This window comes from Cajanus cajan, chromosome 5 (genome assembly GCF_000230855.2).
Source record: "Cajanus cajan strain Asha chromosome 5, NIPB_CcT2T_4, whole genome shotgun sequence".
NCBI classification, from domain to species: Eukaryota; Viridiplantae; Streptophyta; class Magnoliopsida; order Fabales; family Fabaceae; genus Cajanus; species Cajanus cajan.
In genome coordinates, this window is record NC_138521.1 from 13,166,835 (window position 1) to 13,231,719 (window position 64,885).

Below are 64,885 nucleotides of genomic sequence, written 5' to 3' on the forward strand. Positions count from 1 at the left end.
TGGTCTATTGGGTAGACTAGCCCCAGGCACAAAATTTATTTGATGCTCTATTCCCCTAAAAGGTGGAAGTCCCGTAGGGCCTTCACTAGGAAATACATCATCAAATTCAATCAAAAGGTTTTTAATCTCAAGAGGTAGAGAACTTTCCAAAGAATTTGTGGCAGTGCATGTGAGTGTTCCTCTACACATGAGCATATAAGAAGATGGTTCAAGGAAGAGAGATGTTTTTTGTAAAGATTTTGTTTCAAATTTCTCTCCTTGAACTATCTCTAGAGAGGGAACACTAGGCTCTCTAGAATCCTCTTGATTCCTAATTTTTAGAAGTTTTTTTTTTCTTTTTTTTTTTATTTTCCTCTCTTTTTTCTTGCTCACGTTTGGTCTTCATTTATGTTTGATCTTCTACCACTTGTGAAGGTGATAAAGGATGAAGCACAAATTTCTTATCCTTATGAGTGAAAGTTATTTTATTAGTTAGGCCATCATGGTGTGTTTTCTTATCAAATTGTCATGGTCTACCCAACAAAATATGACAAGCCTCCATGGGAACTACATCACATTTAGCTTTATCTTGATAGTTCCCAATGGAAAACTCTACTTCCAATTGTTGGTTAACCACCATATCCCCATCATTATTGAGCCATTGAAGTTGATAAGGTTTTGGATGGGGTGTGGTAGTTAATCCCAACTTTTCAACCACCCTAGTGCTACAACAATTACACCAAGATCCACTATCCACAATTAGAGAACAAGCTTTATTGGAAATGTTACACCTTGTGTGAAAAATGTTCTCTCTTTGGGATTGTGTATCACTAGGTCGGTTATTGAGGACCCTTCTCATCATAAGAAGTTCCCCATTGTAAGGATAAGTGACCTCACATGACTCTTCCTCACTTGCTTCTTCTTTATCTTCACTTGAAGATGGAGAAGTAGTAGCTTCATCTTGGCTACTATAAATGTCTTGGCCCCTTAATATCATAGCCTTCTTGTTAGGGCATTGAGAAGCAATGTGACCTCTCCCAAGACATTTAAAACACTTTATCTCACTAGACTTTGTGCTAGTGTGTGAGGTATTTTTCTTTTCTTTTTCTTCTTTTGCTTTACCCTTGTCTAGATTTTTGGAGGATTCAAAAGTATTTTTCTTTTCAAAAGATTTAGCCTCACTCTTGTAGTCATTCTTGGAATAAGAAGATGAGTATGAGCTTGTTTTGAAATTTTTCCTCAAATTTTGTTGTTCAACCTTGATGCAAAGTTGAACCAAGTCATTCAAATCTCTATAAGGTAGAAGTTCAACCTTATCTCTTATTTCAAAAGTTAGACCACTCAAAAATCTAGCAATGGTAATATCCTCTTCTTCTCTAATGTCAGCCCTCATTAAATATAACTCCATGGTTTGTCTATATTCCTCAACAGTCATATTTTTTTGATGGAGTCTTTGGAGCTTATTGATAAGCTCCCTAGTATAGTATGATGGAATGTGTCTCCTTCTCAAAGCACTCCTTAACTCATTCCAATATTGAATTGGAGGGTCATTATGGAGGCGCCTATCCCTAACAAGGGATGTCCACCAATACATGGCGTGGCCTTGGAAGCTCAAGGTGGCAAGAGACACTTTTCTTTCTTCACTCACTTGATGGCAAGTGAAGATTTGTTCAACCTTCATTTCCCAATCAAGGTACCCCTCCATATCATCCTTTCCATGAAAGTAAGGGAGATATACTCTAGATTCCCTAACTTTGGGGGTCTTATGGGTTCTTCTAGGAGGTTGTTGGAAATGATCTCCTAAAGCTAGGTTATCATCATGCATGGACTCTCCTAGGGTTGAACTATGCATTTGAGAACTATGCCTACTTCGGTGTTTATTGTGTAATTTTTCTTCTTTTTCCTTTAATAGACGAATTTCCTCTTCCAAAAGTGCAAGATGGGACTCTTTCAAGTTTTTCTTTAAGTCTATGTTTGGCCTCTTGCTCTTTCCAAATCTTTAATTCATGTGCTACTTTTGAAATATCATTGTAGTCACTTGAATTACTATCACTATGAGGAGTAGAAAATTCTTCCATTATATGTGAAAGATTTTGTTTTATGAAAGACTTTTTGAAAGCAATTTTTAAAGGTTAAGACTAAGTACTTGGAGGACTAAGTATACAAATTGAAATTTGGAGGGAGGTGAGCTACTAAGAGCCACATAATAACCAAGCCTCTTCAAGTAAAAATTACTAATTCCCCTTGTAGTTAATCCTCACCTAAAACCTTTTTCAATGAAAATATTTTTTTTGTGATTTTTGATGTGATGAATAAACTAGACGAAATATGAACTAAAGACAAATTAAATTGCAAAATTTAAAAGCTACCTACACGGATTCCTAAGGTGAAAGCTTGAGAGATACCAAAGACCAATCAAGGACCACTTCCACCTAAGTCTAGCGAAAATTAGGGTTCTTAAAGGAGAGATGGTTGTGTACCAAAGAAACTCCCAAGACACTCCAAAAAATGGCCAATTACAATTGAAATAAATGTTGGACAGAAAAGGAAACAAGTGGCTTTCAATGAAACAAAAACAGCCACCAAGTTTAGTGATGGATTTAGAGACCACTTTTGTAAGGAAAATCAAATTAATGATGGAAAATTAGTCTCTAAATCCGTCTCTAATACTCTGTTTTTTTATATTAATTTAATACAATTTGAAATATTTCTCCAATGGATCTTCACGGTTTTGTAAGGTGCAACAACCACAAAATTTTTCCAGAAAATTTGAGGTGTTTAGTGTTTGGTTTAGTAGCCACCCGAGATGATCTCCTTTGTCACTTTTCCTCCTCCTTATCTTAGTCCTCTTTTGATGACCCTTGTAGAACTAGTTTCTATTGAAATAGATTAGGTCAACACTAGGCCATACTTTGAGTTCAATGTTAACACAAACAACCAAGACAATTTAGAGATAACCAAGACAAGAGTAGAGTAGAAGAGTAGACAATTTAGATGAACAAAGAAAATGACAAGGCTAGCACAAGAAGGAATGATCTTAGATAGGTTCTAGAATTAGGATGACACATCAAAAACACTAAAAAAATTTCAAGCTGAAAATGTATGTTACTCCAAGCTACACAATAGCAAACCGAGAAGCATAAAACAAAACAATACAATCTCCTTTTGGCTTTTAACTTGAAAATTAGGTTTACTATATATATATATATATATATATATATATATTTAATCAATTTTCTTTTTGAATTTTCTTTTGAACTTGGATATGCTTTGCTTTTTTTTTATATAGGAGATGTCTTTTATCTTCTTTTGAATTTTGTAAACAAAGCTCTCGGTCACCAATTCAAAACAATGCACTTAAAAACCGGTTTCAAAATTTGAATGCAAATGACACTCAAATTAGGTCAAAATGTAATGAAATTTGCACATGCTTTTGTCACTTGTTTTCTTTAATCACATGCCACGGTTTTACCTCCAAATTTGAATTTCAAATTTTCCAGCCAAACAAATTTTCAACAACCAAAATATGATCAATTCATTCACGGATTTAACACAAGAATTAGGAGACAATTTGGAATCAAAAGAAACCTAAGAACTAAGAAAACTACTAATGATCTAATAGTAGTTTATGAACTCAAATCAAATCAAAATTATGGAGCACCACTAAAACAAAAGGATTCGGCCAAGTCCAGAAAAATTCAAAAGCAATTAACACAAAAGAGTAAAACAAGCATAGCTAGGAATTATGAACATGCAAGAAATGACACATGACACTAGACATGGATTCAAAAATTTAAAAGACTCAAGCAATTCAAATGACCGAAAATTTCAATTAAGACTCAAGAAAACAAAAGCACATAAGCTGAAATTTCCTAGAGGCACAATTTGTAGAGCCTGATTCATGGAAAGCAACTAAATCAAGAAGCATGTATGAATCATTCAAGCAATCCGAAAAGCTAGATCCATCAAATTTTAGGCACAAATTAGATCTAGGAAAGAATCAACTGAAAAGTGACAATGACACAAAATTTTCAAACGGATCACACAATCAAACAAAAGATAAGACACTTATCTCTTGTAGCCGAGCTCTGATACCACTTGATAAAGTTCTTCTTGGAGGAAAAACTTCATAGATGCTTCCACACAACTCCTTCTCGGTTCCTTGGAATGAAGCAAGGAAATGAAGCTTGAAAGAAGGAGCAAGGTAGCCTAAGTTCACCTATCTATCTCGGATAGAAGATGAGGAACCTAACTCTACAAGGAGAAGATCTCAAGTAGGGTGGAGAAAAAGTTTATGGAGACTTCGGAGGGAGAATTAGCAAAATGAATAATTCTCATATAATGATCCAAAGTGCACAACTCTCGGCCAAATGGTGAATTTATAGGGAAACTTAGGGTAAGGTGTACATTTGGTTTAACCTAAGGTTAAGTTAAACCATGGTATGGTTTACTTAACCTTAGGCGCCAAAATTTGAATTCAAATATTCAAATTTTGGTGCCAACCGGTCACCTCCCCCATGTGCACTCATTTGGATGTAATTTGGTATCCATTTGAGTAGCATTTCGGTCACACCATGTGCATGTGTGCACATGGCCGAAATGCCTACTAAATGTCATACTAATTACATGCAAATGAACATGCACATGCTAACCTAAATTAACCCTAAATTCACATTGCCATGAAATTAAAATCCTAATCTAGGTGGCCGAAATACAAGGCCCAAAATACAATACAAGCCCAAAGGCCCAAACCTACACTACTCCTATTCTACTTGGGCTTGAGTCAAAGCCCAACTGAAAAGTATGATGGGCTTCTCTTGAGCATGGGCCCATTCTTCATGTATCTTCGCCATAGCCCTAGTAGTTGGGCCCTTAGCCCATGGGCCTCCTCCATCAGTAGCGCATGAATTGGGGCATTCATTAAAGCAACATTGAGAACCTTGAAAGCAATCATGGCGTGAGAGTCTCATATAAAGCTATCATTTTTAAGTAATTGTGTCAAGGGATGGGCAATGGAAACATATCCATGAATAAACTTTCTATAGTAGCCTGTGAGTCCCAAAAACCCACGTAATTATTTCAAATTTGCAGGCTGGGACCAAGCTATTACCGTTGCAACCTTGGAAGCATTAGCTACCACTCCTTTCTCTAAAACCGCGTGACTCAGATACTCTATCTCACGAAGGCCAAATGAACATTTTGACAACTTAGCATATAACTGATGCGTCCTCAACAATTGTAACACCACCTTCAACTGATACAAGTGGGAAGACCATGAGGGATTATATATTAATATGTCATCTAAAAAAACAAGCACACATTTGTGCAATAAGCCTTTAAAAACCTCATTCATCAAGGATTGAAATGTAGCCGGGGCATTAGTCAAGCTAAATGGCATGATAATCCACTCATAATGTCCATGCTAAGTTCAAAAGGCAGTTTTAAATTGATCCTCCATTTTTAAAAAAAATTGGTGATATCCGGATTTCAAACCCAGCTTAGAAAAAAATTTAGCACCAAATAATTCGTCCATCAATTCAGCTACGGTGGCCATTAGAAAACTATCTTTGACAGTTATGGCATTCAAGGCACAATAATAAGTATAGAATCGCCATGCGCCATCTTTCTTCTTTACTAAAACAATTAGAGAAGAAAAAGGACTATTACAAGGATTAATAAGACCTTGCTGCAAAATGCCAGCAACCATTCTTTCAATTTGTTCTTTTTGGCTATGAGGATATCTATACGATCTCACCCACTACAAAAAATATGAAATTTAGCGACCACCAAAATCAGTTGCTAAATTGCTAAAATTGGTCGCTATTTACCTTAGTGACGAAATTAGTGACCAAATTTAATCGGTCGCTAAAACCCTGGTCGCTAAGCTGTTTAGCGACGAAAAATTTTATTTCGGTCGCAAAATGGTTGCAATGATTTTGGTCGCTAAAGTGTATGGGACCAAATTAGTAACCGAATAAATCGATTGCTAAATATTTATTTTTTATTTTATTAAATTTTATAGACGTCGCAAATTTGGTCGATAGGAACCACTCATATTTGGCCTCTTAAGGATTTTATTTCACAATACTTAATTTTTTAGCATGTTTTATCCTTAATTACACAATTTCTAGAAACTTCCCAAAAGGTCACTCATCCCTATTTTACTCCAAGTCAAGCACGCTTAACTGTGAAGTTCCGATGAGATAAGCTACCGAAAAGCAAATGCATGTTGTTAGTATAAGTAGTACAAATTAATTCATTTAAGTCATCCTCAACTATCCAATCTCATACTTATACTATCTTTGGATCCTTATCATTTTAGTGTATCCGTATCGTTATAAATATATAATAATTATATTACTACTACTAATAATTATATTATATTTAATTATTATTTATTTATATATATACATACTTTTATAATTAACAATCTACTTATTTCTATTTAAAATTAATTTTACGATAAATTTAAATATTTATTATAAATTTAAAAGTTTAAGTAATAATTTATATATTTTAAAATGAGAAGGGTTATAATAACACTGGTATAACTTTTACTAAGTGTTACATCGCTCAATAAATTTATATCAAATGTGAATTTTGTAAATCCAACTATTAGATTGAAAGTTCATATCACTTTATATGTTTATATCAAGTTTTGTTAAAATTGAACAACAACATGAAAGTAATCAAAGTGCTCATATTTTATTTGAAATGTATATATTGCGTCAATTTTGTTTTACAAGAATGAAGTATCAAATTATCTTGAATTCATATAAAATTTTGTATATATGATCTAAGAGTAAAAAAACTTTCAATCTAACGGTTGAATTTATAAAATTCACATTTAATATAAAGTTATTGAGCGATGTAATACTTAGTAAAAGTTATACTGATGTTATTATAACTCTTCTCTTTTAAAATATTATTTTATAAATTAAATTTTAATATTTTAAATAAATTATTAATTAACTTAATATATTTATTCATCTTAAATCTAAGATATAAAATTAAAAAAAAATATTTATCCTTGTTTTATTTTCTAATTATCAATCATTAATAAAATACTAATTTAAAATCTTCTCTAGTTATATCATAATATTTTCATATCAAGTTTAAAATCAAATATTAGTTATACAAAAATATCAAAATTATATAACAAATTATTAATAAGATTCTAGTTAAATAATTTAAAATAATCAATTTTATCACACAACAACAAAGAAATACTAATAGTCAAAAAAATACATTTGTACTCTTCGTATTAGAAAGAGAGAGGATGTTATAATTCTTTTTTTCTTAAGATATCACATCTCTTCTATCAATAAAATTTAAATATAAAAATTTATTTAAAAATAAAGTTATCATAAGTTAGAAATATATATTATAAATATAGATCAAAATAAATAAGAAATTTTAAAAAAATTCATATACTCTAATTAAAAAAATGCCTAAAAATCCAATCGTAAAAAAAAATCTCTAAATATTTTTTCACATAAATAACTATTGGTATTAATTATCTAGGAGTACATATAAATATTTTTTAAATATAAATTAATGTCTTGCTCTTACAAAAAAAATGGGATTAATACTCAACAACAATATTATCATCACTTTTAAGCAATTTATAAATTTTTTTAAGTTTTACTTAGCGACCGAATAGAACTCCGTCTCTAATTTTAACTAATATTTAGTGACTGAATTCAATTTCATCACTAATTTTAAATAATCTTTACCGACCGAATTAAATTTCGTCGCTAATTTTAACTAATATTTAGCGAATAAATTTAATTTTGTCGCTATTTTTAACTAATATTTAGCGACCGAATATAATTACATCGCTAATTTTAACTAATATTTAGTGATTAAATTAAATTTCGTCGCTAAAAAAGTCAAAATTTCTTATTTAGTGACCGAGTTGAATTCGGTCGCCAATTTTAACTAATATTTATCGACCGAATTCAATTCCGTCGCTAATTTTAACTAATATTTAGCGACCAAATTCAATTCTATCGCTAAAAAATCAAAATTTCTTATTTAGCGACCGAATTCAATTCTGTCACTAAATTTAACTAGTATTTAACAACTGAATTCAATTCCATCGCTAATTTTAACTAATATTTAGCGACCGAATTCAATTCCATCGCTAATTTTAACTAATATTTAGCAACCGAATTTAATTTCGTCACTAAAAAAAATCAAAATTTCTTATTTAGCGATCGAATTTAATTCGGTCGCAATGTTTTTTACAATTTAGTAGCTAGCGACCGAAATAGTAACTGATTTTCTAGCGAAGACTTATTTTGGTCGCTAAATCAGTCGCTATTTTGATTATTCAGAATTGGTCGCTAAATCAGTCGCTAAATAACGACTGATAAATTTCGGTCGCTAATTTCGGTCGCTATTTTGCAATTTTCTAGTAGTGACCTTTACTAGATTTGTATGGAGAAGCAAAGGAATACTATGATCATGGCTTCTGTTAGGAGATAAACCCTGAGGAATAGCAAAAACATCTTGATAAGTATGTAATAACATAGCCACATCAGATTCAACATCAGTGGGAAGCTACAAACAGTGATCATCATAACAACATGGAAGTTGCATCTATAAGGTAAAAATTTCTGAAATGACCCTAGTACGACTCAATCTTCTAATATGATGAAATTGAGCTTGAACATGTAATATGTATCCTCCTGAAGAGTAATAAAATTTCCATCTAAATGCAACTTAAAGGTCAAGGCACTATAATTTGATATATGAGGACCTAGAGTTGCTAACCAAGTAGCTCCAAGCACAAGGTTAGCACTCGAAACTAGAAGCAGGTATACTTGCAAATGTAAAACATGTCTTTGAACGTGAACCTCTAAAGATTTGACCATGCCTTCAACTGTCAAAGCATGACCATTCCCTACCAACACTTGAAATCCAGTCGTTGGTTCCACGGGAAGTTTAAGGGAAAAAGCAAGTCTTGGTTGCAAGAAATTATCTGAGCTCCCACTGTCTAGTAAAATCTACATTGCGATTCCATTAATAGTACCTCTAAATTTCATGGTACCAACACCAGAGCCTCCCTTCAAAGCATTAAAAGATAAATGATGATCTAGAGTTACATTATGCTACTGTGTAGCGTTCCCCTTATCAAGTGGATCAGGGTCCACAAGAGCTTCCTTTTATGCATCCATAAGCAAGAGTAAATATTATTTGTTAGGACATTTATGGATAGGTGTAAATTTTTCATCACACATGAAACAAAGGCCCTTTTCACGTCTGATCTGCATCTCAGCTGAAGAAATCTTCCTGACATTAGAATTCTTTGCTTTTGTTTGGGTAGGGTGTATAATGGTTGGAGTAGGCAAAAGTGGAGGAAGGCTAGTGTTTTTGTGGGTTTGGGCCAATGTAGGAGTAGTAGTTTTGGAATATGATTAGGATGGAGAATATTTTTGCTTAGGATCATACTTCTCCTCATACAATTTTGCCAAAGAAATGACACACATCATAGAAGTTGGTTCTATGGTTATAATGTCCTTGCAAATGTTCGGTTGGAGACCACCGATAAAACAGTCTAATAAAGCATTAGGAGTGAAACCATATACACGATTTGCTAGGGCAATAAACTCACGATAGTGATCGTGGATAGATCCAAGCTGAGTAAGCTTAAAAATAGCATATCGTAGACCTTCATATGGTGACAAGCCAAATTCCAGTTCCAACACTCTAATAAATCCCACCCATGATTGAAACAGATTGTTCTTTTCCATCATTTGAAACCAAGGTATCACTTCAGCGTCCATATGTACAACAACAATGGTCAAGCGTTGAACATGATCTGGAATATTATAATAAGTGAAAAATTGTTCAACCTTGAAAATCCATTCAAGAACATTCGTGCCATTAAACCGAGGAAAATCAAGCTTGACATTACGAACCTGAAATGGAGTAGTAGAGGAGCCAAAGCTCTCTTTCCTAGAGGATTGAGAAGATGCACCCTTAACATTCAAAGAGGTAATAGTAGTCTCCAAGTTTTTGACATGAGTAGAATATTCAGCATGATGCAGCTCTATCATTTCCATCAATCTTTTGACATCAGCTAATAGATTCTTAAGATCAATGGTAATGTCCTTCAATCGAGTGTTTTCCACCATGGAAAAAAAATAGCACCAATGTAATGAAGGAGAATAAGACTATGTATTATTTATGTAATACTTCAATATAATAGTGATGAAGGGTGTTGCTATAGCAACATACAGAGAATCTTAAAGAAAAACCCAATGAGAGGAGAAACATAATGCACAATCTACTACTCTCTCCTTCACTATGTAGTGGCCTATATAACCATTTGATACCCACACGTATTCACCCAAACGTGAGTTTGTTATTCTCTCTCTCTTACTTTTCCTACGTTCCTCCCCATGTGGACCGTGTGCTAGCTGCACTTGCTCATCCTTGTCATTAACAGTTTCCATTCTTACCCTTTCCTCATTTGTTGATATAACAACATGATAACAATCTTACGATGTAAAAAAGTTGGTACTCAAATGGTCATGAAATCAATAAATGTGCATGGAATGGTTTACTTTACTAATGACTTCAAGCAATAAGCTTCATCTTCCACTATACAATCCACTAAAGACCTCGCTGTTGCCACATAGGGATGCTTCCCACTCTGTGGAGGACATCACAATTTGTGATAATGTTCCAATGATATCCCTCATTTCAGGCCTTTCTATTGGATCCTCTTTCAAGCACCATTCAGCTATTTCTGCCATCTGCTAGATTGATATGAGAGGGACAAAGTATATACATTAATAATTTACATTATAATAATTAAGAAAAAAAACACTACGTACCTCGCTGTTTAAAAATTAAAACTATATATATATATATATATATATATTAAAAAATGATAAAATGAGAGAATGTACATGCACATAACTCTATAATAGTAGGTAGTTGTTTATATTAGTAAAGAGGTAAAAGAGTCTATAAAATTGTGGACACCAAATCAGAATATTTTTTTTATATAATAATTAGTGAGTAAAAGGTATTTCATGTCTTTCTTTAAATCTACATAAGTGAAAGTAGTGGATAATTATTAAGAGAATTTTTTTTTAAAGAAAACTTTTGTATCAAAAGACTTTTTTGACTTTTATTAATTATAATTGGACAATTTTTAAAGGTTAAAATTATCAACAATAATATATAAACTAAAACAAGGAATCCCTTTATATATATAATTATATATTATAGATAAATACACAATATTATATAATTGTTATAGGTGATAAAAGAAAAGCCTCGGTATATTCAATTAAATATTGACTACAAGAATGTAGGAAAAAAAAATCGTAAAAATGTCCCAAAAGAATTTGGACTATAATAAGAACAAACCTTAATTTAATATACACGCAGTAATTTGATATGGACGAATATTGACACATGAAAGTATATATTGTGAGACCCTACCCTTAGCTGACCAAACTCCCCCTCCCAACTCTAACTCTCCCTTTCACTCTCTTTTCTCCCTCCATTCTCATTTTGGCTGATTTCACTTTGGTTCTTGGATTCAAGGTGGTGGTGTGGAGTGATTAAGGTTGCTAGCTGAACATTTGGGAGTTCCTCTTCTTCTCCGACTCTTCTCTCTTCTCCGTTCCTCAATCGTCTCTTCCCGGAAGCTCGGATTTCTTCACCGAGGTAAGGGAAGTTAGTATTTTGCTGCGTTTTGGCTGGAAAACGGGTTTATGAACCCTTTTGGCTGTTAGGATTTTACTGTGTATGGCTGAGTTTGCTGAAACCTTTGGGTTTTTGGGGGTTTTGTGGTTTTAAGTCAAAGTTTGGGATTTTCTTGAATTGTTGTTGCATGCACAAAAAGCTGATACTTTTGAACTCCTTGGTGAAAATGTAACACTATGAACCGTTTGCATGTGGTTTTTCTGTTAAGATTTGCAGGTTTTGAGCAATTTTCGAACCTGGGGAGAGTTACTGATGAGTTCGCGCTGGGCACTGTTCTTCGCGCTGGGCGCGCGACCACCAGGAGACTCTGTTTAGGCAAGCCCGCCGGGCGCAAGGCTGTGTGCGCTGGGCGAACTTGCAAATGGGAGTCTCTGGCTGGCCCACGCCGGGCGTGACTCGAGCTGCGCTGGGCGCGATATCAAGAGTAACATGTTTTGGGATACTTGGTGCTGCGCTAGGCACACTTTTGGACTCGCTGGGCGCGGAGGCTCCTTGGGAGTCTTTTCCAAGAGCACGCCGGGTGCAATGCGAATTGCGCTGGGCGCGAGACCTTGGTAGGTCTCTGCCTTCCCCACGCTGGGCGCGGGTTAGGCCCCGCTGAGCGCACGAGACTCCTTGAGTCTCTGCCAGGCAGGCGCTGGGCGCAATTTGGAATTGCACCAGGCGCGGGAGAGCCTTGGTGCTCTCGGGTTGAGTCTCGCCGGACGCGAGTACTCCTGCGCTGGGCGCGCTGGTCCTGGTGCTCTCGGGTTAAGCCGCGCTGGGCGCGACCTCGAGTGCGTCGGGCGCGCAAGCAGATGATGACCTATATGATGTTGGCTGTTGAATTGTGCCGAGATTGTAAATCAATGATGTTATATGCTGAACCATGTTGTATTTGATGAATATGTTGTGATGACAAGGAGATAAATATGTTAGTTGTATTAGAGGTGTATTGTTGTGCTGGAATCATTGGATTAATAAGTGAAATTTTATAGTATAGCGGAATTTTTAGACTATTGGGCTGAATTATGGAAAATAATAATTGTGTTGAATTGCTGTGCTGTGTGGTGTTGTGTTGTGTTGTGTTGTGTTGTGTTGTGCTGTGCTAGGTTGTGCTGAGTTGTGGGATATTATAGCCGCTAAGTCGGTGTTGTTGTTAGCCACATATGTGGTGCTGATTCTAACCGCTAAGGCGGTGCTGTTGTTGCCGCTTTGCGGTGCCGTTATAGCCACTCAAGTGGTGCTGTTGTTGCTGCTAAGCAGTGCTGATATTGCCGCATTGCGGTGCTGATATTGTTGAGTGGTATAAGCTGTACAAGTGTGCTGATAACTGTATCTGTTGTTTATTTATATTGATATATATTTGTATGTTGAATTTTAATTACACTAGCTTACCCTTTTGTTGTCTCCATGATGTTGGACTGCAATGATCATACAATGTATGGGAGCAGAGCAGGGATAGGTGGGTGTCTGGTGGTGAGTCTCCGGTGGACCCGTGGAGCTTATTTCTGTTGTGATACCTTTTTGCTGTGTAGTTACTTGTGATAGTAACATTTGATTGTAATTTCTTTTGTACACTTTAACTTTATTCAGACTGGATCATGTATATGTATATTCTAGACTCTATATATATACATTTGTTCTCTTCTGTGCAGTGTTTCTAGTGTGCGGTGCCGTGTGTAGTGACCAGCTGGGTCGTTACACTTTAGTGGTATCAGAGCAGTTCGAGTCTAGTGGACACTCTTTGGGGGGTGGTCCCTTTAGGCTTTTTGATGTGTTAACTCTGTGCTGTGTTGTTTTGCTGTGATGTTTGTTGTGCTGAAATTTGCCGTGCTGAAATTGCTGTGATGATTTGTTGTGCTGTTGATTGTGGTGTGGTTTAGTTATTGTTTACTAAAGATGCTGTTAATTTTGTAGACGATGACTAGGACCAACGAGCAGATAGCCCGTGCCATAGAGATGATGGCCATGGCTATGCAACAACAAAATGCCTATTTTGCTAGGATGGAGGCTGAGAGAGCTGCAGCTGGTGCAGCAAGACCTACAGGGTCACAAGAGAGTCGGGACCTTGCTGAGTTCCGGAAGTGTAATCCTCCACAGTTTGTAGGAGATGCGGATCCAGAAGTAGCTGACCGCTGGATCCGTGAGCTAGAGAAGATCTTTACAGTACTGGGATGTCCTCTAGAGAGGAGGTTAGCATATGTTGTGTACATGCTTGTTGGGGAGGCTGAACATTGGTGGAGAGGCACCTATCAGATGCTTGCTGCTAGAGGAGTTACAGTTGATTGGGAGTGCTTCCGGACAGTGTTTATGGAGAAGTACTTTCCAGAAAGCGTGAGGCATGCCAAGGAGGCAGAGTTTATGCGACTGCATCAGGGAGGGATGATAGTTTCTGAGTATGCGATGAAATTCGAGTACTTGGCTCGTTTTTATTCGCAAGGTATAGCTGAGGCCTAGAAATGCAGGAAATTTGCTGATGGGTTGAGACATGAGTTGAGGAGGGTGGTGGTGCCTATGGCCATCACTGAGTTCCCGGCCTTAGTGGAGAAGGCGAAGGTGGTGGAGCGGTTGGAAGGTGGTAACCGTGCTGTGAGGACTGCTGGGGGGCCATCTGGGTCCAAGAAGGGTGAGAGTCAGAGGAAGCCGTATGACAGGCCCCAGTCTCAGCAAGGGGGTTCTGTTGCTCGGCAATCTTCCAGTGCTGCTAGTGGAGGTAGACAGAGTGGAGGTGCCACTCTGAGATGTTTCAGGTGTGCTGGGCCCCACTTTGTCAGGGACTGCCCGCACACGGAGAGCTGTTGCTTCAGATGTCATCAGATGGGCCACGAGTCAGCCAACTGCCCTGCTAGGGGCAGACCCGAGAGGAGTACTCCGAGGGGTGATGTGCAGAGAGCTGATACTCAGAGGAGTAGCGCACAGAGAGCTGATACTCAGAGGGGTGACAAACCCACTACTGCTAGTAGAGTATTTGCCTTGACAGGTGCTGAGGCCTCGACTTCTTCCGATCTTGTGAAGGGGAAGGGCAAAGTTGCTGGTAAGCATGTGATGATTCTCTTTGACTCTAGTGTTTCCCATTCTTTTATATCCTATGCATGTGCTGCTGTGTTGGGTGTACCTGTGTGTGATTTGGGGTTGAGACTGCTAGTGTCTACGCCCGCTTCTGCTTCTGTGATTGCTTCTAAATTGTGTGTGGGTTGCCCGGTTGTGGTGAATGAGAAGAAGTACAAGGTGAACCTGATTTGTTTACCTTTGGTGGATATTCACATAATCTTGGGAATGGATTGGTTGTCTGCCAATTGCATTCTAATAGATTGTGCCAATAGGCGGTTGATCTTTCCTCAGGAGGAGGATGAGCTGTTGATCTCAGCTGGCCAGGCTGAGTCATTATTGAGAGATGGAGTAGAGTGCTGTCTTTTGCTTGTTGCTATGAGTGTGGAGACCGAGAGGGTCTTAGCTGATATCGATGTAGTGAAGGAGTATGCCGAGGTGTTCCCTGATGAGGTGCCTGGGTTGCCTCCTGTTAGGGAGATGGAGTTCAGCATTGACTTGGTTCCAGGTGCGGGATCAGTGTCAGTAGCTCCCTATAGGATGGCTTCTGCTGAGCTGGTTGAGCTAAAGGGTCAATTGGAGGACTTGTTGGAAAAGCAGTTGGTGTGGCCGAGTGTTTCGCCGTGGGGTGCTCCTATGTTGTTGGTAAAGAAGAAGGATGGGGGTAGTCGATTGTGTGTGGATTACCGGCAGCTGAACAAATTGACCATTAAGAACAAATATCCACTTCCCCGGATAGATGACTTAATGGATCAACTGAGGGGCGCGTCGGTGTTTTCTAAGATTGACTTGAGGTCAGGATATCACCAGATTAGGGTGAGGGAGAGTGACATACCGAAGACTGCTTTCAGAACTAGGTATGACCACTATGAATATGTTGTGATGCCGTTCGGTGTGACCAACGCCCCCGCAGTGTTCATGGACTACATGAACAGGATCTTCCGGCCGTTTTTGGATAAATTCGTGGTAGTGTTTATTGATGATATCTTGATCTATTCGAGAACCCCGGAGGAGCATGGAGAGCACTTGAGTACAGTGTTGGAGATTTTGAAAGCGAAGCAGCTGTATGCTAAGCTTTCGAAATGTGAGTTCTGGTTGGATGAGGTGAAGTTCTTGGGCCACGTGATTTCAGCTGAGGGGATTGCTGTTGATCCGGCTAAGGTGGAGTCGGTGTTACAGTGGGAGCGCCCGAGGACTGTTACGGATATTCGGAGCTTCGTGGGCTTAGCGGGTTACTATCGAAGGTTCATTGAAGGATTCTCTAAGATAATAGCGCCTCTGACCCAACTGACTAGGAAGGAGCAGTCATTCATTTGGACAGATGCCTGTGAGCAGAGCTTTGTTGAGCTGAAGAGGAGGTTAACTACTTCTCCTGTGCTGGTGTTGCTGGATTTTGGTGAGCCGTTTGACGTGTATTGTGATGATTCTCATCAGGGTCTGGGGTGTGTGCTGATGCAAAACAGGAGAGTGGTGGCATATGCTTCAAGGCAACTGAAGACTCATGAGAGGAACTATCCCACTCATGACTTGGAGTTAGCAGCTGTGGTGTTTGCCTTGAAGATCTGGAGGCATTACTTATATGGTGCCCGGTTTAGCGTCTTCAGTGATCACAAGAGTCTAAAGTACTTGTTTGATCAGAAGGAGCTGAACATGAGGCAGAGGCGGTGGATGGAGTTTCTGAAGGATTATGATTTTTAGTTGATGTATCATCCGGGCAAAGCCAATGTGGTGGCAGATGCGCTGAGTAGGAAATCCATCCACATGTCAAGTATGATGCTTAGAGAGCTGAAGCTGGTTGAGGAGTTCAGAGATTTGAATCTCTGTGTGGAGTTAGCTCAGGATCACATTAGTTGTGGGGCAGTTACCATAACTAATGAGTTCTTGAGGCACGTTGGACTCAAGCAGTTGCAGGATGAGGAGTTGGTGAGACTTCTTGGTTTGCTGGGTACCGAGAAAGCTGCTGGTTTTGAGCTGGGAGAAGATGGGATCTTGAGGTTCAGAGGCAGGATTTGCCTACCTCAGGATGTTGAGCTGAGGAGAGCTGTATTGGAAGAAGGCCACAAGAGTAGACTTAGCATACACCTGGGTATGACTAAGATGTACCAAGATCTCAGGAAAGATTTCTGGTGGTCTGGTATGAAAAGGGAGATCGCTGAGTATGTGGCGGCCTGTCTGACCTGTCAGAAGGCAAAGGTTGAACATCAGAAGCCGAGTGGGTTGATGCAACATATAGAGATTCCGGAATGGAAGTGGGATAGTATCACTATGGATTTTGTTGTTGGGATGCCTAGGTCAGCTAGGAATAGTGATGCTATCTGGGTAATTGTTGATCGGTTGACCAAGTGTGCACATTTATTGCCTATCAACATCAAGTGGTCCTTGGAGAAGCTGACTCAATTGTATGTAAAGGAGATAGTACGGTTGCACGGGGTGCCTTCTAGTATTATCTCCGACCGAGATCCAAGGTTCACTTCCCGATTTTGGCAGAGTCTACATCAGGCCCTAGGCACGAAGCTAAAGCTGAGTTCTGCTTATCATCCACAGACGGATGGTCAGTCAGAGAGGACAATCCAGTCCTTGGAGGATCTGTTGAGGGCCTGTGTGTTAGACCATTTTGGTAGCTGGGAGGAGGTCCTACCGTTGGTGGAGTTTACTTATAACAACAGCTTTCATGTTAGCATTGAGATGGCACCATATGAAGCCTTGTACGGCAGAAGATGTAGGACTCCTCTGTGTTGGTATCAGGATGGTGAGTCTGTGGTTGTGGGACCGGAGCTGATCCTACAGACTACTGAAAAGGTGAAGATGATCCAGGAGAAGATGAAGACTGCTAAGAGTAGGCATAAATCTTATGCTGACAGGAGGCGTAAGCCTTTGGAGTTTGCCGAAGGGGAGCATGTATTTGTAAAGGTGACTCCGACCTCGGGTGTGGGAAGAACGCTGAAGGCTCGGAAGTTAACACCGAGATTTGGGGGTCCCTATCAGATCATACAGCGTGTAGGTCCAGTTGCTTATCGGTTGGCTTTGCCACCGTCTCTTTCAAACCTACACGATGTGTTTCATGTATCCCAGCTGAGGAAGTATGTGCATGATCCGAGTCATGTGGTGGAGCTGGATGATGTACAAGTGAAGCCGAACCTGACTTTTGAGAAGTTGCCAGTAGCCGTGGTGGATCATAAGCTGAAGGAGCTGAGGGGCAAATCCATTGCTCTGGTGAAAGTATTGTGGGATACAACTACTAGTGAGGCTACTTGGGAGGTTGAGCAGCAGTGCCAAGAGCGTTACCCGTTTCTATTCCCAAGTAAATTTGTTTTCGGGGACGAAAACTCTTGTTGTTGGGGAGATTGTGAGACCCTACCCTTAGCTGACCACACTCCCCCTCCCAACTCTAACTCTCCCATTAACTCTCTTTTCTCCCTCCATTCTCATTTTGGCTGATTTCACTTTGGTTCTTGGATTCAAGGTGGTGGTGTGGAGTGATTAAGGTTGCTAGCTGAACATTTGGGGGTTCCTCTTCTTCTCCGACTCTTCTCTCTTCTCCGTTCCTCAATCGTCTCTTCCCGGAAGCTCGGATTTCTTCACCGAGGTAAGGGAAGTTAGTATTTTGCTGCGTTTTGGCTGGAAAACGGGTTTATGAACCCTTTTGGCTGTTGGGATTTTACTGTGTATGGCTGAGTTTGCTGAAACCTTTGGGGTTTTTGGGGGTTTTGTGGTTTTAAGTCAAAGTTTGGGATTTTCTTGAATTGTTGTTGCATGCACAAAAGGCTGATACTTTTGAACTCCTTGGTGAAAATGTGACACTATGAACCGTTTGCATGTGGTTTTTCTGTTAAGATTTGCAGGTTTTGAGCAATTTTTGAACTTGGGGAGAGTTACTGATGAGTTCGCGCTGGGCGCTGTTCTTCACGCCGGGCCCGCGACCACCAGGAGACTCTGTTTAGGCAAGCCCGCCGGGTGCAAGGCTGTGTGTCCTGGGCGAACTTGCAAATGGGAGTCTCTGGCTGGCCCGCGCCGGGCGTGACTCGAGCTGTGCTGGGCGCGATATCAAGAGTAACATGTTTTGGGATACTTGGTGCCGCGCTATGCACACTTTTGGACTCGCTGGGCGCGGAGGCTCCTTGGGAGTCTTTTCCAAGAGCACGCCGGGCGCAATGCGAATTGCGCTGGGCGCGAGACCTTGGTAGGTCTCTGCCTTCCCCACGCTGGGCGCGGGTTAGGCCCCGCTGAGCGCACGAGACTCCTTGAGTCTCTGCCAGGCAGGCGCTGGGCGCAATTTAGAATTGCGCTAGGTGCGGGAGAGCCTTGGTGCTCTCGGGTTGAGTCTCGCTGGGCGCGAGTACTCCTGCGCTGGGCGCACTGGTCCTGGTGCTCTCGGGTTAAGCCGCGCTGGGCGCGACCTCGAGTGCACCGGGCGCGCAAGCAGATGATGACCTATATGATGTTGGCTGTTGAATTGTGCCGAGATTGTAAATCAATGATGTTATATGCTGAACCATTTGTATTTGATGAATATGCTATGATGACAAGGAGATAAATATGTTAGCTGTATTAGAGGTGTATTGTTGAGCTGGAATCATTGGATTAATAAGTGAAATTTTATAGTATAGCGGAATTTTTAGACTGTTGGGCTGAATTATGGAAAATAATAATTGTGTTGAATTATTGTGCTGTGTGGTGTTGTGTTGTGCTGTGCTGTGCTGTGCTGTGTTGTGCTGTGCTGAGTTGTGGGATATTATAGTCGCTAAGTCGGTGCTGTTGTTAGCCACATATGTGGTGCTGATTCTAACCGCTAAGGCGGTGCTGTTGTTGCCGCTTTGCGGTGCCGTTATAGCCACTCAAGTGGTGCTGTTGTTGCTGCTAAGCAATGCTGATATTGCCGCATTGCGGTGCTGATATTGTTGAGTGGTATAAGCTGTACAAGTGTGCTGATAACTGTATCTGTTGTTTATTTATATTGATATATATTTGTATGTTGAATTTTAATTACACTAGCTTACCCTTTTGTTGTCTCCATGATGTTGGACTGCAATGATCATACAATGTATGGGAGCAGAGCATGGATAGGTGGGTGTCTGGTGGTGAGTCTCCGGTGGACCCGTGGAGCTTATTTCTGTTGTGATACCTTTTTGCTGTGTAGTTACTTGTGATAGTAACATTTGATTGTAATTTCTTTTGTATACTTTAACTCTGTTCAGACTGGATCATGTATATGTATATTCTAGACTCTATATGTATACATTTGTTCTCTTCTGTGCGGTGTTTCTAGTGTGCGGTGTCGTGTGTAGTGACCAGCCGGGTCGTTACATATATGATATAATTGTGACTTATTATCTTTGATTTGGATTTACTTATATCTTAGTTAAACTAGACTAATCTAAAATAAAGACTTAAAACACTGATGTGAAATAATAAATAAAAAAAGGCTATTGTGACTTACTAGTTTATTTTAGACTTTATTGAAAAAATGTTCAAAAATGACATACATCAAAATATTTTTTTTTGGTAGTGAAAAGGTTAGGTTAAGATAACACACAATCTCATATAAGGTAAAAGTCAATTATTAATTTCTTTAAAAAAATTAGTGAAATTACGAAACGTCTATCTCATTTTTATCTTTATAGTATAAGTTACCATAAGAGAATATAAAATACAAATAAAACCATGGAAGTATATAAGTTTTAATTATTAGTTTATTTTTAGATTTTATTGGAAAAATGTTCACAAATGACATAAATCAAGATATTTTTATTTTTGGTAGTGAAAAGTAAATTAGGGCAAAACACGACTCCATATAAGATTAAAATCAACTACTAACTTTTTTAAAAGTTTTCAATGAAATTACGAATCGCCTAATTCACTCTTAGTATAAGTTTATATGAAATGATATAAAATACAAGGAAAATTAGATTCAATCTCAAGTCATTAGTAGAAGCAAAGAAACTTTAACTAGCTATATTACCCTTATAAAAGTATTAAGATATTTAAACTTTTATGCATGTTTTTTTCTTAAACCTCTTAACTTTCTAAATATTGGCACAATATATGAATGAATTAGTTTTTTTTAATCATTAAAATCGAACTTAAGATTAAGAGTTTATAATCCACTCACCTAATTAACGAAGTAAATTAGACTCTCTTACCTTAATTTAGAATTATACAAATCAAAATTATTTTATAATATTAAATGATTTTTTATTAGGTAATTTATTTTTAAAAAAATTGAATTGAATGGTCCAATATAAATCATATTTATAAAATCTAACATTGATCTAATATTATGTAGTACTTCATCGGGATACATCAAAATATATGTGATATATAATGCTGAAATGCATGAGAAAAAGAATCATTTAATTAATTTTTTATTATTTAGTTTTCATAAGATTCGGTACAAATAATTAATAGTTATAAGGAATATTGTGCGTGTAAGGAACATTGCATGCATGAACATGAAAACAGCTATGTTTCTTACGTTCTCACTTGTCTTTCTCGTATGATTTTGCTTTTCTTGGTAACATTTACATCATTTATGCCCAACCTACGTTTTGTCCTCCCTAGTGAGTTTCCAATTTCTATATATATTTTAAGTTCTAAACTAATGGTTTCCCCTTTACACTATATAGTATATACATAGAAATTAAATTTGAGGGAAGCGTAGATACTTAAGATGAAAATATAATCATAGATATTAATCTAACCTTGTAGACATCTTCCATCGGATAACTAGCTTCTAGATTCTTATCTATGGCATCTTCTAAAGCAGTCTCTGGGTCATCATCTTGGAATATTTTATTAACCTGAATATGATGAAATGAAATCTCAGCCTTCTTCCATATAAATTAATTAGCTTTTTGAAGTAAAATTTCATATAAAATAATGATGTAATAAGGTTTCAGCTCACTCTCAGCTTTCAAGAAGACAAATTTGAATGTCATGTGGATACTGTTTCAAACTTGAATCTAATAATCTTTTTTATATTACACTTACAACAGTAATGAGTGATTTCATTTTGATGTCTTCTTGGCTTTCTCGAAATAGTGCACGTTTCCCTGTTAACAGCTCTGAAAGTACCACTCCAAACGCAAACACATCGGTTTTTGGGGTCACTTGAAGCTCCTTCAGAGATCTTAAAGGTCAAAAACAAATAATGTCAAAACATTAAGGATAAATGCAACAAACACAACATCTAATACTCTTTTAAACACTCTTTCTTGTTAACCAAAATTTATTAAAAATCACAACTTGTAAGCATAACATCCTATTTTAATAAATTTATCATCATTTTGTAGTTTTCAATAAATGTTTACAACAAGAGTTAGGAGGAGTGTATTATAAAATATGTTGCTAGCACACTTCAAAATTAAATGGGAAAACAATTTTTCTTTCCTTAATTAAGTCAAGCAAATTATTGATGCCAGGAAAATTGTTTATCCATTGAATGCACTAAAATTATAATTATGAATGGAAAACATAAATCCGTACTCTGGGGGAAGGTAGCCTGGTGTTCCTACGAGTCTTGTTGCCACAAAACTTTCATCATTGGTTCTATCTACCAGCTTTGCAAGTCCAAAATCTCCCACCTTCGTATCAAATGTTAAGTTAATGATTGATTGATTGATGCAGTGTAATTTCACAAATAAATGAACTTACTCTCCCAGCAGCAAGTTAATCCTGAAATCTTTGGTTAGCAGTATTTCTTATAAGAGATAATGGTATATTAAGAAATAAAAGCATGATGATTGGAGAGCATCTTGTTCTGTTTAACTGTAGAACAAAACTTGTGTACAATTCCATAGTTAAGGTTTGTGCCATTATCCCATTAAATTTAGAGTTTTGTCTTGATAATCTGAATAATTATTTAAAGAAAACCTTTATTGTGTAAATTACCAAGGTCAAACTACAATTAGAGAACATTACAAGTTTTACTAGGAGCCTGTATATAAGTTTTGTCCTTAACAGCACATGCATGTTGATGTTACCTTGTGAATTGATGATTCAGGTTGATGTTAACTATTGATATTGAAATATTTGTTTTTGGTTAGGGACCATAATTTTTCCTTAAAAGAAGAATTAGTGTGAGTACTTTTTGGCTAGAAGTGAGTAAAAGAAGTAAAGAATTGAAGGGATAAGTACCTTTGCTCTGAGCTTGTCATCAAGTAGAATATTGCTAGTCTTTATATCACGGTGCACATATCGTGCCTTTGTATAATCATGTATATATTCAAGACCTCTTGCAGCATCCAATGCAATTTGAACTCTTGCACTCCAAGAAAGAGGCTGGTTCCCTGTTCCAGAATCATGCTTCAGATTTCTTGATATGTATATATTTTTTACTTTTCCCTGAACTAATAGTTTTGTTAAAGAGCTTTGTGATTGGTTTTATATATGTGTATTAAGTTTAATTACTGGCATTTTGGATCAAACTAACAGACTATAGTCTTATGAATGTTGATTTGATGTTAGTTCTGTTTTTTTAATCAACATATTATTGGTACGAAGTATTCACAAGTTATACTAATGACATTTTTTCCATCCACGATATTCGAATTTGATGTCTTATTCAAAGAGTTCAAATTTAGTGTCATTCAGACTAACAATTTCTCCATGATATTAGTTTTGTTTAATATCCCTTCCTAATTTGTAGGTTAGTTTTCATTTTTTTTTTATATAATGAGTAAAATGTCATTATTATATGATGCCGAAGTTACCATAATAGAAGATCACAAACCATCCCTATTATCTGCGTTTTAGGACTGGTCTTGTGGCCATCGTGGTGATACTAATATTAATAATTCTTCTGTTTCCTTGACTTTTTGAATCAAGTCTCTTACGTTTATTTTTGCCAGGAAAAGAAGAAAAAGAAAATATTTAAAGCTATTGATCCAAAATACCTTTCAGTAATGGATCATGAAGATGATCACTAAGAGATCCATTTGGAACATACTCATACACCAAATACAAGTCATCTTCTCCGTTGGCATATCCCAACAGCTCCACCTGTAATAGTGATTATGAAATTTAAAGCACCATTTTATTTTTTCAAAAGAATCAACTAAACAACATTTTTTCTTCTAAAAGATGGCCGAAACTCCAATCCTCCATTGTTGCTTTCATTACCTCACTTTCAAGCATCCATTTAAAATTTGAAGAAACCTTTGAGTTCCATTTATTTTCCTCCTCACTCAAACAACTCTTCCACAGTGTTGAGTTTTTTGGGTTGGGAATAGTGCCTTTAGAAATAAATATTGCTCACCTCTCTTGCAATGGATAGTGATCAGTGTGACAATTTTTAATATATTTTAGAATATTATTTTAATTATTTTGCTATGTTATTATGGTCTAATATTATTTGCTTGGAAAAGCAAGTCTTTTCACTATTTTCTTAATCACTCCAAAATTATTACATCATGGATTTTTGTTCAATAACATGATTATATATTTGTAAACTGAGAAAGGAACAGTTGTTTTGATTTTGTTTAATGACATTCAATTATGAAACTTATGAAATTGGGAGAAATTTTTCTAAAATTTTGAAAGATTTGAAGGATGATCTGTTTTTAAAAATTATTTTACTGTATATTTCTGTGTTGGTGAAGCTTGTCAGGGTAAGTGATATTTCAGTCAGCTTAACCTGTGCTCTGGTCATGGATCCAATGTTGGGTCTTAGATCATATATCAGTCTTAAATTCTAATTCTAGTCTCTAGATCTGTTAACATTATGTCAAAGAAAAAACCATTAGAGGTATTACTTACAATGTTGATATGGTGGATCCTACACAAGACTTTGAGTTCTGCATAGAACTCTTTAGATTTATTAGATCTCATCTTCTTCACAGCAACCTCCTGTAGTTAAATAATCTCCAAGATTTTAGTCAACACATTAAAAAGGTTCTGCTTTCATTGTTGGGGATCATTAAAGAATGTAGCTGTTATTTGCATACCTTATTCTCTAACATTCCAAAATAAACACTTCCGTATCCACCACTTCCTATTTTTCGAGTTTCATCAAAGTTATGTGTAGCCTCTTCAATCTCCTCAAGGTTATATATTACTGGTCTTTCTGATTCAAATGAAATTACATCTGCATCAACATTTACCAAGAGTAAGCAAGTCTTTCTTTGTATAGACTACGACTAGAAAATTTATATTTGAATCACAAGTTGCATTTGTTACGAAAACTGCATTTTAAATTACCTTCCATATATTCCTTATGAAGGCTATACTTTGAGGAAATAGTTCTGTTGGCAATCGATCTTCTCGAGATAATTTGTAAATCTTCTCTGGTGATTTGTTTGACTTTATTTCTTCTGAGAATGAGAATGATTGTTATAATAACTGAAAGTAATGTCATGCCCGCTAAGATGCCAATGACTGGTGTTGTCCACTTGGATGTCTTCTCTGCCAACAAGGTAAAAGGAAGAGAAATTGATATCAAGAGTGACTGTTAACACAAAAAATGCATTTATTTAATTTGTTAGGATCAAAACTATCTTGCCAAACTTCACTTGGTCAGTGAACATCATTTGGTGAAAAATGCGAGTTCATTACCCACTTAAACTACTTTCTAGTATTGAATTCAAATCAAGAGAAACATTATCAGATGAAGTGGAAAGTGTTCAATGAAATATTTGATATTTTTCTTTCTCAGAAATAGGGGTGGGGCGCCAAAAAATGCAAAATATTGTAGCCTTAGATAGCAGGTAACATTAAAATAAGAGTTGATCTAAAATGCTGTTCCCTTAATGTAATGATTAAGAAAATGAAACCTCTAAAGTCTAAACGATTGTTGAGGTTGTTAACATAAATATAGAAGTTTTGCTGCTGGCCTTAATTTTAAATATTGAAGTAACACTACTGTTATCAAAGTATCAATGTAAGCTTAATGGCGTTTTGAAGTTATGAATCATGATGTGGTAATTTCTAAGTTCTTACAAACACAGCATATGGCTAAATGGCAATTTCTGACACAAACTTAACCCACAATTTACATAAGAAAGTAATAAGTAAGTATCATGCATAATGGAATCATGCAGAGGTAGAGGCAGAAAAATCACCATCTTTGTTAGTAGAACTAGGTATAAGTCCTTTGGATTCTGTGGGAACAAATAGCACCCAACCAACATCTATAAATTCAGGGTTTGGAGCCAGAATTTTGTTGATGCTCAGCATGCCAGCCAGTGTAGCGTTTAGCAGATTAGCAATCATTGTTGTTGTGTCATTAGGTTGAACTGTATAGGTAACAACTATTTGAGAATCACTTTCTAAACACCCACATGGAATATATATTCTTAAATTCTCGTCTGGATGCAACTGCGATGTATCATTAACTGGCCAGGCTTGCCCACTAAAAATCAAGTTTGAAATATTCACAAAAGTGTCATTTGGCTTCACTTTGTAGATTGTGTCATAGAAATATCCGCTAAGGTCACTAGTGTTTTTGCATGAACAAGGTACCGTGATGAGGTAGTCTTGTTTGGTGCCATACATTATAGGTGTGATTTGGGAAGAAATAACCGAGTAAAAAGAGGCAAGTTGTTCAATTGTGAGATTTTGGGTTATGTGGTAGAGGGAGGCCTTACATGTCCTGATCTTAGCAGAGCAATTTAAAGGAGCCAAATAAGTTGCTTTGATTGATACCTCAAAGGCAGAAGTGGTAGCCATCAAAGGGAAAAGAAGAGAAAGAAGCTGAGTGAATGAAACCATAGTTGTGTTCTAGAAACTCCCCAGGTGAAGGAGGAATAGATAGAACTAGTTTTAAAGTGCACCTCTTGACCTTGTCATCATCACCTGGTCGTTGATCTTTTCAAGAAACAAACATTTTTAGTTTCCTATATTGATATAATCCGAGACCCTTTTTTATAGGTTTAAAAACAGGTGTCAAACTCAGAATTAACCATTAATAATAATTATCGTATAGCAGAACCAACTATTTGTTCTCCTTCTCCCTGAACTGCATTAAGATGTTACCTCGATGTTTACAAGTTTTTGCTAGATATAATTTCTGTCTCGTGCCAGTGAATTACTAGGATGATGGGAGAATCATTTCTGGAATTACTAATTGCACTACAAGACAAATAAAAGACATTTAGGAACTAACAAACAGCTCTAGGTTATATTCCTTCAGATATGTCAATATGATGCATTCAGTGGACACTCCAACTATTCTTTTCCCGTTCAACTTGTTGAGTGCCACTTAAACCTTGACATTCTGTTAAAACGCGTGGCATAATAACGATCCAATTGGGGCTTGTTGCAATTGGCCATTGTCCACAGCTTATCTAAAGTGAGTCATGGTAAAGTAAATAATATCAATGGTTGATAAAACAAAATATATATATTAATTTACAATCCAGACAACGTTGTTTTAAAGAATTTTTTTTTTTCTTTTTTAAAAGAATGAAATCATGAACTGTCATATCTTCACGAATGTTTCAACTGCCTAAGCTGGGACCTGGTTGTTTGGTGCCCAGTTCTTTGTTTTCCCCGTCTGCTTCTACTTCTAGTGGCCCATCTTCTCTCATTGCCAAGCTATGATGCACCCATACAATACGACTATACGATTATTTTAAAATATATAAGATACGATACTTGTAAGATACGTGTCATTATATATATCAATGTTCATATAATATAATAATTATGTACTTGTAATTTTGATCAAAATTCATAAATATTAAATATATAATTGCTATTTTACAAATCTAAATTAAAAACATATTTATTGTACATTACTAAAAATAAATAAATTATAAATCATTTCATCATAAATTACTTTTTATTATTTACAAATAGAAATAATATTACCAATTTCATTTCTTTCTTAAAATTATCTATATAGAAGACAATTCTCATTTACAGTTCATCAAGGACCAATATTTCTATGTTTCTATATTAAACATATTTATATATCTTATTTAACTGTAATGGATATTTCATAATTTTTCAAAAATTTGAATACTTTATCGATACATATCACCAATAAGTATCGGTGAAGTATATGAGAGTATCGGAATTGAATAAAATTTTTATAATATTTTTAAAGGCTATGATACTTCATTGACACGTATCGGTGAAGTATCCAAGAGTATCGTGTCGGATACATATCGGATACGGATACGTGAAGCAAATTGAAGTATCGGTGCTTCATAGTTGCCAAGTCATGAATTTTGTAACCAGTTATGTAATTAGCCATTGTATCGACTAAGAAACAAGTCAAACAACGCAAGTATTTTAGTAATCTTAAGAAACTTTAGTTCATTTTTACCTTTAAGCAATTTCAAGCTAATTCAAACATGGTTTCACATTTTTCTGACTGATTGACCATTGTAGGGTCGTTTTTAAAACATTTTGCGAAAATGAGATTATTCTAAAACTATTTACACTTTTGGGACTGTTTACAAGGGTGTCGCTATGGGCCATAGTGACACTAGTGTCACGTGTAATTTTATTTTATTTTACAAGCCATGAACGTCATATTATTAAAGTCGCTGTAGCCGGTAGCGCTTCAAATAAAGTCGCTATAGCCTATAGCGACACAATTTAATTTAATTTTATTAAAAAACTTATTTGAAAATTGATAAAATAAATGTGAAGAAAAATAGATGTTGAGAAGGAAAAAACAGGAAAAAAATAAAAGATAAAAATAAGTGAACAAAAAAAAGTGTAAAAAAACGAGAGAAAAAAAGAAGGATAAAGAAAAAATATTTAACAAAATTGATAAAATAATTGTTAAAAAAAATTAAAAAAAATAAGGTCACTATGGGCCATAGCGTCACACTGTCACTATGAACAATAACGCCTCTGTTGTGCATTAAAAAAATATATAAATGTAATTTAAAAATATATAAAAAAAATATGTGAAAGAAAATTTTGTACAAATAATGGAAATAATAAAAGAAATAAAATAAATAAATATTGTTAAAAATAATAATTTAAATATTAAAAATAAAAAAATTTTAAAATAAAATAAATAAATAAACAATGTCGCATAGCGACTGAAAAGCCTTATGGGTCATAGCGACTATGTGTGCATTTTTCAATATCAATTTGTGTGTGCAGATTATCGCGGCTGTCAGAGATGTCCAGGCGAAGATGGAGATTTATACGCCTTACAATATTCTTCCTCTGGATGCTGCTGGTGCTTTCGTGCCTATTATACAATATGAAGAGGTGTTGCTTTTTAAGCGGTTCAAGTGTGGAGTCTTTTTAAATTGATAATATAAAATAAAATAACAAATTAAGAAAATAAGTAAATAAATTTTTTTTAAAAAAAAATAGAAGTTACTATAACCTATAGCGACATCCTTTTCTCCTTTTTTTTTTAATTTTCATTTTCATATTTTAATTTTATTTTAAATACTTATTTTTTTGTTAGTTTTTTTTTAAATTAACATATAAAAAAATCTTAATAGACTTAAAAAAAAAATTTAATTAAAACTACACAAATAATTATTTATAATTAAATTTATAAACAAAAAATTGAAAATATAAATTTAATTAAATTAAACAAAAAATTGAACAAAATAAAATGAAAATATTAATAAAAAAAAGGTAGTGTCACTATGACTCATAACGACACAATGTCGCTATAGCCCATAGTGCCTTTAGATAAAATATTATTTTAATAATAAAAAATATATATTAATTATATTTTTTAAATGGGGGTGTAGCCTATAGCAACTTTGCAAAAGTCGCTACAGCCTATAACAATTTTTATTGGCTAAATTTTAGTCGTTCGTAATTACAAAAAAAAAAAAAAAAGTACATGTGTCAGTGGTGTCGCTATGGCCCATAACGACACTATAGTAAAATACTAAAATGCCCCAAAAGTGTAAATAGTTTTAAAACAATCCCATTTACATAAATAGTTTTGAAAAGTATCCCAAATTGGTCAATGAGCCCATTTTTCCGCTAGCTCAAAGTTTGCAATGCCAATTTGTTGCTAGGCTGTTAACTAGTAGACATATTTGGTTAAGGCTAAACGAGGCAAAAGCCCAAGAAAACAAAACAAAGCTAACACCAAAGCATCTTGACAAAATAACCCAGACAGAGGAGGAGTGTATTCCAGCACCACGTTGATTGCATGAGATATTTGCATATATGTATATATATATATATATAGAGATTAACCAACCAAAAAATCATTTCCACCATCAACCTATACCACTGGATGCAAATGAAGTATTAAGTAGTTTTTAAAAGTCATTAGTCATATATAATGTTTGAATAAATTTTTTTTAAAAGCACTTACGAAGAAGAAAATAAGATAAAATGCATTGAATTTCTCTTTTATGATAAAATCAACTCATGCACTTAAACTTTTGGAGAAAGTAGATAGAAATTCTATAAAAATTAAGTACATAAGTTAATTTTAATTTATAGGAGAAAATCAATTTGTTTTACCTTCTCAAAATGAAATTTATCCTGACCTATGACTTGTATGTTATATGTCTAACAAGCTTGTGCAATTCCGCGTTGACTACTATAAGTATGATGCCCAAGTTACAAATGAACACAACCAAAAATCTTCGACAATGATCTTGGAAAAGGCCAACACAGGCCACAATCATCCATCCCTATTACTCACCCGGGGGAAAAGCCATGTGTTGGGATACAAGCAAAGTCCCACATCGTTCAAACAAGAGGATGGACATAGGTTTATACACACACACTTGTCTTCATCGATAGAGAGGCCTTTTGGGTGATATCCAAAAGCAAATCCGTGAGGGTTTGGGCCCAAAGCGGCAGTATCTCACCAATGTGGAGACATGTGTATATGTGTGGTAACCCCCCGGTGCTCAACAAGTGGTATCAGAGCCGATGGTCTGATCAGGTGACCGGCTCGACGAGTATGATGGCTGGCAGGTAGCTGGTAGGTGGATCCAAGTTTGGGATCCCTTGTGTCGAAAGTATTCCTAACGGTGGGTCCATGTGGAAGACAGGCTTTCCAGTAACATGGAGGGTTAGGAGGCGTGTCCCGCTATCATGAGGGAGGTCATCATGTATTGGTATTAGAGCTCTAGGTTACGCTATGGCCTGATCTGAAGAACGCAATGTCTTCGTACAAATTTGATATTGATAAATTCAATGGATCGAATGATTTCACTTTGTGGAAATTGAAGATGAAAGAGGTTCTTGTGCATTAGGGTTGCGCTGCAACACTGGAGGGTGCGGATAAATTACCCATAACTATGACTGATGATGAAAAGAAAGCGATGTTGAAAAAGGCGCACAGTTTGATTCTCTTGAGTTTGACTGATGAGGTTCTGCGAGAGGTAGGTGAAGAGACAACGGCTGCAGGGATGTGGAAGATGTTGGAAGATAAATTCCAGCAGAAATCCCTAACCAATCGGTTGTATCAGAAGCAACGTCTCTATACCTTGCAGATGTTTGAGAATATGTCTATGAGAGATCATCTTGATAATTTTAACCGAATTATCTTGGACCTACAGAGTATTGGAGTTAAAGTTGATGATGAGGATCTAGCTATTATTTTGTTATGCTCTCTGCCAAAATCATATGAGTACTATGTTGTATGGCAGGGATAGTATTACTCTCAACAATGTGAAGGACAACTTACAATCTAAAGAATTGAAGAGAAGAGTATTCTCTAGTTCTAATGTGGATGATGTAGGTCTGACTGCTAGCAGAGGCAGAAGCATGGAGAGAGGAAATAGTAGCAAAGGTCATACACGCAGTAATTCACTTTCAAAGTCAAAGAAAGTGAGATGTTACAAATGCAAAGAGGTGGGGCACATAAGGAAGAATTGTCCACAACTAAAGAAAGATAGAAATATTAATGCTAGTGCAGCTGTTGTTCATTCTAGTGCAACTGTCTCTGGTGAGAGTTCAGATGAAGGAGATGGCGGAGATGTTTTGACTGTCAGTACTACTGGTTTTGTTGATACATGGGTCATGGATACCAGAGCTTCTTATCACATGACTTTTAACAGGACGCTGTTCAATTCATTTAAAGAATGGAATGGAAGTGTAAAGTTAGGTGATGATGAAGAGCTTAGAGTAAAAGGTAGTGGCGCTGTACAGATAAAAATGTATGATGGCATGGTCAGAACGTTTGATGCTTGGTATGTTCCAAGCTTACGGAAGAACCTGATTTCTATTGGTACCTTAGATAAACAAGGGTACAGTTTTTCAGGAAATGATGGACAGATTACAGTTTCTAAAGGTACTCTGGTTGTTATGAAAGGAAAGTTACAACATGAAATTTATGTTATGCTTGACAATTCCTTTGAGGGAACGGTGTCTATATCCCATTCCTTAGAGCAACATGTTGATAATACAAAATTATGGCATTGTAGGTTGGGACATATGAGTGAGCGTGGACTTGCAGTGTTGAGTAAACAAGGACTGTTGGGTGGAGCGGTGACAAGAAAATTGAAGTTATGTGAATCTTGTGTTGTGGTAAACAACGCAGGCTGAAATTCAGTCACGGTAAGCACACTTCAACCGAAATATTGCAATATGTTCATTCTGATTTATGGGGTCCTTCCCCAGTTCAGTCCCATGGAAGGAGCAGGTATTTTGTGACGTTTATTGATGACTACTCTAGAAAAGTTTGGGTGTATTTTTTGAAGTCCAAGGATGAAGTGTTTGGGCGTTTCAAGGAGTGGAAGACTATGGTTGAGAAACAAACCGGGAAATTAGTCAAGACTCTAAGAATAGATAATGGACTGGAGTTCTGCAATGCATTATTTGGTGATTACTGTAAAGAAGCAAGTATAGTCAGGCACCTCAGAGTGAGACATACACCACAACAGAATGGCGTTGCTGAACGAATGAATCAAACACTACTTCAGCATGCTCGGTGCATGCGTTTAAATGCTGGTCTCTCAAAAGAATTATAGGCTGAAGCAGTTAATGCTGCTGCCTATTTGGTGAACATGTCTCCATCTACTGCAATTGACTTAAAGACTCCTCAGGAGGTATGGTCTGGTAAACCTTCTGATTATTCTGGCTTACGTATATTTGGTTGTCCTGCTTATGCTCATGTTAATGATGGTAAATTAGAGCCTAGGGCAATGAAATGTATATTTCTTGGGTATCCTACGGGTGTCAAAGGATATAGATTATGGTGTACTGAAAATAACAGAACAAAAAAAATTGTTATTAGCAGAGATGTTACTTTTAATGAGTCTGCTATGTTTGGCCAGAAAGAGGAGGTTGAAAATCTTGCAGGAAATAAAAGTACAAACAAGGGAGTTCATCAGAAGGTGGAGTTTGAGGTTGAAGATTCAAATAAAGAAAATTTGAATCCTGTGGAACAATCTAGTAATGTTCAAGAAGAGCCTCAAAGCATAGCAACAAGGAGAACAAGGAGGGAAATCAGAAAACCTACGAGGTATGCAAATGTTACTAATGTGTTGATACTAACTCTGTTGCATATGCCTTGGTAGTTGGTGAAAATCTTGATTCTGATGAGCCTAAATCCTATAAGGAGGGAATTCAAAGTAAAGAAGCATCGAAATGGCTAATTGCCATGGATGAAGAGATGCAGTCACTTAAGAAAAATCAAACCTGGGAGTTAGTACCATTACCTAGAGGTGTGAAGCCAGTGGGATGCAAATGGGTGTTAAAAAGGAAAGAAGGGATTCCTGGTGTTGAACCATCCAGGTTCAAGGCAAGACTTGTGGCAAAAGGTTTTTCACAGAAAGAAGGAATTGACTACCATGAAGTGTTCTCGCCTGTGGTAAAACATAAAACTATTCGAGTTCTGTTGGCTATGGTGAGTGCTTTGGATATGAAGTTAGAGCAACTTAACGTGAAAATTGCATTCTTGCATGGAAATTTAGAAGAACAGGTTTACATGTCACAACCAGATGGATTCCTTGAGGTTGGAAAAAAGAACCATGTGTGTTTGCTGAAAAAATCCTTGTATGGTTTAAAACAGAGCCCGAGGCAGTGGTACAAGAGGTTTGATGCTTTTATAATTTCCTATAATTTTGTCCGAAATGAGTTTGATAACTGTGTTTATAGTAGGAAGCTATCAGATGGTTCCTATATATATTTGTTGTTGTATGTGGATGACATGCTAATTGCAGCTAAGAGCAAGACTGATATTGATGCTCTTAAAGCTATGTTGAGCAGTGAGTTTGAGATGAAGGATTTGGGTACTGCCAAAAAGATTTTAGGAATGGAGATTTGGAGAGACAGGAATGCAGGTCTACTTTATGCATCTCAGAAGAAATACATTGAAAAGTTGTTGCAGTCTTTTCAAATGGAGAATTCTAAGCCTGTTAGTACTCCCTTGGCAACACATTTTAAACTTGATGCTAGCACTCTTCCTAGTACTAATGAAGAGAAGGAGTATATGAATACGGTTCCTTATTCTAGTGCTGTTGGGAGCTTAATGTATGTCATGGTTTGTACAAGACCAGATTTGGCTTATGCTGTGAGTGTGGTTAGTACATTTATGAGTAATCCTGGAAAGGCTCACTAGGAGGCTGTGAAGTGGATTATGCGATATTTGAAAGGTACTAGTAATATCTGCTTAATTTATGGTTCTAATGATATTGGGTCTGGTCTTATTGGCTATGTAGATTCTGACTATGGTGGAGATCTCGTGAGGAGAAGATCTTTGACATGTTATATCTTCATTCTTTATGGTTGTGCTGTAAGTTGGAAAGCAACACTTCAACCTACTATTGCTTTGTCTATCACTGAAGCGGAATACATGTCCTTGACAGAAGGGGTTAAAGAAGGTATATGGTTGCAAGGTCTTATTGATAGTCTGGATTTGAATGTGTAGAGACGTATACTTTATTGTGATAGTCAAAGTGCTTTGTGTTTGGCAAAAAATCCAGTCTATCATGAAAGATCAAAGTATATTGATGTCAGATTGAATTTCATACGAGATGTAATTGAAGAAAAATTGTTCTCCATAAAGAAGATAGCCACGGTAGACAATCCAGCAAATATGTTGACTAAACCTTTGTCTTTTGAAAAGTTTAAGCATAGCTTGGACTTGGTGAATGTTCGCATCGCTTGAGACCCTTCGGGGAAAATAAGCAGGAGAATTGTTCTTGGTTACTGGTGACTTGGAAAAATTCAATTCAAGGTGGAGAATTGTTGAGATGCCTTAGAGATGCCTTGAATTTATAATTTTGTCCGTTACTATTTCTATCTTTATTTGGGTTGTAATGAGGCTGAAAGGCATCTATATCAGATATCTCTATTCATTCAGAAATAAGAAACTCTTGAACTGCCCGTGGACGTAGGTCACACTGACTGAACCATGTAATTTGTGTGTCGTCTTCGTTCTCTTCTCTTTCTTTTACATATTGTCATAACACCATGCAACATAAGATACTTTCAACGCTAAAATACCTTACTCCAACTTATTAGCTGTTTAGTTCTGTTGGGTGTATTTGCGCATGCTTTGTCGACATTTTAGTGTGTATGGTTTGTAGTTAACATAACTTTCAAGGCACCTGAAAAGCTTGTTTCTTGTTAGATTGGATTAAATGCATGTTTGAGCACTTCAAACTTGAAAACAAACACACTTGTTTGGTTGGTGGGGGTCATTTGCCCATCTGATTTTTCCTATTGCTGATGAAGGTTAAAATGACACTATTAACTAGTATTAAGAGCTATATTACATTGAACAAATCACCTCATGAAAGAGCTAAAGTAAGTTTGATTGAAATATTAAAAATGAGATTAAGTTATGAAAATCAAGATGCGTACTTCGTCGATGTAATCCTTTTTAGTTCTTAAAATGTTTTACGCCTTTGTTTTCTTTCGTTCTCCAATTTATTTTTCGTCATTTTAACTCCCTACCAAAGAAAGCGAATACTGTTATGACGAAATTTTTAGAATAATATTTGTGTCTTGCATCCTTGATGAGTCAGCAAGTCAATTAGTTGTTAAAACTGTTCAGGAGAGGAAGTTAGAGTTTAAATAGCTGCAGGATAGATAGATTTCACATATTCTTGTATTGTAATCTTTCTGTATCTTCTCGGTCAATAATAATACTCTCTTCGTATTCCTTTCTCGTATAAGTATCCCTATTCATTCTTGTTCTTCGAATTATTACAATTCCTAGTTCTAAGAAATTTTCTAACAAATACATTTATTGTGAAATTGTGATCATCGAAATTTAAAACCATTTATTACAAAAATGTTTATAGTGTCATAAAAGGATGTTTGAGAGGTGAACTTTGAGGGGCATTTCAAGAAAAGAATCCTCGCCTCGAAATATAGTTAGTAGTTAGCCAGGTATCCCCGACCTCCTTTTTAAGGCCCTTTATATTTGGAATTACCGATTTCATAGGTCAGTACCTTCTTTTGTAAATTGTTAACAAGAAAATAAAAAATGTTTTTGAACCCCAATAACATACCATATGAATTGGCAGTTTGAACCAGAAGTTATCAGCTTAGCAAAATTGCACAAATGCAGAACAGAGTGAGGCCATGGATATAGTATAGATTGTTTAGTCCAGGTGCAATGTGTGCCTTCATTCATCTATGATTCTGTTTCCTTGATTTTCATTTTCCACATAAGTAGACATCCTCCTTTAGTTTTCTGCTTTTTCCTAAGCAAAATCTGTAGTAGCTGATGTTCAGGTAATCCTTTTGTTAAATATTCCAACTCAACCACTTGGTGCATGCATGCTTGGTTTTGCGTTTTAGGCAATGGGACGGGTTTCAATAGAAGCTACAATTGTAGCTTTTGATCAATTCCTCTTATTTGACTTGACTCAGGCAATGGGAGGTGACACGGAACATGCAACCAAACACAGTTGAGTGTCAATAAAATGAGAATAATTTAGATTACCCCGTAAATGAAAACGGGGGTGTAATACTGTAATGCCTCGATTTTGCTAGACTCCATACCATCTGGTGACAAAGTGGAGAAAAACTCAATATTTAGATTCTTGTACTATATTAGATTAAAATTATTCTGAGATCACTGTTTTGACTTGGATTTCTTAAACAGAAACCACTTGATATGTTTTCACTAGCTAAACTTTGATCTATCATACATTGCCTTTTCTCTGACATTGCTATTTGCTGAACAATAAAAGAATCCAAGACAAACTTTAGACTAGAATGAGTATCTCAGCTGCACTGTACATAGTGAAGAAAGAATGGAAGGAGAGAAACAAATCCGCTGTACATTTTTTGGGCAATATGTGGTGGTTCCCATGGTTCAGTATTCAGTAAGCCAATTGATGCTAAGCTGCTCGTTATGCATTTTCAATGCCCTGGACATTATAGGGACATATCACCCCCCAATTCGCTGATAACTTTCTCCACCTTGACCAACATATCTAACAACATGAAAATGGTACATGAGTCTTTTGGACACAATTTCATAGACTACGCAATATTAACAAAAGAATGGATGTAGCACAAGCAAGATCTCTAGTAATAAGTAAGGAACATAAAGCCACGGAGTGCATAAAATAATTCATATTGAAACCAAAGAAAAATACGAAACTTTCAGAAGTTTCCATTCATGGTCTACCCTAGGACTAGAGAGGAAAAAAAAACTAAAAAAATAAAATGTTACATCACATTTAACCAATGATAAGCAATAAATAAGGAAGAGGGATTGCTACCTTGGAAGGAAGAATCTTCCATGTACCTCTGCATCAAAGAGAAATATATATCATAGAACAACAAATGATCAATAGAAAAGATGCACTTGACAAATAACATGTAACTTGTTAGCAAAAATTCAAAATTAAGTACCACAATTTGGGATTTGAGTTCAATTTCCTCGGAAACAGTTGGTTGAGCTGCAACACATGATTTTATTCAAATGAAATAGGCTATGAGTAGAAATCACATGAAGTCAAGAAATATTAGGTTAAAATGAAAAAACTAACCAACCATGGTTGTTCTCAGAGCAATCCATCAGTAGTGCAGCAAAACTGGGTGGCAAGGCTGGGAGCAAGCCTTCAAAGTTGTGACCAGGTGTTGTTCCCTTTTCTTGGGATCCCGAAGGTTGCTCCCCCACATTATTCACACATAGTGGAAGTTGTGGAATGTAATTGTCAACCGGAGTCATAAAGCTCAGTTCCTCACAAGCTCTACAAATACAGCAAGTCTCATTATACACTGTCCAGTCTCCATCACAATTATATAATTAAGTCAACTAATACTTCAACATAAGTAATGAGAAACATATATCTACTCTGGATAAATGTCGGAAAACAGAAAACAGAAAACAGATCAAGGAAAGGTTATTGACAATCTATCAAAGCCTGAGAATTCAGTCATATCTTCCCATTCCTCCAATCATACAAAACTCCTTTACAGTTTGCACCTGTGCGAGTGCTTGTTTGATGACATGAATTCTGACTGGGACGAAATTTCAGAACCAAAGTCAGTATTCAAAGGTTCTGGGTCCATGTCATCTTTCAGAATCTCCTGCGAAGTAACAAAATCATTGAATAGTACTTTTTTTTGTGAACGGTGATCACTATATTATGACAAGCCTCCAACCATCACCTTCAAAACATCCATAAATGACTCTGCTTCATAGATTGATGGAAACCGCATAGCAAACTTTTGAATCTGCCAGAACGGAAAGTTAGCAGTGTCAACCTTGCATCAACTATCTACCGATCTATTCCATAGCCAAGAAAAGCTCCATAAAATAGTGTCACACACAGTGTAAAGTTACAATCCGAAGAGCACGAATCTAATATACATATTATTTCCAGTTCGTTACATATATTTATATATTTGATAACCACGTTTAGTGTGTTTAACTAGGCATTTTATAAGCTCTTAATTTTATTTTTCTTTCTCCTTATTAATTTAGTTCAATTCCTTTTTTACCCTTTTTAATTTAAAAATCATTTTATCTATCATATCACTCTCCCACTCTTATAATAAAAAATCATTTCATGTCATTTTCCATTCATAAGCTTCAAGTTTTCAACTCCTAGTTTATATGCTTTCAACCAACTTATAACTAGTTTTTTACCAAACACAGTCATTATTGGTACAAAGTATAAATCAATTTTATTAATCTCTGACAAAAAAAAAATCCTTACTAAGCCCTTTTAATAAAATCTCAACGATCGAAAAGTCTTACTAACCATTTTTAGTGAAATCTATTCTGCGAACCGCATTTTATCCATCCAGAAAACTGGAAGCCTAACCTCTCTTAAGGTGACTCAAGTCTGGACTTGGTTATGAATGTTATATTTATTTATATAAATGAGAATGCAGAGGCGAAGAGTATGAAAGGAGTGGTATGCAATGGTGAAGAATCTTGCCTGGCCATGGGAATCTCTGTAGCTAACAAGCACAGTTCTGATGCCCCTGGCAGGGTAACCGGAGACGCAGGAGACCTGAGGCCAGGTGAAATGCAGCTTGGAGACGTGGTGCTCTTCCTGGCAGAGAGGGAGTTGAGAGTGTGGGTAAAGAAATAAGGGGAGAAGAAAGGAGAGAGAGAGAGAGAGAGAGACTGACGAGGAGTGTGGCGTTGAAGGAGACGGTGAGGAGGAGGTGGGAGAGGCGGAGGAAGGCCACGGAGGAGGAGGAGATCCAGTTGCCGCGGGGAGGGAGGTTGCGGACCCGAGGAGGGAGAGGGAGCAGATCCGAACACAGACTCGGATACGGGATGAACCGCCCGAAGCAGATCTCCCACTCCTCTCTCGCCGACTCCGACTGCTTCATCAATGCCAATGCACCACTGCCCGCCATTTTCAACTTTCTTTCCTTTCCAAATTCCCAATGCTCTCTATTTATACCAACAATCCAAGATATTTAAAAAAAAAAAAAATTAGAGAAGTGAGGATGCATCTATTTAATTCACCAATCCATAATAAATTAGATCAACTTCAAAAAAAATTTCAACATTTAAATCGAGGATCATAATGTATACACTTTTTTTTTATATAATATACCTCTTTTATTTTTTTTAAAATGTTTTTAACTTTTTTATTCTTTAATTTTAGACTATTAATTTTTAATTTATTATTTTCTTCTTCTTTTTTATACACTTCTTTTCTTCTTTCTTTCAATTTTCACATATATCATATTATCATTCTTCAATCTTCCACATATTTCAATAAATAATTTTAATTCTATTAGTTTTTACATTACTTTCTTCTCATCTCACCTCTTTCACTTTTTCACATACACTCAGACACTAAAACTAGTTTCTGTCAAATTAAATATACATTTTTTTCTTCTAACACTTTCTCTCTTTTCATACTTCGAAAAATTTTAACATTAAATTTAGTGTTATGAAAAGGATATTCTAGAACATTAATTTTTCGAGATAGTGAAATCAGTGTTTCAAAAAATATTTTTCATATTTGTATTTTTTATATACTTCTTAAAAGTACTTTCTACTCCCCTAAAAAAATACTTTCTAGAATAATAAATTTAGTATTTTGAAAAGTATTTTCAGAATCACTAAATTTACTATTTTAGAAAGTGTAACGACCCGCCATGGTCCCTACACTTTGTGGAATCGCATTACAACTAGTAAAACTAAGAGAAATATTAAGTTGGATAACTCATACATACATGTACAACTAAAGATGAAATAACTAAATTTCTTAAATACAAAATAAAACGTCATATATGTATAGTCATCTCAAAAATAATATTTCCTAATGTCGGTCAAGCACAGACAAAACCGTTACCTAAAATGGTAACCCTAACACGAGGATCAAAGCTCCCCGCAGCGGACACCTCAACTCCAAGCTAGCCCTGACTTGCTTTCATACCAAGTATGATCATCGCAGTTCCACCACATGGAAAATAGAAGGGTAAGCTAGAATTCACAAATCAATCATACAAATATAGAACAATAATCTATACTACACAATCATCCTATTGACAATCACGTTCATAGAGTCACACCATACACTCTATCCAATACTACTCATGCATAAAGTACAATCCACCAATCATGAAGTCAAACACCACACTTCATCATATTAATAATCATGCAATAAATGCATCTCATGACAGATATCAATGCATATCAATCATCTAATGCGTCGTCACGCATACACCTAGAAGATCTTCATAACAATAGAGCTGTATAAGTGACATTCCATCCTACCGAAACCACCCCAACCGTTTTCACGCCCAATGCGCCCGCTCGGTCACAGCTAAACAGGATATATAATCCTCACTCGGGTTTACTCGGATGATATCACTTACACACTTGGAAGTCCAGATCCACCGTCAGGTATAGCACAGCTGGGTACGGGCTTACCACGACCTTGGCATGCATTAACCAAGTCAATTGTGGAGTTCGCCCACCGACTATCCGCAAGGATCCACGCACCTTCCCGAGTACTTGGTTAAGGGAATAACCCTTGACCTCATACCCCGCTCCAACACTAGCTAAGGACTTAGAGGAGACTCACCCAACACAGTGGCCTATCTGAGCACCACTCTCCCAAAATCAGTGGCCTCCCAGAGCACCACTCTCATATATCAGTGGCCTATCCAAGCACCACTCTCAAGAGACTCTATGTGAGCTCTTCTAGTTCGAAAATATTTTTCCTCTCCTCAAGTCCTAGGCTAGACTCATGCCATAAGGCATCACTGCAATCATTCATCATACATCATAATGGTCTACCCACCATCATGATCAACAACCATACACATGTCATAAGACATCACATGCGATAATGCATCATACATCATAAATGGTCTACCTACCATTATGATCAATAAACATACACATATGAACATATACATATGTCATATCATATTCAAACATTCATACGTATCATCACAAAGCATACATATGAATCACACCTCACCATACATCATATATCATACATACATGATCTAAAACTTCAACTTTAAACATGCATAAGCATCAATTCATTCATAAATATATTCACGCCTGGCGTAACCTGAGCTCGCCCAGCCTACTCCCAACCTGAGAGTCCTAAGACTCATCCACACCTAGCGCGTTCAACTCACGCTCGGTGTCCTTAAAACATAGACTCCTAAGAGTATCCATGCTTGACACAACCAAATCACGTCTGACCCAACATCTAACCTGAGAGCCCTAAGCTCTCCCACGCCTGGCGCGCTCAACCTGCGCCTAGCCTAATCCCAGTTAGAGAGTTCAAACTCTCATCCAAACTAACAAATCTAGCCATATGCAAACACAAAAACACAATGGCTCCATACAACATAAAACAAACTCAAAATCAACATGCACCCATCTAATGCATCAAATTCACCAAAAGCCCCTTTTTTTCCCAAGACCTCGAACAATTAGCGAATTCTCCGATCCAGCCATGGATCCTCAACTTTCATGCATCAATTGAGTTTCTAAACTCAATGCAACTTAAATAACAAACATTCTAGCTTCCCTTACCTGAAGATTGACTCAAAATAGCCAACAACTAAGACGGAATAGAATTCCCTTCCAAAGCTCAACCCGGAACTTCAATCCTCCCAAAACAAGCTTTCTAATTTGAATTTCAAGAAAAGTCAGAAGGGATTAGTGATCTAAAGGAGAAAAGGAGTCAAACAGAGAAATTTGGGAGAGAAAGGAGCTCACTGACCCAGAGACCTTCTCTCTAAAACTTCTCTCTAAAAACTCACAATTTCCTGAAGGCCCCCAACCCCTATTTATAGACTTTCGGATTGGCCCAGAACGGCCCGTACCGAGTTCGAAACGGCCCGTTTCAAACTCCCAAATCACGCACAAAATCCACGCCCAGAACGGCCCGTTCCGGGACTCATTCGGAATGGCCCGTTCTCCTTCCGGAACGGCCCGTTCTCCATCTAGAACAGCCCGTTCTGGAATTTGGAACAGCCTGTTCTGGAATTTGGAACGGCCCGTTCTCCCTCCAGAACGGCCCGTTCCCAACCACGAATTTCAGTTTAATTTAATAGCTTGGAACGGCCCGTTCCAGATTGGGAACGGCCCGTTCCGGGCTACTAAATCAGCCACATTTTTTTTAAACCACGTTACAATACTCCCCAACAAACAGGAATTTTCGTCCCCGAAAATAGGTCTACCTGAAGAGAGGAATGGATACTGTTCCTTGAACTAACTCTCCACCTCCCAGGTAACCTCACCAGTAGCTGCATCGCAAACAATTCTCACCAAGCTGATGGATTTGCCACAAAGTTTCTTCAACTTGTAATTAACCATAGCTACCGGTCTCTTCTCATAAGTCAAGTTCTCTCTAACTTGCACCTCATCCATCTCTACCACTTGACTCGGATCTGGGATGTACTTCCTCAACTGTGAAACGTGAAACACATGCTCTCCCTCTTCAAATTCTAGAGGTCTCCTCCTCCTATCAGCATAGGACTTTCATCAACTCTGGGTAGCCCTCAACCTTTCCTGAATCTATCTCACCATCTCAGTAGTCTGAAGAACTAACTCTGGACCAACCACTACTGACTCACCCTCCTGATACCAACATAATGGAGTCCTACACCTCCTACCATACAAAGCCTCAAAAGGCATCATGCCAATACTCGAATGATAACTGTTATTATAAATGAACTTTACCAATGGTAACAACTCCTCCCAGCTACCCAGATGATCCAACACACAAGCTATTAGGAGATCCTCTAGTGACTGAATTATCCTTTCTGACTGACCATCTTTCTATGGATGATAAGCGGAGCTCAACCTCAACCTTGTCCCCAAAACCTAATGCAGAGTCTGCCAACCTGGAAGTAAACCTTGGATCTCTGTCAGAGATAATACTGGAAGGCACTCCATGCAACCGTACTATCTCTCTAATATACAATTGTGTAAGTCTCTCCAAGGACCACCTCTTGACAGGAAGAAAGTGCGCACACTTTGTCAATCTATCAACAATCACCCAGATAGAGTCACTGTTCCTAGCTGTCCTAGGCAACCCAACCACAAAGTCCTTAGTGACACTATCACACTTTCACTCGAGAATCTCCATCAGCACTAAGCTCAAAGCACTAAGCTCAAAACCAGCTGCCCTCTTAATACCAAGCAATCCCAAAATCCTCAACAATTCTAGATCTTGTAATTGCTTAGTTCCCACCTGTCTCGAGAACTTATTAGTTATGGTGATCATACCACAACTAATGTGATCTTGAACAACCTCCACCTCTAGTCTCAGATCTCTGAACTATTCAATCAATTCCAACTCCCTAATCATCATAACCGACACATGAATGGATTTCGGACTCAATACATATGCTACCACACTCGCCTTCCCAGGATGATACATCAACTTAAAATCAAAGTCCTTTAAGAATTCCATCCACCTTCTCTGCCTCATATTCAACTCCTTCTGATCACTAAATACACTGAATCTCGCACCATACAAATAGTGTCTCCACGACTTCAAGGCAAACACCATAGCTGCAAGCTCCAAATCATGAGTAGGATAATTCCTCTCATGAGTCTTAAGTTGCCTCGAAGCATATGTTACTACTCTCCCTTCCTGCATCAACACACCAAAACTGGAGAAGTAGTCAATCACTCCTTCAATTCCTGAAAACTCTGCTCACAAGCGTCCATCCAAACAAAAAGTTGATCCTTCCGAGTCAGTTAAGTCAAAGGCATTACTATTCAAGAGAAACCTTCTTTAAATCTCTGATAGTAACCCGTTAACCCAACAAAACTCCTAATCTCCGTAACAGTCCTCGGACGCTCCCACTGAATCACAGCCTCCACCTTGGCTAGAACCACTACAATCCCCTCTACCGATATCACACGCCCCAAATCTCACCTCAAACAATCAAAACTCACACTTGGACAGCTTGGCATACAACTACCTCTCTCTTAGCACCTCTAAAACCAACCTCAGATGCTCACGGTGATCCTCCAAAGATCTAGAATACACCAATATATCATCAATGAAGACCACCACAAACCTGTCCAAGAATGACCTGAAAATCCTGTTCATGTAGTCCATGAACACTATTGGAGCATTAGTGACACCGAAACACATCACTACGTACTCACAGCGACCATACCTAGTCCTAAAAGTAATCTTCGGTATGTCACTTTCCTTTACCCTAATTTGATGGTATCCAAATCTCAAATCAATCATTGAAAACACCGAAGCTCCCCTCAACTGATCCATCAAATCATCAATCCTCGAAAATGGATACTTATTCCTTATTGTCAACTTATTCAATTGCCGATAATCAACACACAAATGGGCTCCACCATCCTTCTTCTTCACTAACAATACCGAGGCACCCCAAGGAGAAACACAAGACCTCTTCATCTATTTTTCCAACAAATTCTCAATCTGTTTCTTCAGCTCTACCAACTCAGCTGGAGCCATCCTATAAGGAGCCACTGATACCGGTCCTGCACCTGGTACCAGATCAATGCTAAACTCAACATACGCCTGGGTGGCAATCCTGGCACATTATCTGGAAACACCTCAGGAAATTCACTGACAATCTCGATCCCAACGATAGCTCTCTCTGTCTCAATACTCAAAGCTGCAAACAACATGAAGCACTCAGCTCCATCCCTCATTAACTGCTCAGCCTGACCCGCTGATATTAACACCTCATCCTCCAACTGAGGAAACACCAACTCTCTCCGAGCACAATCTATAAGGATGTTATGGGCAGATAACCAATCCATCTCTAAGATTATGTCAATATCTACCATGAGCAACACAATCAGGTTCACTCAGAACCTCCTACCAAACACTTCTATCGGGCATCTCACATATATCTCCAATGTCACTAAAGAAATTGAAGTCAGAGTAGATACATACAGATCAACGTGCCATGCAGACACCCAATCTCCCCACACAATTCAACAGAAAAATAAATGAATGTGTGGTACCAGAATCAAATAGAAACAAAACATCCTCACGAGCTGCTTTCCCCCTTCCTTTTCACCAAATCTGATGAAGTGGAAGTCTCTACACTTGACAATGCAAACACTCTCCCCACAGCTGTAGGCCTAGGTGGCCCCTGGACACTCCCAGATAAAGTCGGCGGTGTCTGACAATCTCTAGAGATGTGGCCTACCACATCTGAAGCAAACGTTCCCCGGATGGGGACAATCTCTAACCATGTGGGCTTCTCCACATCTGTAACATTGCACCGACTGTGCTCCACCCTAAGGAGTAGCAGGACGAGGTCCCCTACTAACAGCTTCTCTCTGAGACTAAACAGGCTTGTCATAGGGTCCTCTCTGCTGACCTCCCCTCCTAGATCCAGATGATCCCTCCTAAACTCTAGCAGCCTTGCCGCTGCTACCACCCACCAATCTCGCAGCAGTCTTTACCTTCTCCACCAAGGCAGGAAACTCCATTATAGACATAGGGACTATGACCCTCTTCAACTCATGCCTCAACCCCCCCGCAACTTCCTACATCTCCAAGCTTCAGATACGGCTTTAGAGTAGAAACGAGCCAGATGCTCAAACCTCGTAGCATAATCTGGAATAGACATGCTCCCCTGCTGTAGTCTCATGAACTTAGCCTCCTTAGCATATCTAACGCTGTTCGAGAAATACTTCTCCAATAAAACTCTCTTGAATCAATCCCAATCAATAAGTACACCCCTGCTCTCTAGCATCTGCCTGGTGCCTCTCCACCAGTACTCAATCTCGCCCGCCAGCATGTATACTGCATAGGCCAACTTCCTCTCCTCAGAAAATCCCAAAACACTGAAAATCTTCTCATCTCACACAACCACAAATATGTCACATCGGGATCTGAATCCCCCCTTGAACTGAGGAGACTAACATCTCCTGAACTCTACAAAATCTCTCTCATCTTGAGAGACCACCGGTCTACTTGCCTCAACCGCAACTCTACCCGCCTCCATCTAAGCAAAGTGAGCACTTTGCTGCCGCATCACCATGGCCATCATCTCCACAACCCTAGTGATCTAATCAAACTGAGGCCTCACCATAATAAAAGAATTCAAACATTCTTTTACTAACACTTCACCACTACAACTCACCAAAACTAACACATATCAGAGATATGACACAACAGAAACCTAGAAGGATCACTCCCCACAGAGTATCCCAAAAGACTCGACCGGCTTTGATACCATAAAAGTGTAACGACCCGCAATGGTCCCTACACTTTGTGGAATCGCATTACAACTAGTAAAACTAACAGAAATATTAAGTTGGATAACTCATACATACATGTACAACTAAAGATGAAATAACTAAATTTCTTAAATACAAAATAAAACGCCATATATGTACAGTCATCCCAAAAATAATATTTCCTAGTGTCAGTCAAGCACAGACAAAATCGTTACCTAAAATGGTAACCCTAACACGAGAATCAAAGCTCCCCGCAGCAGACACCTCAACTCCAAGCTAGCCCTGACCTGCTCCCATACCAAGTATGATCATCGCAGTTCCACCACATGGAAAACAGAAGGATTAGCTAGAATTCACAAATCAATCATACAAATATAGAACAATAATCTATACTACACAATCATCCTACTGACAATCACGTTCATAGAGTCACACTATACACTCTATCCAATACTACTCATGCATAAAGTACAATCCACCAATCATGAAGTCAAACACCACACTTCATCATATTAATAATCATGCAATAAATGCATCTCATGACAGATATCAATGCATATCAATCATCTATTGCGTCGTCACGCATACACCTAGGAGATCTCCATAACAATAGAGCTGTATAAGTGACATTCCATCCTACCGAAACCACCCCAACCGTTTTCACGCCCAATGCGCCCGCTCGGTCACAGCTAAACAGGATATATAATCCTCACTCGGGTTTACTCGGATGATGTCACTTACACACTTGGAAGTCCAGATCCACCGTCAGGTATAACACAGCTGGGTACGGGCTTACCACGACCTTGGCATGCATTAACCAAGTCAATTGTGGAGTTCGCCCACCGACTATCCGCAAGGATCCACGCACCTTCCCGAGTACTTGGTTAAGGGAATAACCCTCGACCTCATACCCCGCTCCAACACTAGCTAAGGACTTAGAGGAGACTCACCCAACACAGTGGCCTATCTGAGCACCACTCTCCCAAAACCAGTGGCCTCCCAGAGCACCACTCTCATATATCAGTGGCCTATCCAAGCACCACTCTCAAGAGACTCTATGTGAGCTCTTCCAGTTCGAAAATATTTTTCCTCTCCTCAAGTCCTAGGCTAGACTCATGCCATAAGGCATCACATGCAATCATGCATCATACATCATAATGGTCTACCCACCATCATGATCAACAACCATACACATGTCATAAGATATCACATGCGATAATGCATCATACATCATAAATGGTCTACCTACCATTATGATCAATAAACATACACATATACATATACATATGTCATATCATATTCAAACATTCATACGTATCATCACAAAGCATACATATGAATCACACCTCACCATACATCATATATCATACATACATGATCTAAAACTTCAACTTTAAACATGCATAAGCATCAATTCATTCATAAATATATTCACGTCTGGCGTAGCCTGAGCTCGCCCAGCCTGCTCCCAACCTGAGAGTCCTAAGACTCATCCACACCCAATGCGTTCAACTCACACTCGGTGTCCTTAAAACATAGACTCCTAAGAGTATCCACGCTTGACACAACCGAATCACGTCTGACCCAACATCTAACCTAAGAGCCCTAAGCTCTCCCACGCCTGGCGCGCTCAACCTGCGCCTAGCCTAATCCCAGTCAGAGAGTTCAAACTCTCATCCAAACTAACAAATCTAGCCATATGCAAACACAAAAACACAATGGCTCCATACAACATAAAACAAACTCAAAATCAACATGCACCCATCTGATGCATCAAATTCACCAGAAACCCATTTTTTTCCCAAGACCTCGAATAATTAGCGAATTCTCCGATCCAGCCATGGATCCTCAACTTTCATGCATCAATTGAGTTTCTAAACTCACATGCAACTTAAATAACAAACATTCTAGCTTCCCTTACCTGAAGATTGACTCAAAATAGCCAACAACTAAGACGGAATAGAATTCCCTTCCAAAGCTCAACCCGGAACTTCAATCCTCCCAAAACAAGCTTTCTTATTTGAATTTCAAGAAAAGTCAGAAGGGATTAGTGATCTAAAGGAGAAAAGGAGTCAAACAGAGAAATTTGGGAGAGAAAGGAGCTCACTGACCTAGAGACCTTCTCTTTAAAACTTCTCTCTAAAAACTCACAATTTCCTGAAGGCCCCCAACCCCTATTTATAGACTTTCGGATTGGCCCAGAACGGCCCGTACCGAGTTCGGAACGTCCCGTTCCAGACTCCCAAATCACGCACAAAATCCACGCCCAGAACGGCCCGTTCTAAAATCAGAACGACCCATTCCGGGACTCATTCAGAACGGCCCGTTCTCCTTCCGGAACGACGCGTCCTCCATCTAGAACAGCCCGTTCTAGAATTTGGAACGGCCCGTTCTCCCTCCAGAACGGCCCGTTCCCAACCACGAATTTCAGTTTAATTTAATAGCTTGGAACGGCCCGTTCCAGATTGGGAACGGCCCGTTCCGGGCTACTAAATCAGCCACATTTTTTTTAAACCACGTTACAGAAAGAATTTTTTAAAATTATGTAAAATAACACATTTCTAAAAAGTACTTTTCAAAATTTACTGTTCCAATTTTTTTTTTCAAAATTATGTAAAATAACACACTTTCCAAAAAATATTTTTTGGAATAGTAAAATTAATGTTGAAAAAGTACTTTGCAAAAAAAAGTATGTTTTTTTACATAATTTCAAAAAACACTGACACGAAGTTTACTATTTTGAAAAGTATATGTTAGAACCCTAAACCCTAAACATGTTAGAAACACAATTTTGACAAAAAGCTTTCAGAAACCCTAATTTTACTATTTCAAAAAATACTTTCTAGAACATTGAAATTATTTGATATTGTGTTTTCTATGAAAAAGTACTTGGAAAAAAATGCATATTTGGTTGACATTTTTGACACTGAGGAAACCATACGCGCCTATAATGCTAACCAAAATTAGTTTTACGTTTCGAGTGCGTGTGAAAACTAAAAGAGAAAAGGAAGAAAATAATAGTGAGAAAATTGAAAGAGAAATGAAGAAGAGAGTGATGTAAAATTGAAATAATTAAAACTACCTTTTAAAATAAATAGGATGAAAGAAAGGTAAGCATTATAGAAAAAAAAAAGTATTAAACTAAACGCTGGTATAAAATTAAAAAAAAATAAAAATTAAAAAATTAAGAAGTGTATTTATATAAATAAAATAAAAGAGATGTATATATCATAAATCTTAAATTAATAAGTTAAATATGATTAATCCACCTAAAAAAAATGAGTTGAGATAAGTTAATCTACACAAGCCAAACCAATCTATTTTGACAGCCCGGTTTATATGTGCTAAGATGCGTTAATACCAAACTTTTGCCCAGGGGGCTGGGGCTGGTATCATTGTATCAAAAAGTGTCTTTAAAGATGAAGAGTTTCAATTTCAAATACAATTTCGTTCTTATAAATTTTATTTTTAATTTTTATAATTAAAAGTATTTTATTTTCATTTTTATACATAATTTATGTTAACATAATGAGGAAATATTTTTTTTAGTAACTACCTTGATCTTCACATTTAGTAGATCATTATATCTTTATTATTAAAAAAATTAATATTTTTAACAAACTCATAACTTGAATTTAAAACTTCAAGACTTAAGAACGAGCTATAACACCAATTGAATTAACGCATTTTTATTTTTTAATATCATTTTTATTTTTAGTAGAAGTATGAAATGTCTCGATTCCACTAATATTAATGATGAAAAAGATAATCTTTGAATTCGTGTTTCTATATATTTATTTAAAAATAAAATAAAAATAAAGATAAATAATTATGAAAGAGATGGAAAAAAATAATTAAAGAATAATAGTGGGTGAATTTTAATAGCAAAGGACGAGTAAATAAAAACAGAAATTTAAAGATGAAAATGTCTAAACATAAAATGAACAAAAAAAAATTATCAAAAGAGATATTATCTTTATTAATAGTATAAGATATTTATTTTTTATAATTTCATTAATTGATCATTCTTATCATTTTTTTGTGATTTTGCACTAGTGTTCTAATGCGTTGCCTTAAATAATCTGGTTTGACTAGAAAGTCAATAAAGGTTGGTTAAGGATTGATCATTTCTATCAATTAACTTGATTGCATTTAGACTGATCAATTCCTTATGCAAATATTAAAGCAATAAAACAGCTCGCAACATAGAAAAAAATAAAATCAAATTAATATTAGAGTTCAAACAGTACAATTATATCATATGGCCAAAAGTTTTACCACTAGAGTTATGGCTAAAGGAAATGCAAGAGGCTTTGGGTGGTTCAATACTTCGTTGTCTATCCTTTCCCTTCCAAGGTTGAGTCTACGCTACTCAATGCTCTTTCTATCAAACAGTGCATATACAAATACTATTTTCCTTACCGCGTTACTTTTCATATATTTTTGCTTGGGAATATAATACTTTTGTACAAAAAAATGTTTAGGCTGTCAAATCCCTAAGGATCCTTTGCCCCATCTGCTTCTTCACCACCATCCACTTCACCTCTCCTTCCACTTGTCACTAAAGAGGACCACGACAAAGTGATCGTTGGCCTTTATAGAGTTCTACACTGCACACTCAGGAGGCAAGCACATATTGAGATGAAGTTTGACAAGTTATTGCCTCGCCTCAATATTGACCCGAGCTTTGACGAGGAGGATGCCTTGGACTAGCTTTGAGAGTGATTAAAAGTTTTTGTTGTTTTTGCTATGATTTATGAAGTTTTATTTTCTGTAATTTCAAACGGTTATTTTTGTTCTAATTGATTATATTTTCTTCAAAACAATTTTTTTTAATAATTTACATTATATTTGCTTTATATTATACAAGCTATGTTCATCAATTCATGCATGTTTTTAAGATGAGTCCCATATGCATTGCATAAAGCATCTAAAGTAGATTCATATAATTTGATCATATACGCTCTGGCTACTAAAATAGAAATACATGCTTTGATATGTTTTAATATGCTCTAATATAATAACATATGCTCTGATACATTGTAATATATCTTGATATGCTTAATATTATAGAGATAAAACAAGCATGCTCTCTTTTTGTATAGTTTGATATGCTCTAACACTTCAATATATTATGTTATGATATGCTTGATGAGATAAAAACAAGCACGGTCTGTCATCTATCTTATATGTTTTATTTTAGTTCTGAAATATGAAGGCCATTTCACATAGAATTTACATGCTCTGATTCAGTTCTCAAATGTGAAGAGTAGGTCTCATAGAATACATGTGTTATTGCATATGATATAATGACTTAGTTTGTCTCATTCACTTTTTCAAATGATGATAGATCTAAGATCAATGCAAGATGAAATATGTTTTTAAAAGAATATACTCACAAAAGTCAAGTTGCTTAAATTATTACTTATTGAATCAATTTATATTAAAAAATTAAAAAATAATATAATTAGTATAATTTAAGATATTTCATCTGTTAAAAATATAATTATTGTCATACTCAATGACAAATATTACATGTCTATCTTTAAATTTAAAAACTACACGTTTACAGTAACATAATTTTATACTTCAAATTCAAAATATTATAATTCATAGTCCTCGATTTGAACCTTGTTTCCGTCAATACAATTTTGATGATGAAATTTAAAAACATTTTCATTATAAAATATTCGATATCTAAAATAACAATTAAGGTAAGTTTCATTATAACAAAGTTTATAAATATTGTTCATAAATAGTTAAATTAAAATGAATGACACAATTCCATAAATTAGTTCAAAAATAAAAATAAAGTAGTATTAACATCCGATATTTATGTGTAATTTATTAACACTTCAAAACACAACGTTTATAAAGAACAAACGATGCCATTTTTATTTTTATTCTTTTATAATTTTCCTTTGAAAAATATTTTTTAAAAAATAATTTTGTAACCCAGACGAGTTCACTTTTTTCTTTTTATTTTTCTTTTTTATTCTTAAATCAGCCAATTTAATTCAGCTCAATTATTTAACCAGCCTGATAATTAAAACCGTTCTAATTTGGTCAACAATTTTCAGTCGAATTGGTCGACCAACTAATCTTCACAACACTAATTATACCATTAATTATTTATTTATTATAAACTATAAAAAGTTAAAAAAAAAATATTTGTTTACTTATACGAGTTAAACGAGTAATTAACTAAACCTTGTAACAAGATAAGATCAAGACAACCTCTGACTTCAATTCTATTTTCCTATAATTTTAGCTAAATAGTTAGGGCTTGATTCTCCATTTCTTCCAAAATTAAAAAAAAAAAAAAATTGCATTCTGAGATCAGTTCAGAGGTTTTACCTTTGTGTCTTCTCTTTCGCGGAGTACCCAAGGAACCAATACTCGAACACCATGAAACTTCTCATCAATCCCGAACCCTTTCTCTCCCCACCCAACTCCATTTTCCCAACCACCAACGCTCCACACTCCACGCGCCTCCCATTCCCCAAGCTCACTCGCCGCCGCTGGATCCGCCCCAGCCTCTCTTCCTCGCCGCCGCCGAGGGCCGCGCTGGCCTGGGCCGCCATCGAGCAATTCGGGCTTCCCGAGTTCCACGTCCGGAACCCCTCGCTGTCTTCCTCCTATCGCGGCCCGGCATTGCCCAGGCCCAACCAGACGGTGCTGGAGGCCCAAGCTAGGGTTTGCACCGGCCCAACCCAGACTCGCCCCCTCGACGAACACCAAGCCTTCAAGGTCTTCGACACCATCCTCAGATCAGGTCCCTCTTTATTGTTGCTGCTTTGACTTTAAGTCTAGTCCTAACTGTTTGATTAGAAAATCAACGGCTCAGATTTTAACAACATGCTCTACTATTTTTTTTTTTTTTTTGTCACGGTCACAAATGTTTGGTAACTTTTTCATCCATGATTACAGTTGCACTTTGTCCTTCAAACTGTGTCTCAGCTAACTCTGTTATTAGTCTAGTGCACTAGTACGATGTTGCATGCAAGCAGGAACACTACCATTACTCACTACGATAAATTTTAATAAAATTAGAATACACCATATACTAAATAAATATAGCTATATTCGTATATTTCTTACATTTTATTAATATATTTTCCTGAATATGATTTATATTTATATTGTTTTGTCATCGTTATTATGTGATTACTAGTATTTAATTCTTGCAAGAGAATTTTTAAAAAACATTATCATAGCCAAATTTAAATTAAAAACAACAACAGCAGCAAAGAAGCCTTATTCCAGTGGGTGAAGTTGGCTACATGGATCATAGATGCCATATTTCTTGGTTAAAGTGATATAATTCAAGTTATGATAGTAACACTGTCTATATGTAAGAGAAATATATCTAAGGGATTAGATATAAAGCATCTAAGTTTTACTTTTGATATGTAAGCGAAGCTAAATAACGCACATATCAGCATTTGGTACTTGGTCCTTTTTTTATAAAACCCAAATTAGAAGTGTTGCTTGGTCCTTTTTATAAGAATAAATTTAAAATGTCTCTTGTATTAATTATATTTTTTTTTAGAAGAAATATCTTTAATTAAAGTCATTTTTGTCAATTCAATAAGTAGGTGGTAGAGTAAGAGTCTCATCATTGTAAGGGATAGTTTTGGAAAAATTTAAGGCTATCAACTAAATTAACCAACTTCCATAATCATAGTGAATTGGGTGTTATAAAAAGGACCGGAGGAAGTATATGTCACTAATTTTGAAGTATCCTTGCACAGTGTTTGTAACCATAATCAAGTTTGAACTCTTACTTGTTTTTATTAGAACGAGTGAAGGGCTTAAGAATAGAAGCCTTAAATCATGTGTTACAGATTATTTTGATGAAATATTTTGTTTTCTTTACAAACTTTTTAAGAGAGTTTTTGAAATGAAATGACAGAAATTGTTTTGAGATCTGATTACTTTGTATTTAATCTTAGCTAGGGGAGAAATGAAAGATGAGGAACAAGTTTCTAAAGCACAACTTGGGGCGTTTTTTGCGGGGATGACAATCCGTGCAAATGCATTTCCTGAGGCAACACAATGGAGTGAAGGGGAAACACGTGCAATGAAGATATTCTGGCCGCTTTTGGTTAGGGTGCTTCCGCCTGATGTGATCTTCATTGCAGACCCAGAAGGGCTGATGATGGGTGTGGGAAGTTCAATTGGGCCGCAATATGTTGGCAATGGCACCAGTGAGATGCGTTTGGTTGGCGCTCTTAGGGAGGTGTTGGCTGGTGGCCATCTTGGATTTGAGGAAGTGCAAGGTGTGTTAAAGGATGTCCTTCCCCTACAGGAGGGAGATGAAAAGCCTCAGGGAGTAAGTGAGGCTTTGCTTTCTGCATTTTTAATAGGTCAACGCATGAACCGCGAAACTGACCGCGAATTAAAAGCATACTGCCTTGCATTTGATGATGAAATTGGTATGAATTTTAATTTGATCATTCCATTTTGTTCTTTTTAATTGTCACAATTAGAACCTCTTTGTTAATATTTTTGTGAGTTGATTCCCAGGCCCCCCTCCTGTTGCTGATGTCAGATCATTGACTCATTATGGTGAACCATATGATGGTAACACACGCTTCTTCAGGAGTACGTTATTCGTTGCTGCTGTTAGATCTTGCTATGGAGAATCTTGCTTGCTTCATGGTGTAGAGTGGATGGCACCTAAGGTGTGTGATTTTTTTTCTGAGTGTTGGGTGTTTTGGTTGTTTGAGCTGCAAACTAAGATGCTTAATGATCATGATGTTTTTGAAATTCTACCCTTGGTAGTGTATTTCCGAAGTTAATTTTCTTTGAATTTCTATCCTTTGATATTTTATCTGCTTTCATATTTTATATAGAATCATGTTCTATTTCTTGAGTGTGCTATTGTTCATTTTTAGGGGGGTGTAACTGAAGAGCAGATGTTGAAGTTTATGGGGGCAAATATAAACTTATCCCCTTTCAAGGCCAAAAAACTTCTTGAGGTCCTTTTTGTTTCCAGAAAATATTTTGTAGCACCAGTGCACCACCATAATGGTTTTCTCACTCTTTTTTAGCCACTATATATAATAATATCTGTGTTCTTTCTTCTTTCCAGGATGATGAAGTTGGTTTTGCTTATGTAAGTCAGCGTGAAGCTCGCCCATCTCTGTATGAGCATCTCGCCAAACATTATTAGACTCAGCCTTATTAACATCGTAACATAGAGGGGCTTCCATTGGCAAATGTTTTGATGCTTTTCTATTTGGATTCTAAAATTTTGAAAGATTAACTTTTTCAAAGAAGTCCTTTTCCAGGATGTTTAGCTACTTTAAGACATCTGGAATATTATACCAAATTATAAGTTCAATTGCTCAGTTAGTCCCTGTTCATGGCTCAAAATTATTGAAAAAATTTCCAATATAGTTTCGGAATATTGTATCTTGTTTCCTGTTAGTTAAGTTTACTTCATCTTTGGAGTGAAACTATTAAGGACCAAGTAGGGACCATATTACCTAGTTTGAAAATGGCAGGGACTATTTTGCATTCTATGGAAACTAGAGGGACATTATAAAATAATTTTGATTCAATGTGGACTAAATTAAATTTGTGGTAAAACTATGTGGACTATTCCAATGTTTGGATGAGGAGAAAAAAATGGAGAGGAAAAGAGATAGAAAAGTATGGGTGAAAATGTGTTTGGGTGTACAAAAAAGAGGAAAGAAAGACAAATCATTTTCCATTATTTTTGCTAATTAAATGCATTATTACCCCTATAATATGGACTTGGATATTATGGGGGTGCCTAAGTCCCACATTGAGTAGTATAGGATGCTCAATGGTGTATTTTAGTGCTTGGTTCTCACCCCTTAACATCTAGCTTTTAAGGGAGAGTTCCCCAAGTGCTTATGAATATTAGAGCTGGTTCCCAATGTCTCGGAAAATGGCTACCTACAGTGGGCTAACTAGAAATGCTAAGTGAAGTATTGTAGAGTGCCAACTGCCGAGACTTTGACTCTTAGGAACAGTTTTATGATAGGGACTGAGGTATTATAGGGTACCTAAGTTGCACATCAAGTAGTATGGGATGCTCATAATGGATTACTCTGTTAGTATGAGTTATAAAATGACCAATATACCCATATTTATCATAGTCCCTGTATTAGTCAACTCCATTTGATCTCATTGCATCTCTCTCTCTTTTCTTACTTTTCCTAACCTCACAAGCTTCTTTTTTATTTCAGACACACAGAGAGTTTGAGTTTGAGGGGAAAAATGAGAATAGTAGTGAGATTGAACGGGACTGATTTCGTTTTATAAGTCATACTAATAAGTCATACTAATGTAGACTAACACTATTGACAATAAAGGATGAAAGAGTAATGTTTGCTAATAAAATAGGGGACCAAGTGTATTTAATGCTGAACTCGGGAGGTCAACATTTAGTATGGTATAGATATGTATGTTTATAACAGGACTATTGGTAAGGGGTATAGGTTAAACTGTTTTTCTTTTCCTTTCTTCCCTGCAGCCACTCTTTAATTAGAATAAGGGAGCACATAAAGAAACGCCCTCCGCTGGCTACAAGTGAAAAAGTTCAGCAATATGTAAAGGTGGGATTCAGACTTGGTTATTATCTGTCAATATTATTGATCTCTCAGTTTATGACAAGTCTTTATTTGAATTTGTAAAGAAGGCTTGAAGATTTGGTTCTCTGTTAACAAATTTTAAATTCAACAGCCAATAGTCTATCTTTAGTTTTAGTCTTTAGATGTATCATCATCGTTCTGTTAAAAATATGTATAAATGATTTCTTTATCACACTATGTTTCCACAATAACTTAGGCCATTTAGTTGCACATTATATATACCATATTAACAAATTAATAGATTTTTGTGTGGAAATTGCTAAAGCAATCAACATAATAACTTTATGGCAATTTTAGTGCAATTTGAGTTTTTTTAGAAGAGTAATTTTACATTGAAGAATTACTTAAATGAGTAAGATTTCAACTTAAGGTCTGTTTACAAGTTAATTTATGAACTTAAGTCTTGATTAATTTTGAAAATACCAAAAGGGAGAGTAGTTCTTGTCAAAAGCATAAAATTAAAAATGAATACTTGTGGTTGCTCAAAGGAAATAAAGGCTCCGGGCTTACATATTTTTCTTCTGTCACACATAGTACTCTGATATGAAAAAGATAAAATGTTGGTTTCTTCAGTTTTGGCTAAAGCCTATTAGTTAGTATTGGAAGTTGGAACCAAGAGATGCAACTATTCTGAAAATAAAAGGAGGAAAGAAAATTTTGTTTGAATGATGTGGAATTTTGTCCCTGTGTAAAGGGTTTATAAGGAAAACCAAGGACATCGGATTATTAAAAGGGATACCATAGTGATTAATATCCTTGAGAATTTGGATTTTAACCAAGTTCAATGGCATTATATGATTCATATAGCCAATTCACTTGGTGAGATAAGACAACTGTTATTGTTATTGTTGTAGTATATGAAACTTGGTATTTTGAATGTAAATTTGAACTGAACTGAATAGAAGAGACTGGCAGGAAGGTGTTTTTGGTATTAACCTGAGGTAGACCAATTGAACTGGCCTAAGCAATGGGGATACAAGCATGATTTCCTTTTTCTCATTATTTTATCAGAGAAGTCACCATTTTTTTTTATATAGATAAAAAATATATATTTTTCAACAGGCAAGTGGTAAGGAATCTATTGTGGCTGGATTTTATCATGAAGGTTATGAAGAGCCATTGTTGATGCTTATGAAAAGAAGGGGAGTGCATTCAGGTTTGGTAGTGAAGGTTGGAATTCCGCTTTTGATGCATCTCAGTCTACATACTTTTTCTGACTGTTATTCTTTTTACACATAAAAATTATTGATTTGATTGTATTATAAACTTTTGTTTTCTTCTCCCATTAAAATTGGTTAAATTAATGTTGATTATGCTCAAATTGTAGGGAGAAGAAGGGGGCCTTTCAATGACTACAAGATTGCGATCAGCTAACACAACTAGGGGACTTCCTGTGAACTACTGTTCAGGGTTTCGTGCACTTGACATTTCGTCCCCATCTGAACTTGGTGGTATGTATTTGGTTCCCTTGCTTATTTCTTATATCTATTATTTATGTACTTAAATAATTACTCCATCATAATGTTCAAGTCTATTAAAATATTGTTTTTACTTTTGTTTCCTTTTCTAAGCAAATTGACAACACTGACACTGCGCCTGTTTCTGATCAGCAAACTGATAATTCTGCACTATGTCATATCTTGGATTAATATTCATTAAATATTTTTATTTTAAATTGCAGGAGTAACACGTCAAGGTTTTAGTCTTGAGGTCAATGCCAAGGATTACGGTTTCCAACCCACAGACACACCAAGAACTGATAGATCTGTAAAGTTCTCTAGATTTCTTGTGTTTGTTCTCCTTTTATCTTATTCTATTCAGAATCTGGAACTTATTTGCAACATGTTCGTAATTCACTGTCCCTATTAATATGTTCAGAAGTTTTTGTTGCTGTTGTAAGGGTTGATTTTTCGTTAAGCAGTGTATGTATGTAAACCTGATTGTTTTGATTCCTATAGGATGGGAAGATTCCAAGTATCCGTTTCAAAATAAAAGTTCGGATCACTACTTTAAATATCTACCATCTACTCCTGTGATACACAAATTCTAACAATCTAACTATTTTAGTTATATCCTCCATAAGCAAAAATCTTCAATCCATCCATCCAATAATGCTATTTCTCTGAAATTTTAGAAGCCACTTGCTGATACTTGTTATCCATCACTCTTTTTTTTTTTTTTTTTTTTTAAAATTTTATTATTATTATTTTTTATAATAATTCTTGGTCATGTATTACCTGTTCTGGTATGTAGATCAGTTGATTTCATTTCACAATTATTCATCGTAGGCAACATTTGCGAATACTTTCCTCAGCATAAATTATGTGTAAATAATAAATTATTCAAGGGAGTGTTAAAAAATGTAAGGAATTGACTGAAATCGAACTTAGTAAAACCCTGACATAAAAGGCTTGAATGCAGTTTTGGTGATGTATGACTATTGAAATGTTAAGTCTCATTAAACCATTATGTAATGTAATATCATCATCACAGGTAGGAAGCCTCTAATAAGTAGCCAGTTTTACCATGGTGAGATCTGAAGTATTTTAATTGGCATTATTATTAATTTTTTTCCCTTTTGAAACTTCAGGTCTCAAAGAACATTGAATTGGGTTTAGCTGCTCTTCGTGGAGAAAAAGGACCAGCATATGACCGAATTGTCTTGAACGCCGGAGTTGTGGATCACTTGCTTGGAGTTGATGGTGCAGAAGATATATCTGCAGCCCTTGATAGAGCCAGAGAGGCCATTGACAGTGGTAATGCTCTGAAACGACTCCTAAACTATATCAAGGTCTCCCACAAAATTGGTTGAATTATTTTATCATTGCAAAATACTTCGTGTACTTGAACATGTGAGGGATTAAAGGGGAAAGAAAACCTAAGATGGGCTCCCCCTTGTTGATCCCAAGGATGAAGGAAGAAAATATTGGAGAGACTTGAGAGTTTTTTCTTTTTACTCATCAGTTTTGAGGATTTGATTACGCTTGTAAACAATCTCCAATATGCTCAGAAACCACAGATAGCTGCTTTTGTAATTAAAATGACATAATATTAGAATATTTTGTGCATTGCTTTTTGGAAGTTGAATATAGGATTAAATGTTTTTATTTCATGAATTTTTTCCGATTATTGCAAAATTTATTTGATTTTAGTTCTTAAAATTTTCATCCATGAACTACAAAAATTGAGGGACTATAAATGTTAAATAGAAGGAAAAATTCAACTACTAAAATTGTTAAGGATTTGATTACGTTTGTATAACAATCTCCGATATTCTTAGAAATAGCAGCTTTTGTAATTAAGGTGACATAATATTGGAATACTTTGTGCATTGATTTTTTCGAAATTGAACATTTGTAAATCTCTTCAATGATTTAATATGATTTTAGTCTTTGAAGTTTTTTCAATTTTTAATTTTAGCTCCCGAAGAAAATGTATTTGGTTTTAGTTCTTAAAATTTCTATCCATGAACAAAAACACCTGATGTCAAGGATTAAAAATGTTAATGAAGAAAAAGTTAAAAAAGTAAAAGTGAAAATAAAAAAAAAAGTTGAGGGACTAAAGTTTGTAAAATGATTGTTTAGGAACTAAAAAAAAAATTACAAGTTAAAGGACAAAATATATTTAGTCATTTCTCCAATTTGCTATAAAATTATTTAGGAACTAAAATTTGTATAAAAAAAATTGTTTAGGGACTTACATAAATTACACAAGTTATAGGGAAAAAATATATTTAATCATTTCTCCATTTTGCTATAATGTGCTCTATTGGTCAACATGTTTTAAATTCTTTTTATTCTGTTTGATCATGTGATGCAAGTTGGTCACTTTTAATTTTAGTCTCTTTAGGAATATAGCATTGACTAGATGTATTCCAAGTTATTATGATGTTGCTTAAGATAATTGGTCAAAGAATTTGAAATTAAAAAAATAAATTAATGATAACATGTCATGTCATAGTAGGAGATTAAAATTACATAATCTGCACAATAAAGAGACTAAAATAGTGTATTTGCAAAATAGGCAATCAAAACTCACACAATTAACACATCTATTTTAATGAAATGACTAAAATTGTTAAGTTCAATATTTTTTATAACAAATTACATTGACACTCATAATTTTTCGAATTACACTAACATCCTTTTTTATATTACACACCTCTTAAGTTTTAATAATATTACACCTACAATTCCTCATAAAAGAGGTTATTATAAGGATTAAAAAATTAAGGATGTGAATATAATTTTAGAAAATTTTAGAGAATATCAATGTAATTTGTTCTATTTTATGTATAATATTACTTTAATTTGATCTTGATAACAAAAAATAATGCAAAAATCATTATGAGATTTTTTTTTATTCATCCCCTGAAGTAAATATAAAATCTATAAGATTATCCCTAGCCTTAAAAATGAAAAAGTGTGGTAGTCATTATAAGATGTATTTTTTTTTCATCTAAAATATTAGAGCATATCAACCTTATAAGATTGTTATTGACCTTAAAAACGAAAAAATGTGTTAGTCACTATGAGATGAATTTTTTATTCGTTATCTGAAGTATTAAGGAATATGAGCTCTATAAGATTGTCCTTGACCTTAAAAACAGAATTGTGTAGAAGTCACTAAGAGATTATTATTATTATTATTATATATATATATAAATATATATATATATATATATATATATATATATATATATATATATATATATAAATAGATAGATAGATAGATTATCGAAAATATTAGGTCATATGAATTGTATAAGATTGTCCCTCATCCTAAAATCGAAAAATTGTGGTAGTCACCATGAGATGAAGTTTTTTACTCCTCTTCTTCAATATTAGGGCATATGCATCATATATATGTCCTTGACCTTGAAAAGGAAAAAGTATCGTAGTCACTATTCATCATTTGAAATAGTATGACATATATCCTATAAGATTGTCTATGACCTTGAAAACAAAAAATTGTGGTAGCCACTAAGATGGATTCTTTATTCACCATCTGAAAATTTTGTTGTATGTGAACCTTATAACATTGGCCCTGAATGCAAAAAAGCTTAGTTGCTATCATGAGATGAATTTTTTTTATTCATCATGTGAAAAATTATGAACTTCATAAAAATTACCATAAAGGGCAAAAAAGTATTGTTATCATTATGAGATGATCTTTTATTCATCATCTTAAATATCAGGACATATGACCTTATAAGAATGTCCTTGACCTTGAAAACAAAAATGTGTGATACTATGGGATGAATTATTTATTCACAATTTGAAAAATCAAGGTATAAAAATCCTATAAAGTTGACATTGACTTCCAAGAGAAGGACCATGGAGACTCTTTGGTTTTATATTAACTAAGATGTTTTTTATCAAATGTGTAAAATCAACAAATAAAAATGAACTTGCACACATTTAGTTAGCATCTATGTCTAGTTTCCAATGAGCTAGATCAATGTTTTTGTTTGCTAGTTTATGCAAGTTCAATGATTATCTCAACGTTTTCATGCCTTAGAACTAGTTTACACACACTAAAAAATAACATTGATAAGTATTATGATAGATTGAGTTAATTATAATTATTTGTATGTTTTATTTTCTCTTTTGTGTATATGCGTAGAATGACACAATTAAAGTAAACTTAATGTAGTGTCCAAAAAAGGAAAAATGCTTAGAAGGAAATATCCTCTCCTTAAGAATAATCCTTGTAAATACTTTACTTAGAATATTGTAAACAATTATTTATGTTTGTAAGTCAAAAGTGATGGAAAGAATATTTATAAATTTTGAGTGTTAGCGAAATCCTTTGATTTCAAAGGTAACCAAACGTAACTCAAATTAGGTGAATCAATGCAATAATTCAAGTGTTCTTTTTATTTTTGCATTTGCACTTGACTTTTGGACAAAATAGTTTTAGAACTTAATTATATTTGTGTCTTTCAAAAATATTTACAAAAGCTCTATCACATGCATTCAATCCCACTCCCCTTTTCTATATGTTTGCTTCACTTTTGAAATGTAAGGATTTTTTTTAAAAAATAAAATCACAAAAAAAAGAGGAAATGCTTATAAGGAAAAAAAGAAGAAGAATTAAATGGAAAAGGAAAAGAAGTCAAGGGAGGAGAAAAAAGAAAGAGGAGATTACAAGTAGTTTTTAATTTTAGGAAATTAAATATAAAGATTATGCATATGTAAAGATTAATATCTAAAACTTATGTTAACATTAAAACTAAAATTTAACAATAATACAAATATTGAGACTAAAATATAAAAAGGAACACATGCAACATCAACATCATCCATCTATTTTAGTGTCATCCAATTCAAAACAAAACTAAAAGTGCTAGCATAATTAAGAATTACAATGAATGGTTTTTGAGTGTAAAGAATAAAAAAAATGATATGCATACAATTATAAAGATTAACTGAGTAATTAAACCATTAATTAGACTAACATGAAACTAATAAAAAAATGAGAAAAGTTAGTGGACCTTAACTAGAGACAAAATAAATTGGAAGATAAGATACTTATATTAGATTAGATGGAATGAATTTAAAAACAGCCTTAACTTTAGTTACATGAGGACAAGGAAAATCGTCTGGGTGGGTCAGCATAGCCCAGTTGAAAGCTAGCAAGTTCAGAACTGTACTTGAAGCCACTTGTTATGTTGGCTTTGGCGGTTTCCCTTGCTACACTGACACCACATTCCTCTAATGTCAAACACCATGTGTACACTGCATTTAGCTTAGAAAATTTAGCCTTTATTTTATTTTATTTTTTACAAAAGTTTATGTGAGTTGCACAAGAGTAAGAGTTAAAATAGACTTCAACACTTTATAAACACTTATAGATGTAATTATAATGAATCAAACATAGCATTCTTTTGAGTTATGAATTTATTCCTTATCAATTAGAGTAAATTTTGTTATACCTATTAGATTTAGGCTATACTAGTTCAGTGGGTTTGTTTGCAACGGCAGAATCAACCTATTGTGAGTTAAATTTGTACAATATTCGAGGAGTTATTATGTCTTATGCCTTTATTTCTCTAATCATATTCATATATATTTTTTATCACAGTACTCTTTTGTTAATAATTTTTTATTTATATGAATCTAAAAATAAAAATAAAGTGATAGAACAGCACAGTGAAAAAACTTACAGTGGATTTCATTTGTAGGTATTATCTTATCTAAATTTCTACTGAGTAACTTTTTTATAACTTGAGTAAAACTTTTAAATCGGTACCATCTTATCCTTTTTGTAATACCTTAAAGAAAGTCGTTTTTCGTTAGTATTGTTATCTTCCATAGGAAAATATCACGTACTTGTCCATTGACCTAGCAATTATACGTATATGCACTATTTTGAATGGCAAATAAATTTTAAAACTATAGTGCTGTTTTGCATTATTTGACAATTTTCATCCCCATTTAAAGGTTAGGGTTCATGCCATCCATTTGCTATTGTTATAAGTTAATGTGATGTTTTTTTCCACTGATATTTT

At 35.9% G+C, this 64,885-nt stretch overlaps 3 protein-coding genes across 3 annotated transcripts; 1 reads left to right on the forward strand and 2 right to left on the reverse strand.

Annotated features, from left to right (window-relative positions):
• Window positions 1-10,145: 10,145 nt before the first annotated feature.
• LOC109807310 (lysM domain receptor-like kinase 3) lies at window positions 10,146-27,910 on the reverse strand. Its single transcript, XM_083074958.1, has 10 exons — window positions 25,794-27,910; window positions 24,934-25,137; window positions 24,681-24,820; window positions 24,493-24,582; window positions 23,631-23,736; window positions 22,873-23,024; window positions 22,222-22,319; window positions 21,727-21,865; window positions 21,438-21,536; window positions 10,146-10,745 (listed from the first exon to the last, which is right to left on the reverse strand). The coding sequence occupies exons 1-10, from the start codon at window positions 26,440-26,442 to the stop codon at window positions 10,581-10,583; spliced, it is 1,842 nt and encodes a 613-aa protein (XP_082931084.1). The 5' UTR covers window positions 26,443-27,910; the 3' UTR covers window positions 10,146-10,580.
• An 8,700-nt stretch (window positions 27,911-36,610) lies between these two features.
• LOC109809132 (poor homologous synapsis 1) lies at window positions 36,611-53,225 on the reverse strand. The gene is made up of 11 exons (XM_029273662.2): window positions 53,102-53,225; window positions 46,960-47,031; window positions 40,371-40,445; window positions 39,187-39,457; window positions 38,991-39,107; window positions 38,215-38,280; window positions 38,030-38,133; window positions 37,594-37,793; window positions 37,453-37,499; window positions 37,320-37,347; window positions 36,611-37,028 (listed from the first exon to the last, which is right to left on the reverse strand). Exons 4-11 carry the CDS (start codon window positions 39,418-39,420, stop codon window positions 36,970-36,972), a joined length of 855 nt encoding a protein of 284 aa, XP_029129495.1. The 5' UTR covers window positions 39,421-39,457; window positions 40,371-40,445; window positions 46,960-47,031; window positions 53,102-53,225; the 3' UTR covers window positions 36,611-36,969.
• LOC109807884 (anthranilate phosphoribosyltransferase) lies at window positions 53,153-60,440 on the forward strand. Its single transcript, XM_020370577.3, has 10 exons — window positions 53,153-53,519; window positions 54,700-55,182; window positions 55,274-55,431; window positions 55,645-55,728; window positions 55,842-55,894; window positions 57,255-57,336; window positions 58,435-58,542; window positions 58,700-58,823; window positions 59,054-59,139; window positions 59,963-60,440. The coding sequence occupies exons 1-10, from the start codon at window positions 53,153-53,155 to the stop codon at window positions 60,182-60,184; spliced, it is 1,767 nt and encodes a 588-aa protein (XP_020226166.1). The 3' UTR covers window positions 60,185-60,440.
• Window positions 60,441-64,885: the final 4,445 nt, after the last annotated feature.

Bases quoted from the DNA above. Each gene is read 5' to 3' on its own strand.
- LOC109807884 (XM_020370577.3), top strand. From the start codon at position 53,153: ATGAAACTTCTCATCAATCCCGAACCCTTTCTCTCCCCACCCAACTCC. The intron at 55,729-55,841 runs GTCCTTTTTGTT...TCTTCTTTCCAG, and splicing joins AGGCCAAAAAACTTCTTGAG to GATGATGAAGTTGGTTTTGC. The intron at 55,895-57,254 runs GTATGAGCATCT...TCTTCCCTGCAG, and splicing joins CGTGAAGCTCGCCCATCTCT to CCACTCTTTAATTAGAATAA.
- LOC109809132 (XM_029273662.2), bottom strand. From the start codon at position 39,420: ATGGCGGGCAGTGGTGCATTGGCATTGATGAAGCAGTCGGAGTCGGCG. The intron at 37,500-37,593 runs GTTGGTTAGTTT...CATGTGTTGCAG, and splicing joins TTGCTCTGAGAACAACCATG to CTCAACCAACTGTTTCCGAG. The intron at 37,348-37,452 runs GTACTTAATTTT...TCTTTGATGCAG, and splicing joins AACTCAAATCCCAAATTGTG to AGGTACATGGAAGATTCTTC.
- LOC109807310 (XM_083074958.1), bottom strand. From the start codon at position 26,442: ATGGTTTCATTCACTCAGCTTCTTTCTCTTCTTTTCCCTTTGATGGCT. The intron at 23,025-23,630 runs GTATTTTGGATC...ATTCTGGAACAG, and splicing joins TCATGATCCATTACTGAAAG to GGAACCAGCCTCTTTCTTGG. The intron at 21,866-22,221 runs GTACGGATTTAT...TTGACCTTTAAG, and splicing joins CCAGGCTACCTTCCCCCAGA to ATCTCTGAAGGAGCTTCAAG.